This window comes from Haliotis rufescens, unplaced genomic scaffold, assembly GCF_023055435.1.
Source record: "Haliotis rufescens isolate VD_foot unplaced genomic scaffold, xgHalRufe1.0.p SCAF_12, whole genome shotgun sequence".
NCBI classification, from domain to species: Eukaryota; Metazoa; Mollusca; class Gastropoda; order Lepetellida; family Haliotidae; genus Haliotis; species Haliotis rufescens.
This window is the reverse complement of record NW_025963802.1, coordinates 8,272,254-8,344,342: the sequence shown is the minus strand read 5'-3', so window position 1 is coordinate 8,344,342 and position 72,089 is coordinate 8,272,254. Positions and strand designations below refer to the sequence as shown.

General features: G+C 38.3%; 1 protein-coding gene across 3 annotated transcripts; it reads right to left on the bottom strand.

Annotated features, from left to right (window-relative positions):
* Positions 1 to 16,036: 16,036 nt before the first annotated feature.
* On the bottom strand, positions 16,037 to 71,855 carry LOC124143900 (equilibrative nucleoside transporter 1-like). 3 transcript variants are annotated; one of them, XM_046513068.2, is made up of 16 exons: positions 58,497 to 58,591; positions 54,433 to 54,468; positions 47,084 to 47,295; positions 44,267 to 44,417; positions 42,748 to 42,829; positions 41,991 to 42,139; positions 40,428 to 40,522; positions 39,814 to 39,864; positions 38,343 to 38,428; positions 38,033 to 38,081; positions 37,194 to 37,291; positions 30,669 to 30,785; positions 29,024 to 29,126; positions 28,084 to 28,169; positions 26,319 to 26,518; positions 16,037 to 24,251 (listed from the first exon to the last, which is right to left on the bottom strand). In XM_046513068.2, exons 3-16 carry the CDS (start codon positions 47,229 to 47,231, stop codon positions 24,131 to 24,133), a joined length of 1,536 nt encoding a protein of 511 aa, XP_046369024.1. In that variant the 5' UTR covers positions 47,232 to 47,295; positions 54,433 to 54,468; positions 58,497 to 58,591; the 3' UTR covers positions 16,037 to 24,130. The 3 variants fall into 3 exon arrangements, with proteins under 3 accessions (XP_046369024.1, XP_048249298.1, XP_046369025.1); XM_048393341.1 differs by lacking the exons at positions 54,433 to 54,468; positions 58,497 to 58,591 and adding an exon at positions 71,792 to 71,855; XM_046513069.2 differs by lacking the exon at positions 54,433 to 54,468 and having other exon boundaries at positions 58,497 to 58,615.
* Positions 71,856 to 72,089: the final 234 nt, after the last annotated feature.

The following is a 72,089-nucleotide window of genomic DNA, read 5'->3' as shown; positions in this document are numbered from 1 at the left end:
TACCCATGTTGGGAATCAAACCCGGGCTTTCAGTGGGACGAGTGAACGCTTGAACCACTAGGCTACCCAAACACCCCCTTGATTGCGTGAGCTCTGATACATGTGATCATGCCATGCACTCAGCCAGGTTACACATTGTTGCCACCTTTGTCTTTCCTTACAACTAGTTGGGGTACAAGGACAATCAATCAAATAGTCACGATATTATTATTGCATTTATGACAACTAAACTTCAGTATGTATGACAAATGGCCAGGGCACTGTACCTTACTTGATACACTTCCTCTAAGCCTTGTGTTTTTTGAGAAGATACTTAAACCCTTTAATGAAATAGATGATCCATAAAAGAATGCTTTCAAAATCCTATACAAATGACCACAATGATCTGAACAAACTAAAGTCTCATCATTGCAAGAAATATGCAGTAGAATAGGTCTTCAGCAACCCATGCTTGCCGAAAAAGGATTAATCACTTATTTACAGACCACTGTCATATAGCTAGAATATTACTGAGTGCAGCGTTAAACCAACAAACCAACCAACCAAACAACCAGGGCAAGGTGATAACTCTTTAAACAAATATGTTCCATTTTTCCTAAATAGGCAACAGGTTACATAATCATGCATGAATTGCATGCCAGATAAAGATAACTACCACAACGTATTCTGACCTTACCTTGATACTTTCCAGACAGCTTCCAAATTCAACAGGTCACTACAAGTTGTCTCCCTCTAATTTATTGAAATGCTGCAGAACATGTAGTTTGTGATGACTTCTGCAAGGTCATGCAGAGAATCATCCCCACTGCATAACAGTAGTCCTGGAAAAAACATTGCCATCGGTGCTGTATCAAGAAGATTATTCCATTTCCCATAATGAGATAGTTTGCAGGCACAAAAGGTGCCAAGAAAAAAGAAAAGAAGGTTTTTCATTAAAGCCATTGCTGATGGCATGCAATATGGATCTAGTTTTCTTTGAACATCTTTTGGCCCATTTCTCAATATTTCTGATCTGAGTAATCCAAATTCTTGTACTTTGTGATCAATACAGTTATAGACTAGGCTAGACACAGACCAAAATAAATCCAAAATGGAAATCACTGGTACTAGTTTTATACAGAGTGGTTAGAACCATTGGCAAAGCATGCCACTTCTTAATTCTGGAATTAAAGGTCCCCTGCATGGGAGTGAAACAAATTTGATTTTTTTTTTCAGGTTCAACTGGATTCATTTATCACACTTGTATGTAGAAATCAGGTCAAAAATGTAATATAATCATACATTGCTGAGATTGACATCTTCTTGACAAATGTGAACCTCCAGGAGAAGAGACCTTAAGGGTGCAAGAATACAATTGTGCCATCACATCATAAAGATGTTTGAAGTCACCTTACTTCAATAAAGATCGCCATGTGTGATGTTATTTATCTCTGTAATAGGTGAGGTGAGGTGAAATGGGGTTTAACGTCTGGTCCAAGATTATTGCACTTTTATAGCGACGTGCATGCATGTGTATGGCTGCTTGTACTAGTCTGCACTGATGCCGATTTATAGTGCTAGCTCACTGAGATACCATTCCGCAGTTTAACATGAATACCCCACTCAGACACAGTATACTGACTCCGAGCCGACCAGTCCTTGTAAATTTTAGCCCCTTAATGCCGAGCGCCAGACAAGGTCACAACAAGTACCATCTTTTAACGTCTTTTGGTATGACGCGGTCAGGGATCGAACCCCGGACCTTCCGCTCTCCGGGCGGACTCTCTACCATTAGACCACGGAGGCGGTCTATCTCTGTAATAAATATGGATTGAAGCTTGTGAATTGTATTTTTGTCTTCCGAAGATGCTGTAGTCTTAAAATACAATGAAAAGTCCAATAAGGTCCCATATCTCATGGTTGGTCACAAACATGTTCTAAAACGGTTTTCATATGAAGAATTAGGTTCCTTTTTTCCCTTTTTAATTTATTACAAAGTTTTCAGTTTCTTATGCAATGTTTCAAAGGATTTGATTACTTAAATTTGTTTATTAATGGGTAATTGTTTTCATTTTGTCTTCTCTTTACTAACCCACTACATGCATTAAAAAGCTGGTCCAAACTTTTACTGGTAGCATATGTGGTATGCACGTATACAACCTTCGCCATTACTAGTAATGTTCACACGGGTGAATGGACAGTGTCCTTTTGACTAAAGAAATAAATAAATTGGCATATCTTAAATATATTTTCTGTGACCCAGTGCTACATCAGGGATCACCCTGACTGCTCAATGTTATAATTTTGAACCACTTACCATTCCTATAAGGTTGCCTTGACTTTTTACAATCAGAAATTAAAGTGTTATCCCGTCCATTCCCCACTGAACATGCTGAAGGCAATTAGTTATCCTGTGCCCCAGAGAAATACCCTGCATCAGCCCTGTATTTTTGCAGGTTTAACTGACAGGTCGGGAAAAATGTACAAACTATTGTGAAAGAAATAGGTACTGACAAATCAATTTAATATTGAATACATGTGAAGAAAATTTAACTGCATATCTTAATATACTTACAATCTCATTAAAATCAGATCTTAGTTCTCGCTACCGCTAAACAAAGATCTGAGGACATCCCATTACGGGTCACGTCAGACCAACCTTGCACAAACTTTAACGGACCAATGGAATTGTCAATCAGAAGGCAGCTTTCTCGTGCTTTACGGCACAAATTTCAAATTGGCGACTACGCTTTGAAACATATTTTGACAAATTCTCGATTACAAATTTGAAACCTGAACAAAATACTATCGTTCGGAATACCCCATGTTAAAGTTTTCGAGATTGCATGATTAGAAATCACATTCTGACTGTCACTTTCATAATCTGGTAAGCGATGCACTGATTGGTCGGATGAAAGGTTGTTCTGACGTGAGCCCTAATGGGATGTCTTCAGATCTTTGTTTAGTGGCAGTGAGAACTAAGGTCTGATTTTAATGTATTGAATATACATACAACAATCCAGAGACTGACAACTTCAGTAAACATCAAGACCATTGGTACGATGGTATGCATGTCTAAAATAACAACCTAAACCTCTTTAGTCAGCTCATACAACAAAATGGGGACTTATTCTTCCATGGTACACATGAAGGGTCTCTATTGCATCAGTTATATCATTCATTCATTGATGATATCGCCTGTGTAGATGCGGGTTAGAATTAGTCTTCAGCAACCCATGTTTGTACTCCAATGAAGATCTGGGTGAGTACTGGGCAAAAGAAACCGAAATAGTAATAATAACATGTTACCATGGTTACAGCTAGAAGATCCGAGTTTGAATTGCTTTTTAGCAACCCATGCTTGTCATAAGAGGTGAAGCAACTAACATGATCAGGTTGTCAGGCTCAGGGACTTGGTTGATGCATGACATCGTATCCAAATTGCGTAGATCAATGTTCATGTCAATCACTGAATTGCCTGGTCCAGACTTGATTAATTACAGACTGCTGTCATATAACTGGAATATTGCTGAGAGCGTCGTTAAACAACACACAAACATTATATGATACGTCTATAGCCAGAGATCCTGTCATGGATTCTTCCCGTGATGTTTTCATAGCTGTAGCTATCAACACAGAGCCTTCAGTGACACCCCTCATATCGGACCTTCAGTTCTTATGTTGAATTTCAATCTAATACTGAACAACATTTGTCAAAGTTATCACCCAGATACTTTCTTCAAATAAATTTGTGAATGTGAATAATCTATCACTTCTGAAGATTGACTTGAAAGGCTTTCCAGTGATTGACATCATGAGCATCAATCCACGCAATTAGGATACGATGACATGCATCATCAACCAAGTCAGCGAGTCTGACCGACCAATGCTCCTTACGACAAGCATAGTCGCCTTTTACGGCAAGCATGGGTTGCTGATGACCCATTCTAACCCAGATCTTCATGGGTCACGAAAAGAAGGACCAGAGGACCCGGCCTGAGGTGGTTTGAATGGACCGCGGCCGCAGGCCAATGTCTAGTCAGACCACCAAAGGGGTCGGGTCCAAGGGCCCTTTTTGTATTTTGACCTCTTCAAGAGTAATCATTTGTTTTGTTACACCGAAATTCACTTTAAAGTTTATGAAGCCTTTGAACCGTCCTCTGTTTCATTGCAGTAACTTAAGATTCCAACTGTAAAATGTTAGTATACCAGATGGCATCTTGTTTTCTAGCTGACAAGTCACTATTCATCATGTGACAGTTCAATACTGATCATGTGATGAGTTAATATTCAAGATCAGTGTCAGTCACATGATTTGGGATTCTACATCGAAATGTATTGTTTCGTCACATGATACAGATTAACCAATGGAATTGCAAGATAACAATGTTCATTACCCAATTGGTTCCCTTCTGATAGCATCTTTATGTATATGCATTCACTAAAATAAATACTGTATCTAAACTGAAATTGTTCTCAACATTTTATTTCGGCCATTTGCAGTCGATCATAACATTACAGTGTAACTGATCAATCATGGTTAATAATCAATCATCAGAATATCCCTAAAAATTAAAATGCATTCATCAGGGTTTTCTATGAGTTTAAGGATGCAATTTTGGTAAAACTACTCAATTTAATATTCCTTTCAAAACCGCTATTACCATAGTGTTCACTTCAGCAGACTCATTCCAATTAATTCCCTATTTTACCTTGAATTGATTTCCATAGCTGTGCAAGAACAAGCTGAGCCTTGCAGTAATGTCAAACATTGCACTGGTGTGTGCTAGTGAGTGAATGTTGTTGAACGCTGCTTTAAACACAAAACGTCAATGCCAAAGGACAATCAGTCCCATCTTCCCGAGGCAAGAGAGCTAATTGACTTTAAAAGTCCAGATCCACCCTTGCCGAACTAGGCTGGAATAACTGGGTTCGATCGTAGCGCCACCAGTGGCTATTACGAGTTATGTCCCTTCTAAGCCTCTCCAATGGACCACTCAGATTCCACCTCTCGTGTCACTTGCTTTTACTTCACACAAAAATGGTGGCGCCCAGTCAGGACGATGTGATCGATAATCAAGATCTATATTGTGATAAAACGGGTCTTACATCGCGAAATGCATCAAATCATGTGAACCCCTTATTAAAAACAGGAAAACTTTTGGAAAATATCTCATGAAGAGTTGGCGGTGCACATGCTTTGCAAATCCTGCAATCGACCGAAATCTGCACGACTGTTTACGAACCGGATTTTGATTTCGGTGCGCGATTTTGATTGGACTATGCATAAACTCGTTAGTCCAGCCAAAATGTAACTCCTAGTACCAGCCTAGTTCGGCAAGGGTGGAAACTGGACTTTTATAGTCAGTTAACTCTCTTGCCTCGGGAAGATGAATCAGTCCTGACTATCGGCCAAACAAAACCCATCAGGCACAAAAGGCAAAGCAGGGGTGAAAACTTCATGAATTGATAAGAGATATTCCAGTTATATCATGGCCCAACAAATAATCAGTTTTAGACCAGACAAGTCAGTGACATGAACATAAGCTTGTCATTGAGTGGGTGGGTGAGTCTGAGATGAGTTTAAGGCCGCTTTGAACAGTATTCCAGTTATAATAGGGCATGTCAGATTAACATCGTAGAAAATGTTTGCCATTTTGGTGAAACCTATGTGTATGGTCCTTACAAACCTAGAAACGTAAACGAGGCTAACCGGTATTCCAACCCACAATTATAGGTTTCTGGCAGGCCCAAGAGAAGCAACTCTGCACAGCTAATTTTGGTGCCTTAGACAACTGGGCCACCTGTGCCACTCTGGGCAAACGTCCCAAGCCTGGCCAACCCATCCTCTTTCATTGGTCTCACTAGGAGCCGACTCACTCCATGAATTCTGGTCCATTAAATTACCCTTGCTTGTCCCAAAACTAAGAATTGACAATCCTTAATGCCCATTTTACACTTTATTTACATCCAGACACAAAACATTGCTGGGTTTGTTTTTTCTTCTTCAGACACAGCATGTCATTGTTCATCCTAGTTGCCGATAACAACTTGGTGTAAAATTGGAAAAAATTGTCAGAACTGTCATCAGGCTGTTTTTCAGAATGAAAAAGCGAGCTTTACCCATGTTAGTGTTAGCCAACCGTAACATTTTTTCAGCAACCAGAGCCAATAAACCAGCCTGTTTCACATGCAAGGTAGCCAGTACATCCTTTGAAGCTTTGCAACGCTCTTCACAGCAAAACCTTGTTCTCTCAGCTCTAGTCAATGAGGGTGCATGGATTAGCGGGAGCTTGTTTTTGTACCATATGTTGTCAGTTGAACAACTGACATGCATTTCAGATAAATTGATCATGTTTGTTAAATATTAATGTAGTAATGACAATCAAACAGAGTGAGTGAGTGAGTATGGTTTTACGCCGCTTTTAGCAATATTCCAGCAATCACACAGTGGGGGACACCAGAAATGGGCTTCACACATTGTACCCATGTCGGGAATCAAACCCGGGTCTTCGGCGTGAGGAGCTAACGCTTTAACTACTAGGCTGCCCGACTGCCCCCTATCAAACAGAAAACAATCTTATTTCAATGTTACACCTTCTAATAACTTTAACATAAACTGACTTGACTGTGAATCCCAAACAGCATCACCACCATAACAATTTTATTAATCTTTCTTCCTTCATGATTTGAAGACCATCATGACATACGGAGGTGCATGACAGTTCATCATAGCCATGATTAAGGTTAAAGACTTTCTTTTCAATGAATCATGACTTAAATGTAATAAATGTCCCAGGTAGAACATGTGCCACAAATGTTTCAAGAAAACCAGCATCATGACTATGAACAAAATACCATGTTCCCTTTGAACTGAAAAAATCATTAAAAAAACCTGCATCATATTCTGCACTGAGTACTCTTAGAATAAGAAGCATCTTACACAAATGACAGTTTTCCATCCCTTCAATGTCGATTATAGATTAACTGCTATTGAAGAGAAGGTACAAATTAAATCCAAGTTTGCCATCCAAAACATGCGTCTTTCCTAGACGTATGAATGATTACAGAAACGGATATTACTCAGCGAGATGGGTTATCAAGTGTATGGCTTGTCATGTGTGAAGCTCAGTTGTCTACTTGGAACAAATAGCCAGCCTTCCAACTGTCTCCAACCATTGTCAGGCCTATCACTGAAGCAACAAAACAAAAGGTTCAGATTATGATAGGGAAATAAATGGAGCTGTATTCTTCAATTCCAATTCCTGCAACAGCAATTGACTATACATGCTACGAGTGAGTGAGTGAGTGAGTTGGGTTAAATGCCTCTTTGAACAGTATTCCTGTTACATCACAGATTGTCAGTCTAGTGTAGAAAAAAACCAAGTGATGCAGGTCTCCGACATTTACAACTTAGGTGAAACCCAGTGGTATGGTGCTGACAAACCTAGAAACATAACTGGGGCAGACAGGGCTTGAACCCATGGGGCTTAACTCTGCACAGCGAATTACGGTGCCTGAGATGACTGGGCCACCCATGCCCCCATATATGCATCTTCCTGAAGCAAGTGTGTCCACTAGCCTATATCAAAGCCTAGTTTCTACCCTTGCCATATCAAGGCCACTTTTCTTGGCTCGACCCAGGTGCCTCATCGTGTAAATCATGAGTTGTGCCTCTTGCAATGAAAACGTGGTATCCAATAAGATTGCTGTTCTTATTCTTAACAAAAACATTCACGATTTCATCCCTGACACAAAAACATAGGCACTTGGGAGGTGTGTGTGTGTGTGTGTGTGTGTGTGTGTGTGGTGGAGGAGGTTGTGGTGGGGAGGGTGGGGGGTGGTGGGGAGGGTGGGGGGTGGTGGGGTGTAAAATATGAAAAAACATTCAGGTCAACAAAGACAATCACATTCGCAGTAAATCACGTTCATACAAAGGTGTACCAGTCCTGCATGTTCATTTTGTGAAACGTTCTGATTGGACTATCGATATGTGCGATAGTCCAATCATACTTAGCAAAGGAAAGTGGGCTTGATCTGGCAAGGGTGGAAACAAGATAAAAAGGCTAGTGGAAGCTCTTGCCTCGGGAAGATGCCATATATGCTGTGAAGAGATTATGTCCAAAGTAGGTAATAGGGCAGTTTTTACAATAATAATAGCTCCACTTACAATGGAAAAAGATTATATACTGAACAAAAATGGTAAGCAGGTTAGGGATCATTAATATTTGGGGGGGGATATTTTTATCGTGAGACTGAGGACACAATTTCATAAAAATATCCACCAAAAATATTCATGACCTCTAAATTATTTTGTTCATTATACAATATGGAAATACCTGTCCATTTTAATTAATCATTTTGTGTCAAGAATGTAAATTGTAAAAACACACAAGCATGTTTGGTTATGGCTCTGCTGTGTTGGCTTAATAAAGTAAGAGAATCAATTTAAATAATTGTTTTATAAATATTCAAGATGGTGGAAAAATATTAGACGAATGAGGCTCAGTAGCTCAAATGTTTTTGATTGAAATATTAGCAAAATAATAAATCGAAAAGATTGAATGTCAAAATGAGTGAATGATTCATCGAAGATCATGGATGTCTTACTAAAGGTTAAACAATTTATGAACAATAACTGGGTAAACATGGCAGCCACACAGGCTCATGAAGGACAAAGGTCATAGTTATGCAGAATATTAAACATGTGAACATGTATTATTTCCCCAACAATACACACAGAAATGTCAAAGGCATAATAAATTAATTATAAGATTTTTATCCTCACCCACCTCACATCACGACGCCCCTCACATGTCTCATAACCTCTAAACTGTGATGCTTATCTAGATAAGCAAGATATACTGCAGTAGAGTTCATGTACAAACGCAATTCCTGCATTCAGTCAGAAAGAAAAGATCGGTTAAGATGTGTACGCAAGCTAAAACATTTACATTGGGTAATCACGCAGTGATGGTACACTACTGGGTAATCAAGTTTTTTCCTGTTATTTGTGCGCAAGCAATTTAAAATGAATTGGGTTATGGTGATTTAGTTTGCTTATTTTGGGCAAATATGCAGTTTATCTGAAGCTCTGAAGGTTTACATACTCCATCACTAGCAACATCAATGCACGTTTCAGGGATCAACATTTTGTTAAAGCTTACAGTTGGCTGACAAGGGACAGATTGACAACAGTATGAAAAGGAATGTTCTCTTCAGTTCAAAAAGCTGACAAGGTATTTCACCTACCTAAGTTGTTGGCTATTATGTCTGAAATGTGGATGACTCAATGAAACAGGATAGATGAGCCTGTGGTACAAATGGTTGTATCTCTCCTTACTGGGTCATTCATGCACACTCATTAAATGAAAGTGTGAACTTAAGATGTGTTGGTGACCTTTATTCATGTCGTGTTTGTAATACCACAGTGTTTAAAAATAACACAATACGGAAACTGACAAAAGGAGTGAGACAGTAGAGAAACTGAGAATCTTTTGATTCCGAAAGTAGAATTTACCTGACCTACACCATGTGATTGAAATATAATTTCTCTTTAATTTTTCATAATGACCTATAGGTGCATCGTTTAAAAAGCAAGTTCAGAATGGCCAGTGAATTCCTGGGTCAGAATTAACAGCAACTTCTATGGCGTGATGTCATCACGGACGCCGCGTGTCAGCTTCATGTGGTTGGAATGGCTTATTGATGGGGATTTTACTCGCGCTTCTGCAACTTAACTAACTCCTGCCAAATGTTCAAACACACGTAAAGATAATTATTATTACAGCTGTACAGTCCCCTTGAAAAGTTTACGGTCATTACAAATATTAACACGATAAAAGGAAATGCGTTAAGAAAGCTAGATAACCACGTCATAGAGTTGTTGCCAGTTTGGCGTCAATAGACATGTCGCATTTGAAATTTTATCTCTCAGAGCATGAGCTGCAAAGCCAGTCGATCGTCTGGAGATGTTAGCCAACCGAACTGGAAATCATGCGTGATTTTTAGCTGTTGCAACCGATTTGCTTCAGATGCCCAAGTGATGGTCGTTTTTCAGCAGTATCTACTGAAAAAATGAACCACATTCCCCTTGACAGGCCAAAATGGGATCCGTGTCGATGGAAAAAAACACATATTATATTTTTGTGACAATTCCTTGCATGTTTTTAATGATGTAAGATTTGGGAGAGAAATACATCTGTGTGGCAACAAGTAAAGTACCCGAACCTACCTGTGCTCAGGTCCCGCCAACATGCAACTCCATGCACGCGCAGCACGTGATACGTTGGAGAGAACTCGTCGTTGGAAAGACAGACCAAACTTCTTCCGGACTGTGTATTCAGTGGTGGCTTAACTTGACGCGTTCATTTGCATTACTTTCATTGTTGTAATCCATGTTTAGACAAGACAAAAACACAAGCAATAAATACATTGAAACTTCTACAAGTATACCCATGACAAGTGAACTCTGTTTGTTTGTCTGTTTGTTTCGTTGACTAAATGGAGTGAAAGTTTCCAGAAGCAAACATGAAGGTTTGTTTTGCATTTTTTGTTTAAAACCGCACTTAAATATTTTAGCTATATGACGGTCTGTAAATAATCGTGTCCGGAACAGACAATCCTGTGATTGGCATCATGAGCATCGATCTACGCATTTGGGATACGATGACATGCATCAACCAGGTCAGCGAGCCTGACCATCCGATCCCGTTTGTCGCCTCCTACAATCATTGGTTGCTGAAGACTAACGGGTTTTTTAATTCTGCGGACCACATTACTAAGGGAGTACGTCATCTACCAGTAATAAAGGTATATGTATAAATACATGTATTCGTTTTTTCATAAGGAAAGATGTGATTTGGTTTAAGTACATTTTGACTGGAATATTGGGTTTTGACCAATTTGTCTGCACCGTTTTGTCTTGTATCATTATCATTCCTTGGATGAATGGTTTGTTTTCCAAACGTTGCCAGTGACCTGCATAATTTGCATGAATAATGTCCACATTTAAATATGGACAATACTATATTTCTATTATCAGCAGACCCGTGAATATTCCGGGGTAGAATAGGTCTTCAGCAACCCATGCTTGCCGTAAAGGGTGACTATGCTTGTCGTAAGAGACGACTAACGGGATCGGGTGGTCAGGCTCTCTGACTTGGTTGATGCATGTCATCGATCCCAATTGCGTGGATCGATATTCATGATAGTAATCGGCGTTAAACAACAAACCAACTAACCAACTATTATCAGCAATTCGGGATAAACATTTACTCAATATTGAATTGCCTGGGGTTGATACATTTTTTAGCTCTGTGAATCCCATGACTGACAACATTTATTGATGCGTTGCCTCGAACAATATTTCCATCATATTGCTGTAACAAGCTTGGGTCTGTTGGTTGGTTGGTTGGTTGGTTGTTTAACGCCGCACTCAGCAGTATTCCAGCTATATGACGGCGGTCTGTAAATAATCGAGTCTGGACCAGACAATCCAGTGATTAATATCATGAACATCGATCCGAAAGCTTGGGGGTTCCCAAGATACTCTTCTGCGGCTACCTGTAGGTGTCGCCGTTCCGTGACGCCATGGTAAGTCTGACATCAATCTGCAACACGAGTGGCTGATATGTCCTCCAAGTCCAAGAGCGAGGAGTCCAAGAACCGTAGCTCCTAATTACCTACACAGACACAGGCGGATCCAGAGGGGGTCCAGGCGGTCCAGACCACGCCCCCACCGCCAACCTTTTGAAAACCAAATGTATATTGTTGTCTTTGATGGGCATTTAGGAGAACTGTTATGTTGGCAGTATAAATTGACTGAGAGAAGATTTTCATATTTTTGACCTCCCTTTTAAAAATGCTGGATCCACCCTTGACAGACATTCATACTCATTCAATAATTAACACAACACAAGGTTTGATACTCACATAAAGTTGACTAATCGGAAATATCCGACATGTTAGTCACCCGCTATCGATTCCCTTAGCACTGAGGGGCGGTCGGGTAGCCTAGTGGTTAAAACGTTCGCTCGTCACGCTGAAGACCCGGGTTCGATTCCCGACATGGGTACAATGTGTGAAGCCTATTTCTGGTGTCCCCCGCCGTGATATTGCTGGAATGTTGCTAAAAGCGGCGTAAAACCATACTCACGCACTCACGCACTCACGCACTCACTCACACCTTAGCACTGAGACTTTTTGTCTTCACTGTTTCTAATTCTGTATCTTTTACCAAAAAGCAAACATAGCATCGAAGGTATCTTTAATTTGTTAGAAGATGTGTTTACAAGATATTGGAGATGCATTTTCACCTGATAGCAATATTTGTTTTCCATCTGCTTGATCTGCAATTTGCATACGCGAGTCAGTAGATGCATACATAGAACCAGTAACAGGACTTTACAATCGGTATACGGTTTCCGGCGATCCATAAATAACGAAAAGTGGACAAAATGTTTAAAAAAACAACATTTTCTTTTTATTCCGCTGAATTTAAACTAACGTGTTCACAATACAAAAATTGCATACACTATGTCATCGCGCGCGACAAGCCTATTCCACTGCTAAAACCGCAACACATGAAGACAACTTTTTGAAGAACCTGAAATGTCGTTATTTTCATTTTTCCACCACTGATCAGGTTTTGACTCAAAAACGTTCGAAAACGTCCAAGAAATACAATTACTGCGGCCCTGGGTTCTGTGTATGTTCATCACGTTTGTGAACCTAACAACATTTCTTATGTTTAGTGCAATCTTCCGTATATTATTCTGAAAGGCAAATGACTATCATTTAATTCTTTAGCAAGTCATTGACTTCTGACGTTCGTTTTTCTCTCCAGAGTTTGAGGCGGCTAGGCTACAAGGTATAGAGACTATAATTTCCTTCTATATGAATTATAGCTGCATCAAGGTAGACTAAACGGGGCAGCTCAGAACTTCGGTCCCCGGCCGCGTCATACCAAAAGACGTTAAAAGATGGTACTTGTTGTTACCCTGTCTGGCGCTAGGCATTAAGGGGCCCAAACAAGGACGGGTCGGCTCGGAGTCAGTATACTGTGTGTTAGTGTGGTATTCATGTTAAACTGCGGCATGGTAACTCAGTGGGCTAGCACTATAAATCGTGATCAGTCCGGACTAGTTCAAGCAGCCACAAATACACACACACGTGCATGCACGTCGCTATACAAGTGCAATAATCTTGGACGCAATGTTAAACCCCATTTCACCTCACCTCAGAACTTTGGACTAAAAAGTAAGCTGAAGTGTAAAAGACTAAACTTGCAACAGCGAGACTGCTATTGGCGCATCTTACAAGACCATTATGCTTCGTTGGTTGGTTGTTTAACGCCGCACTCAGCAAAAGGCCTGCTATATGACGGCGGTCTGTAAATACTCGAGTCTGGACCAGACAATCCAGTGATTAATATCATGAGCTCGATCCACGCAATTGGGATCGATGACACGTTGTTATGAGTCCCTTTGTCTTTTTATCTATTGGCCATTTTGGCCTTTTCGTCAACCGTCTTTGCTTTTTTTCTTCGTTGGTTTTGACCATACTTCTTGTTTGGCCATTGTATTGGTTTCTTTGTTGTTCAACGCAACACTCAGCAATGTCCCAGATACATGACGGTGGCCGTCAAGGACCGACCATTTGATATTCTGCGGGGTGGGGGCTGGGATTTTGTTTCGAGATTAGATATTTGTTCAGCTACAGCTACAAAACCAGATCTGTTTTTATTTAAAACTACGAACCTGATTTTCTTTCAGAAAAACACTTCAACAATGTCATTTTTGTTTCAGGCAATATACATTGTTTTCAACAGTCGGAAGTATCTGTTTTTCAAGAATTTTAGAAAAGAATATCAAATGATCGGTCCCTAAATACTCGAGTCTGGACCAGACAATCCAGTGATTTATCTTGAGGGCAACGATCTACCCCAGCTGGGGACAAGTTGAAACCCAGAATCCCTTCGGGTTTTGGCAATTTGTAGTGAATTTTGTCGAGTCGATACCATAATGTTCCTTAAACTGTTATATAAGTATGTCCAATGAAGAATCATATAGAAAGGTTACCCTTTGACTGAACTAGGTATCTGGTCACGATGCACCTGTGCGATTGACTTTGTGCACCAAAGAAATGAGTTTCCAATGATACACAAACGGACAAACGGCTTTGTAAGTCAGAGTTACGACCTTTATACGAGGTCTGGTAAAAACGTTCTAAGCCAGACTAACTTTCAACTATGGGCCATAACAAAGTGAGCTAGTCAATGTAGTACATTGTTTGAGTAGTTCATTGCAAGTGTATTTGGTCTGTTGGGGTGTTTGTATATTAGTGACAGCCAGTTGAAGATGATAGGGGCCAGTTGAAGGTGATAGGGGTCCAAATGGACACAACCCGTGAAGATTTCGGGGTAGAATAGCTCTTTAGCAACCCATGCTTGCCGTAAAAGGTGACTATGCTTGTCGTAAAAGGCGACTAACGGGATCGGGTGGTCAGGCTCACTGACTTGGTTGATGCATGTCATCGATCCAAATTGCGTGGATCGATGCTCATGATATCAATCACTGGATTGTCTGGTCCAGACTCGATTATTTACAGACCGCCGTCATATAGCTGGAATATTGCTGAGTGCGGCGTTAAACAACAAACCAACCAACCAAATGGACACAGAAATTGAAAAGAACGAGCACCTAGTAGTCATGAAGTTTCTGACTTTCTTAAAAAGGACACTCAAAAAAATTCATGACCGCATCTCACAAATGTGTGGAGATAAGTGCCCTAGCTATTCCATTGTTAAATGTTGGGCATCTGTTTAAGGTTGGGAGAAGAAGCCTTGATGATGACCCTAGGTCTGGACGTCCCTCGACTTCCATCAATGAAGATTTAATCAAGGAGATCGAAAAATCTTATACTGTCAGGTAGACGTATAACCATTGGTTAACTTGGTTAACTAAGATCCACTGAAACTTTATTCATGAACATTTACAGATGAATAAGGGTGCCAAAGTTTCTAAATTCTGATCTTAAGGAAAAAAGAACCGACATTGCCAGAGAAAATTTACAGATAATAGAGGATCATTTTGTCAAATTCAAAAAGAGATTAGTAATGGGTGAGGAAACATGGGTCTACCACTATGATCCCGAGTCAACTTCTCCATCACCAAAGAAATTCAAGTCTTTGAGATCAGTTAAGAAAGTTATGGCTATTGTATTCTGGGATGCAAAGGGAATGATCCTTTTTGATTACTTAGAAAGTCAAAAGTCAATTACAGGTGCCTACAATGCTGATTTGCTTCATCGCCTGAGAGATTCTATAAAAAAAAAAGCGGCGAGGAAATGTGACTGAAGTTCTACTACTTAATGACAATGCCTCTTCTCACACCTCTAGACTTGCAAAGGTGGCTGTGCGACAATGTGGGTTTGAAGAGGTTCCTCACCCTCTATACTCGCCAGACCTGGCACCAAGTGATTTCCACCTGTTTCCTAAACTGAAAGAACACCTTGTGGAAAGCCCTATGCCGTGAACAGGTTTTTCAGGGTGGCTTCAGAGAACTTCTTCCTGACTGAACCGAAAAGCTTAATTATCGATATGAGAAGTGTATTGAAATGCAGGGAGATTATGTTGAAAAATAAAATTAAAAACACTTTCACAATTGTTGGTTTTATTTGTTAGGCTTAGAACTTTTTGACCAGCCCTCGTATTCGACAAGGCTTAGGACTAAAGTGATTTAGAATATTTTTATGCAAGTCCGATTCAGAAAGATCATGTGGACGAGATCCATGCAAAGGACCACCTCAATGGATTTCATGAGAGCGAGTAAGCGAATGTGTTAAGGCAGTTTTCAACGGTATTTCTGTTATATCACTTAAGCATGTTCTCATTGTGGTCATATTGATATTTTCAGTTGACAATTCTTGTAAAGCTTTCTCCTTGTTGCAGCCTGTTGGCTGTTGAACTTGAGAAGCAGGCAGTTATGATGCTGATAAGTTTGTTAAAAAAAAAAAAATATAATCCACTGTCTCTACAATAACACAGACACTCAGAATATGGTGATGATTTATTCAAACAGTATGATAACCATATAACAGTTGCTTTGAAGTGACAATATTGAATCAGCAGGTCTACAGGACAATGGAATGGGCCTTGGCTACACACAAATTAATGGATAATTAAATCTATGGGTAAACACTTGAAAGGAGCTACAACTTTACATTCACTACTGCACCAAATCAAATATCTTGTCAAGGATCAACTCAAACCTTTATCTCACAAAATAAATATTTCTGGAGGTCATTCAAAAGATGTTCAATCTACATAACTTAAGGATTACATGCACCTTGACAAACAACAGTAGCCCACCAGACTGCATGTATTAGAATAACTACATGACTTTGTGAGGATGCTCTTTATATAATTATGTATTCAGAATTAATTCATAAATGCTAAGTTTGATGTTTTTGCTTTCAAGGTATACTTAAAATTTGATTTCAACTACATTAGGGCCATCATTAATTGAAATTAGGCTGAACTTCTACAGTCAAGATCCAAACAAAGCAGCATTTGGTTAAGCCAAGATGTCTTGGATCAAAATGATAAAAAGATTCGTGAGTTTGAAGTAAGCCCTTTCTTTCTTTCACATCCTACATAATTGTAGACTGACAAAATGTATTTGAGAAAGGGGAAAACATTAATCTGGCCTTGATGTTCACATTAACAAAAATGAAACTATTTTTAGTTGCATGGTTTTATCAATATATAGTACACATTTAAGCAATCCATTGTTCTTTGGTTTGTGATGCACAAAGCATTTTTGATATTCATGTTAATCAAAGGGATGAAGTGGTACCTCTAGGTTAGACAATGTTCTATGATGTTCTTTCACATGTAAAAAAACCCTTTTTATATCATTATTTAAGATTAGCCACAGTACACCTTGTACATGTTTCCCATAAATAAAACATCCAAAGGAGTGAACTGAACCAGTCCATCTACATTCAAGGCAAACACACTTACCACTGGGATAGACTACTAAATGTTTGATGAGTTGTTGGATAAGGCTGTTGCAATAAAGTGAATAAACATCCTTTGCGTCAGTGCCAAGCTATTTTGCTCGATTACCGGTACTTAGTAACCTATCACTATTTTAACTCAATTTATCACCACATAACAGTTATCAAATTCCAAAAATAGCAATAAATATAAAAATATGCTGATCAGTAAATTACTTCATTACAAAGCAGAATCATAAATAACCCTGAGTATCATTGAATTGAAAATGCTGTACTGAATACATACTTAGTCTTGGAAAAGCAAACATTACTAAAAACCTAACAGCTCTAATGGTCGTTACAATGTCCTACGAGAAATTATAATTGAACATGCCAATCTAACTGATAATATCTAATGGCGAAACATTATACCTTTCAATTTGTATTATTTAAAAATATGGCAAATGACAAATTATGTACATAAAGTTTAAGGATCATATTGCTTATTATTAGTTTAATATAAACTAAGATAATATCCAACATTTACATACAATCAAACTAACCTACACAAAAATAGTTAAAAGGCGTTTGCCTATACAAAAGAGAATGTCTTCAATCTACATCAATGACAAATTTAGATTAAGGAAAAACAAAATATTCAAATACCAGCTGGTAAATTGCTACATGGAATCTTTAAAAATATTTCTTGCATATGGTTATTAGATTTCCAACTTTAACATGAATCTTCCATTATCTTTTCTCAAAATTACTCAAAAGCAGATGTTAGAAAACATATGTAATAAAAAATTATGAGAATTCATTTCCCCCCCCCCCCCCCCCCCCCACCCAAGTTGCTCATCAACAGCATCCTTGGGTTGGGCAGCTTGTTGCCTCTCAACATGTGTGGGACTGGTTATCTTAGTATCTTACTCCTAGTCTATCACATCAATGATAAGGCAATATTCACAAACAAAACATACCTCATAGAACATGAAGAGGCAAAGTGATTTACACTTTGCACAAGAGATGGGCGGAATGTTGTTAGGATGTTCAATAGTAAACCTTTCATAACGTATGGTCAGGTCTTCACTGAAATATTCTAAACTTGATTCTCAAGAATACAATTATAGTTTGTGATCAATAAAAATTCTTATTTACAGAAACAACTGTCCTCAAGGCTTATAAATTTGAAAGTTTGAAATAAGGATACTATTAATAAATATCAAAGTATTGCAAGAAATCTTTTCAGTATAATTTTGAAAGTGAATATGTCAAGGTAGTGACTGTCATGAAAAGGAGTAAAACATATATTTGTACATGAACAAAAACAGCCCAAATACACATTAAACATGTACTGAATAATCCCACAGGTAACAGATGATAGGATCAAACATGGACAGGACCATATGCTTTCAAACCAATCACTCTGGACAAATAATAGACACATGAACAGAGCATGATACTGAAGTCCAAAACATTGAAGCTGAACATAACAGTTTGTTGTTGTCTAAATCCACAGAACAAAAAAACCTTCTTGTACAAATAATTAAGACTTGTTCAGAACAACATTATCTGAACAGTATTGGACACAAAGACCCCTCACATGTGCATTATAATCATGAACAAAAACAATATGTTAGTACATAATTAGAATGTAACTTGTTGGTATGGAAAAGAGTGGGCATCCTTTTCTAGATCAATCGAAGGCACAACCATTAACTTGGAAATGCCAACAGGGAACATAATGCAGGATGGATTCAGATACGAACATGTGAAAGTGCGTTAGACAACATTAAACATGGGCCGGACGGTTAGTTCGACATTACAAAGAAAGAAATAACAATATGTTATCCAGTTACTTACAAACTTCATACTCATACAGATTGGTCATCACTTGGCTGCCTCAATATATACTAGTGAAAAGGAGTTAAAAAACACCTGATGTTTTCATACGGGCATAGTTATTCTGTCTGGTTGGTATTGGGTGTTCTATTCTTGTTTTGAGCAGTACATATACAAAGCTTAGTGGTAATTTGTGTTAGAACCAAGTCATGACACATGACACAAGATAATGATTAGTTGGAACAAAATAACTCACAAAATAGAGAAATAAAGACACAATAGATGGCACCCTTCCAGGTACAAAGGAATGGTAATAGTATAAAGCATTGCAGAGTGCATAGTTTGGTAGCATAGGAAAATAGACTCTTTGGCAGATGAAACTGTTTTTAGAAGGAATATTTATTTGCTGGTAATAAAAGTATAAAATGTACAACTAACAAACTATCTAAACTGAGTGAGCTGGTTCCCTGTCTTTAATATTAAATTTGAAAATAAAACAGTTTTCTGAAACTATAAAAGTTATAATGGATATGCCTACTTAACCATGTTTCACCATGGTTACAAACAGCTTATACGAAAAGATAAAATAAATGACTTCATCTGAACATGCTGACAAACCTTGGTTAAGGACAAACTACATCTTATTTTCCAAAATAGACTGTCACAAGTAAAAAGGATATGCATGAATGTTTGGAAGAGAAATTCATACAAAAATACAGTGTTTTGGGAAAAAAAAGAGAACAACATCATGTTAAAGTTTGAAAACTAACAAACATAAAAGATATCTGAATCAGATACTTTAATAAGCTGAAGCACAGCTTATCCTAGGACATGCCAATGCGCAATTCCTCTTGTTCTTAAATGACCCACATCATAAACACTGATGGACTAATGTCACATAGTTCGTCCAAGTTGAATCTCAAATAACCACTCCTTGAAAATATCCATAGTCATACATGATACATGACATGTAATATATGTATGTTAAAAAGAAATGACAATGTAGGTCAGTGTACTAGGTTTTAACATTATTTTCACGTCCATTTCCCTGAAAGATAATTTTTTTAAGTCAAGTGGACCATGGGTACTAATAACCTATTATCATATACACTGAAAACAACAATGGAAGGGACCATTCACATATGTTTAACATTCCAGACATCAAACACATTCCAGGAACTTCTCTGAAAGAAAACGAAAATGACCACAAATAACAGCACTAAAAACAAAGTTTTGTCTGGCATCGAAACCAGTAACAAATGAGATAAATATTGGTCTGCAGCTGTCAAAATTACAGACATTAACACTTGTTAGGCTTTTTAAAACAGTAGTATCTATCAAAAAACGTCAACATTCGATGATTTAGAATTGTGTAAAATAAAAGTTTAAAAAACAGTAGTTTGACACAGTTGTTTTCACAGTCCATGGAAGTTCGTAACTCTGGACACTAATAGCTGTTTGATTCCCTGGTGATCTTTCACCAAGCTAATGTTTTGTTTGTTTGTTTTGTTTGGTTGTTGCTTAATGCCGCACTCAGCAATATTCCAGCTATATGACGGCGGTCTGTAAATAATTGAGTCTGGACCAGACAATCCAGTGATTGCCTCAATAGGGTAAGTACATGCTTGCACAAGATTCAATACACACATGGATAAATGTAACCTAATGTTTGAGGTAGGTGTTGTTTTAGAGTGAGTGAGTTGGGTTTAATGCCACTTTTAACATTATTCCAGTAATATCACAGCATGTCAGCTTAATGTGGGTGGAAAGCCCGAAGTGGTGCAGGTCTTGGACGTTTACCACTTCAGAAAAATCCACGAGCATGGGTATGGTGCTGACAAACCTAGAAACATGATCGGGGCGAACCTGGATTCGAACCCACAATCATAGGTTTCGGGCATGCCCAAGGTACGCAAATCTGCACAGCAAATCACGGCGCCTTGGGCGACTGGGCCACCCCTGCCCCGTGTTGTGTTAGAAGGTGAATACTCTTGACTGACTCTGGTCCTGGTCTTTGTTTCATCAGGTTCCTTGTATGTGGTATTTTACAGTACAAGTTCAAATACTGAATATTAGTTAAAATGTATTAATCCTATACAAATCTAACCATCATCATTTTCGTGGTAACATGAGAAAATAATAAGACACTGACAATACATGGTGCTCCTATATTACTAGAAGTATAACATATTTCACATTAACATAACACATTTGGTTATCAACTGATTGAAACCCACAAACTCCAACACGCCCCTTAAAAGCATCTTTAATAACAGATAAGTTGTGTCCATGACATGGCTAGAAGCAACACAGCACAGCCTCTCTTCCTAGACAGTCAAGATGCATGACAACCATCCTAAATTTCATAAGAATCAAAACAAGTTCCAATGTCAATTCTGACACATAAACCTTTCTTTCACATACATCATATGATAGGCCAAGATATAGTCTTACGTGTCTCTGCCACAGGGGTCAGTATTTCCTCATTGGAGTACATGATAGTCAGTGAGGGAGTTAGAGTTAAATGCTGCATTAATCATATTTTAGTTATATCATGGCATGTCAACTTGATGTGGCTGGAAAACCCATGATGCCAGTCTTAGACGTTTACCCTGTTGCTGAAACCCACAAGCTTATATACATAATCACTGCAAACCAGGACTCAACCAACCAACAGGTTTCTAGCATGCCTAAGGGACACAACTCTCCAAAGCAAAAGGCGACACCTTAGACGACTGGGCCACCTGTGCCCTGAGAGACAGATCCTAAACAAAATGTCTACAATCATACTATAACACTAATGTGAGACCACTCCATTCACTTGGGAATGTAATGTCCTATATCAACATGATCCAGAAATGATATACACAAGGAACAAGAAAATAACAGACAAAATATGAGGTGAAACCCATAAACACTCGAATGGTGACATGTTTTGGGCACAGACTAATTTCATTCAAATCTTAGTTTGTGTCATGGCAATAAAATAACTTATATTGAAACTAAATATTGATGAAACATAAAGGTCACTTTTATATTAATATAGCCACATTTGATGTCATAAAGAGTGGTTCTATCACTAAATAATAATGTGATGTGTTACAGTTGTAAAAACATTCTCACATGTTTTCAATCCAGTGAAATCTATTCTGGTATCACCATGTGAAATCTGTCAACAATGTGCTACATGTATATAATATATTTGAGATATATGAATATGTGTATTTGTAAGAGAGCATATTTTTGTGAAAATACAGAGTTTGCTATTTACTTCAGAAGTGCATTAAAGCTGTTCCGATCTTGGACTAGTAATAAGATTTTGCAAATATTCAATTGTGTGTATTCTATCCACACAAAAACAAAAAGAATTTGTTAAAAATAACTTAACCATTTCTCCATTAAAAAGGTCAACAATCACTTATCACACACAACAGCATAAACAACTTCATTTATTAACAATCCATGTGAAAAATTCCAAGACCTATGTCAGTCTTCATAACACTCTAACATAAGACATTCAAAATATATGTTCACTAATGCCAAATGAAATCTAATCAGAATTGTATTAAAAAAACAGTTTTAAAAAGTTTTCAAACATGAGTGTATAGACTTATATAACATTCACACATCTCATTTAACCAATGCAGGTGGCCACTGATTGTTATGACAACAACATTCAGGTGCTGTAAAGAGAAATGTAATATGTTGATTGTTCCAAGAATATGCAGTTCATTTGATTCTTAAGAGCAAATGATGAATGAAGTTTCTTTATATTATTATGGCAGGCACAGTAAACTTCAAACATCAAGTGTCTGAACAACACCGCAATACCTTGCAGTACTAACTCTGTAATCTTTTTATCATATTACTGATACATCTTCTTATATCCAATCACCATAAATTTGAGAATCTGACACATCCTGTTGGAATTGAAGAAATATGTCTACTTAGTGTCCATATGGTCCTGCTGTGAATGACAAATGCTGCCACTGCCTCCAACAACCCAAACACAAAAAGTTAATGATTTCACAGTCTACTGTACTGCAAGGCATCGTTATATTCATACTTGTCACCAGATAGAAACAAGTGACATGTCAGGAAGATTACCTTAACCATGTTAACAAGAACAGAGAATGAATAATTTATTAAAAAAAATAACATGCAAAAAGTATTCAACATATTTCTGGGATTCAATTATATTTTAACAATTATACAAATACATATAAACACACCCATGTGACATGCATGTTTTTTTACAAGAGTTTATATAGAACTGGTACTGGTACTGGCACTGACAAAGGTGGACCGTATAAATTCTATTTATTGGATACATGAACGACAGAACTAACTATCGAGGCATGTCACCATAACCTGGATCAGTTATTCACATACATGTACACTTCACTTTCTTCTTTCCTTCTGGGACATAACCTCTGTTGTTACAGCACTTGTGAATGGCAACAAAAGATTATAGCTTCTTCTGGTTAGCCTGCTGTCTTCTCTTCATGAATGTGCTAAATGCCTTAACAATATTGAGAAATTTCAAGCAATGGGTATTGAGTTTTCAAATCATTCTATTCCAGTACACTTCTGTTTCTTCTTATTAACTTCAAATGTCAGAAAATATGTCATTAATTGCTATCAACTCTCGAAACATAAGACAAAGTTGAAAATAAAGGTCATACTTCATTGGTAAATTGTGTAGCATCCAATATGACATAAATGATAACATTGAGGAATGTTATACATTGGGATGATGAGAGTTGAATTCACATACCAAACAGGACTAACCACTCAGTCCAATGCAAAACAATCACCTGTGCTCCTTGTTTCACTCCCTTCCCAAGGAGATGAACACTGTTTTATAGGACATGCCTTCCTCTAAGCCACTTAGCATGCTGTATAGATTGCTTGTATAGTCCACTCACAAATGTTAAAATAAACTCCAGGGCCCACTTGCACAAAGCGATCTTAGCGCTAAGACTATCGTAAGCCTATGTTAAAGTATGGGAGTTACGGTCATCTTAGCGCTAAGATTGCTTTGCGCAAATGGGCCCAGACAAACCTGAAAGAAACTGTTTCTTACACAGTGAAGCCATGTTAGTCCACCCCACTTGGAACCCTCATTCACAATGATGACTGTTGGACATACAACTGAAGGGACACTACCACATACCCATGAACAGTTAATCCAGATGATTTCACTGGGAATAGTAGTGTCCATATTAACACGGTTTCAATGTATTCAAACACTTGGATACATCCCAGAGTCACAGCATAACCCAGCAGATTACCACCGGAACTGAATTTAGAAAATCTCAACGAGCTTGACAAGTCCCAGGGAGGAATTGATACCACAGGAAATACCAAGAACTAAGAAGAAAGCCATCATCATGCCAGCAGTGCCTGCATTTTCTGGTGCTACTTGTCTGAAAAAAAAAGAAGAAGGAAATTCTATTTATATAACCAGTCTGTATGAATGATCATTAACAAGGTACCACTTAAATCACATACCAACAAGAAGACAAAGTTATCGATATCCCCCACCCTTAAACTATGTGCCTAAAATCACAAGAACTATGTCATATACCTCATTATATCAAAAAGCTTAAACCAAAGCATGTGAGTACAACTGACATTATGAATGATAACTTAACCCAACGATTCCCACCATTCTTTAAATGCTTTCAACACCTTCCATTAGTAATGGTACTTTTAATACACAGAGCTTTTCATTTGATAGCAGTGTTACATGTAATATTTTCAAAACTCAAAATCATATTTCCCCAACAAAATAGCACACACAAACTATACAACTTGTGAATTGATGTACGATTGTGTGATTGTTCATATAAAAAGCTGCAATATGTGCAACATCCCACTCTATCAGGGTACGACGTCACACACTCAACCAAGTCACTAAACATGACCACCTGATCCATATAGTCCCCTTTAAATACAAGTTTGCTGGGGACCTATTTTAACTTTGACTCGCAACATTGTTGTATGATGTGCTGACAAACCTTCATCAGTAAATATTTAGTAGTTTATCAGGTATACTTTTCAAATTTTGAACCTTAGTCCAACTTATTATTTCAAAGGAAAGCAAATGCTAAAAACCCAAACAAAACAGAGCTTGAATAGTTAAAGGCATCAAATGAGCACTTGCCTGATCTGTATACAAAGTTTCACAAAGAAACAAAAAGCAGGTAAAGAGTTCCGGAAAGATCTCTATTCTCATTTCAACTACAAGTCCAACTTATTGCCTTGAAAAGCAAAAACAATTTAAAAATTCTTAAAATTCTCACATTTGTGTGTCACTATGTACTGAGGGGGTTTATGGTGCTCACGATGTCAACCATTTACCATTAACTAGTCTCTCTCTTCCAGGGGTCTGGAAAATTTAAAATCCCAATCGGACATTTGCATTTAGGCCACGCCCCCTTCAAATAGCGTATTTTAGTACAACTTTTCATACACATTACAAGTTGTTACGTTCAGTGTTCCCTCGTTATTGTTTATCTGGACTAATGTTTGCAATATAATTTATTAATTATATTCAAAATTTTATTCAATAATTATAATAATGTTTACAATAACTTCGGCAAAATCATATGTGAAGTGGTCGGTAGATCACACAATTCACCGTTATTTACAGCAACCACGGTCAGATTACCGCTATTGACGCCTTGAAACAAACTTTAGTTGCAAGAGAATGGATACACATGTCATAAATGCCGTACCATGACTCGCTAGAAGTCATATTTGAGGCAGTTTGACTATTAAATTCAACATAATGTTTTCTCAATCGAAATTCATATAGTGCGGGAAGTCCCTACGGTGACTGGTCAAAATCGTTCCATACGTAAAAAAATATCCTGCATACCATCTGTACCAAAGTGCTATGCTTATGGTTCTTATAATTTAAGTATATGTAGTGGAAGCTGCAACTAATATAGCACGATATTGGAATATATTATTCCTGATAAAAAATAATTTCAGATACAATTTCTTCTGACCATTGCATAAAAATTCTTTAAAGTGGTATCATTGGGTACGTTTTAACTGAATCACTGGTAGTTTGGGAGGAAACCTATGCACAGCTGATTGCTATTTCCGGCTTAGTTTACAAGAAAATACACACAGTAATCTTAATCTCTGCGTATAAAACAATGCCTTGGAGAGCAGGAAATACATTTTATATGGTAAATCATCATGTCTAGTGATGTTTTATATCAAATTTCATACTTTTATTGACTAAGTTTGTTATACCTGTTTCTTCACCTGAATTCGCTGAAGGGATACGGTAACACTCATCAATAATTTGGACCCTTTTGATTTTTATAATGTCCGGAGAGAAAAATTTAAATGTTCGGATATTTTAAACCGGACCGTTTCCGGACCCCTGCTCTCTTCTTCACCCCATACCCCCACCCCTCAATGCACCCCTGGAAGCATGTGTTTATCCACAGCATGTCAATTGATGCAGTACTTACTTTGGTGCATACATCATACACAAACTGCTGAAGTAGCCACTGGTGAATGCCATCAATGCTGCACCAATGATGTAAACATAGTCATTGTTGATGAGGACTGGAATTGTGCGTACTTCTGGGCGGAAGTTACACAGCACATAAAATGGGATGAAGAACAGTCCACGGATAACGATTGGAATCCACACAAACCGGGGCCCAGGCTGAAACAGAAATAATATGCATAAAATACCAAACCAAGTATTTGCCAGAACATTTGGAACATGGAATATTATTCTGGTGATGCCAATTATTAATTAAAGTATGACATGAGCAAAGGGTCTTTATTCTAGAGTGAGCTGTATCTAATCTAACCATATACCGTATATAGCTGTGTATAAGGCGAGTTTTTCGTACCTAAAATGAGGGGGTTAAGAAGGGGGGTCGTCTTATACACGGAGTCAAAGATCTCACATTTTTTTCCACTGGCGATGTCAACCGGCGTCCGATAGCCAGCCCAGCATTTGACAATAAAACTTCACATTTCGTCCTAAATAACAGTTCCAATAGCTATTTCTATACATAAACATGATTTGTATCTCTTTTCCTTGAATAAAATTTAATAATTTCTGCAAATAAAGTTGAAATGACCCTCGCCTCGATGCAGATTGTCAAACCAGCTGACACGGTAAAACAATCACCATCCGTGAGTAAAATGTAACAAAAGTCTGTGACTGGGCAGCACGTGACCATCAGTCTTAGAATAGGGATACACTCACATTCTAAACCAGACAGGTCCATGCAGCTGTGAGCTCTGCCACAAACTGAAATTTGGATGCCATTGGAAATGCCTGATAAGCATTTAGTTGCCTTTTACAACAAGCATGAGGAAATATATGGTCAGGTGCGGTGAAATAGGGTTTAACATCATGTTCAAGATTATTGCACTTATATAGCGATGTGCATGCATGTATGTGTGTGTGGCTGCTTGAACTAGTAAGGTCTAATGCTGGTTTTATAGAGCCAGACCACTGGGTGAGGTGAGGTGAGGTGAAATTGGGTTTAATGTCGCGTCCAAGATTATTGCACTTATATAGCGATGTGCATGCATGTGTGTGTGTTTGTGTGTGTGTGGCTGCTTGTACTAGTCCGGACTGATCACGATTTATAGTGCTAGCTCACTGAGATACCATGCCACAGTTTAACATGAATACCCCACTCAGACACAGTATACTGACTCCGAGCTGACCAGTCCTTGTTTTAGCCCTTTAATGCCGAGTGCCAGACAGGGTAACAACCATCTTTTAACGTCTTTTGGTCTGACGTGGCCGGGGATCGAACCCCGGACCTTCCGCTCTCTGGGCGGACGCTCTACCACTAGACCACAGAGGCAGTTACCAGCCCACTGAGATACCCACAGTTTAACATGGATACCATACTCAGACACAGTATACTGACTCCAAGCCGACCAGTTCTTGTTTTTGTCTGCTTAATGTGAAGCGCCTGGTGGTGTAACAAGCCCCATCTTGTAACAACAAGCTGGTGATCGAGCCACAGACCTTCCACACTCCGGCAAACACTCTGCCCACTAGGCCACAGAGGTGGTCCAAATATATGAGGCAACAGAAAACACACAGTTGGTACAGCATCAGTTGCCTCATGCAACATAATATCCATGACAATTAAGTTGTCTGTGGAAAGACATGATAGGTCTCAGAACCACTTTTACTACCTCTGCTTACAATGTAAACGCAAACCCAACAAGGCTTACATGACCAACGATGCTTACCACTTTCACCAATTCAGTTGTTATGTTGCCAAGCAAAGCAAAGAAGTTGAAGTTAAGGAAACAGAAGATCGGCTTGAAATAGGCATCTGAAATGTAGCAATACGTGTTAAAACAATGGCTGATTTCACAAGACATTCAGATGAAAATATGTCTACTACACAACTGCCATCATGAACATGTTTCATCCAACCATTTACCCCTCAAAACCCAAATCATTTAAATCTGCACCATAAATCATGAACTTGTTTTATACAAGATTGTTCAAAGAAATTGGACTGCCACCCAAGAGTGAGGGAGTATTGTTTTACGCCATTTTAGCTATATTCCAGCAATATCACGTAGGGGAACACCAAAAATGGGCTCCACACATTGTACCCATGTGGGGAATCGAATCCGGGTCTTCGTCATGACGTGCTAACACTTTAACCACAAGGCTACCCCTCCGCCCCCTGCAACCCAGGGCACAGAAATACACTCCCTGAGAACTCATTTCCAGAAGGCTTCACACCCTTGCTATATGAGACTGATCCCTACTATGGTTACTTCCTGTCAAAGGTTGGTAGACTAGAGTAATATGTGGCTTCATATCCTTAGCACCGCCGGCAGGTTTTCTTGGGAGGAGAAGATCGTATTTAGACATAATGAAAATATGTGTTTCAACGAGAGAGCAACCAATCCCCGGATTAAAAACAACAACTTTTCACGATGTTTTTGCCGGTTCATATTTTCCCTATCATGCCATCATAATCATCCTGCGTCATACATTTCGGAGCAACAAACTTTAAAAGTTACGGCTTTCCCTGGCCTGACACAATTCTGCCATATTTCCATACCTAACTTATGAAGATATTAGTCTTTCAACATGACTAAATGTTCACAAATGTCTGGCACTCCTAGGAGGAAATGGTTTCAATGGTTTGTTTTGGTCCAGAGCACTTACCTGAAATTGGGAAGTGGATTCTCTCAATGTCGCTCTGGATGGCAGGGAAGAGCATCAATGACACGAAGAACACAAACCACACACAGAATATCAACACCCAGATCTGTAATGACACAATCACATTAGCTTGTAAATATCACAGGAGCAAATTTCTATTTAACTGATAAGAATGTGTAAATGTTGATACAACATATACAGTATCTAAAATGTTATTCATAGAGAATATTGTATCAGCGTTCTTGTCATACAATGTTGATGACACGAGTCTATTTATTACTGAAGAAGATGTCTACATACAGAGACGCATTTTAGTGTCTACCTATAAGGACAGCAATTGCAACAGCAGCTGAACCACAATTTGTTGAATGACATCAACAATCTTCAGCTATGGCGTCGTTTCTTGTGTGACATTGTTTCTAGTGTGACGTCATTCTAACCTCATGTCACAATAAGATTCGAATGATGTCAACAATGTCTTCCTTATGACGGAAACAATACACTGTTGTCTCATGACGTGATATGACCCTAGGGCACATATCACTTTCTGAACCCCAATAAGCTAACCCTCATAGGTAATAAAAAGGTGTATTATGTCACCTTTCAAAGTGTTGTCATTGAATAGCCTACTCATACAGCTTATTGTGCCATCAAGTAATTGTGTTTGTTGTTTTAGTCCAGCATTATGACGGTGCACTAAATCAAATCTGGACCAAACAGTGACTGATATCATGAGCATCAATCAACACAACTGAGGCTTGATGACATGCAATCAACTAAGTCACTGAGACTGACCACCCAACCATGTAGTGGTCTCATACAACCAGCATAGGTTGACAGGGTCTATATTCTTACACTTTCAGTGATGGTGATTGATGGTTGAACATTTGAGATGTCCATGATAACCAGGTGAAACTGAGATTCAACCCCACAACCAATGTCCATCGGATCCTGGTAGTGGTATGACAAAGTGTGCATGCTGCACGTTGAGTAAAAACAACTGATTCCCTTTCTGCTTGATTCTAATAACATGTTTGGGTGAGAGAATGTATGGTAGTGCTGCTCTGAGTGTGCTCTCATTGTATTATCAATACAATACACTGACAGTCTGCAGACAGCAATAACAAAACCAGATGGAACAATGTCATTCATGTGTGATTATAGCAAATCATCAATATATGAAAATGGAAATGCCTCATCAACACACAAAAATAATGTTTACATAGCTTATTGCCTATACACCTATCGCAATCAAATCAGCAATGGCAATAGCGTATTCGACGTAATAAGCGCCCAGGGCACTCTCAAAATTAGAAATAGGGGGCTCTTATTAGAATATTATTTTGGTGAAAAAAAAGAGTTAAAAGATAAATTTCATGGTTTATGCTGACAGCCTGAAATGTTTATATACGACAGATATATTATTCCAGAATTTAATTGCCCATTACTAAGGGTGCATATAACACATGAGTGCGTATTATATTCGAATAAATAAGTCTTGTGTACATTGATCAATCAGAAGGGGTGCTAATTGGGATTGTTCACTTGTCAATAAATTAGCAAATATCGCCGTGGGCGCTTATTAGAGCGGGGTGTGTATTACGTCGAATATGGTATCTGTATATAAAGACTCAACAATGGTACATACCTCTTTGAACACAGACCAGTACCTGCGGATTGTCTGACCACAAGACTCACTCTGGTTTTGAGAAGGAGATGCTTCTTTCTTCAACTTTACCAGCATTTTGAAGTGGCGGTAAAATCTCTACAAAACACAAAACAATTTCACTGAACTCAACTTGCAGGATACACATCCACCTAAGTACCCGCTTCACATACAAATTGTCATGGTTAAACAGTGTCCAAAAAGAAGCAAAATGAAAGTGAAGGGGTCCTTACCCTAATGTTAAAAGTTTAACATTTGTAGATTTAAATACTAAAGAAACAAACCGCAGGGACCCTGGGTGCCCAAGGACTCTGCTTGATTTTGATTACTGATATTAATAGGAACCTCAGAAGACAGTAAACATGTTCAATCAGAAACTATTATTCAATCAGGATTTGTCTAGACCTGCTCAGAAGCTGATATTCGGCCCCAGGCCCCATAACTTCCCAAAAGAAATTTTTTCCCAATTCATGCAATAAAACTCAAGTTTGCAGCTTTTAATACTTTAGGGCATACTTAATCACAAATGCTTGGGGTTCTGCTCCAAGTGCTTTGTTCTCCCTGAAGTATATTTTTGTACGATAAACAACTCCCACTTGTCGTTTATTTCATATATATTACATGTCAACATCATATATGCCTTTTTCAGGATGTTAACAAAATGTACAAGCTTTAAAAACATTACCGTGTTGGTTGGTATTTCCCGAATATTCTCACAATTTTCACATAGATTATTTGTACCTATTCTCCATTTACTGATTGTCAGATCTCTCCCACTTTTGGGTGTGATGGTTCCACCACTGGGCTTATCTACATTGCCCAGCTATATCTATGGGGAACAACTCTTTAGACACTTCCATCTTAAAAAATAACGTTGTCTAATTTACGATGTGATCAAGTTGCGAGTGCATGTTTGAATCTCCAGAAATGACGTCATGAGAGAACAATGTCTCATTGTGAAATAAACCACACTTCATTGTTCATTTCAATTTATTGCTTAGTTATCTTCATGTATTCAGTTACTCTGTACCGAGTGAAACTTAAAAAATATAAATAGCAATGAGTGCATGAACATATTAATTATTTACTATAATTTGGATTATAAAACAAATTACAGGCAGGAAACAGTGTTACACTCAGGCAAATGCACAGGTTGATGTCCCTGTATTATGGGGGATGCCACTTGTTATTTGCTTGATACAAGGTCATGATCAAGACGAGAAATCAAACTTCCATTCATTGGTTCTCAAATGTTCTCAAAGAGGATGTCCAGCCGCCATCAACACCAAATGTGACTTTGCCGTGAAGCAAAATCATATCCATAATCATTGGGCTGATGAATCACGAATCACTGTTGGTAAATTTCTTGCAAATCATGAACTAACAAATTATCTCAAGGGGTGGCACTGAAACCTATAGAGACTTGGACGAAGCCATCTAAATCCATTGAGATACTGCAGGTTGAGCAAGTGAGTGAGTAAGTGAGGTTTTACGCCGCTTTTGGCAATATTCCAGCAATATCACGGCGGGGGACACCAGAAATGGGCTTCACACATTGTACCCATGTCGGGAATCGAACCCGGGTTTTCGGCGTGACGAGCGAACGCTTAAACCACTAGGCTACCCGACCGCCCCGCAGGTTGAGCAAGGAAAATTATGGGACCACAATCATTCAGCTTTGATTAGCTAGATTGTTGTCACCCATGTCCTTGAGAAAGAAAAGAGAAAACTTCTTGCCAAACAGAAACCAGTGACTTGTTTGTTTGTTTGTTCAATGCCACACAGCAATATTTCAGCTGTATGATAGTGTCTGGACCAGACAATCCAGTGATTGACATGAGCATCAATCTACACAATTGGGATATGATGACATGCATCAACCAAGTCAGTAAGCCTGACCACCCGATCTGTTAGTTGCCTCTTACAAAAAGCATACTCGCCTTTTACAGCAAGCATGAGTTGCTGAAGACTTATTCTACTCCTGATTATCACAATGTGTTTCACATCAAGTTGGACTGTGAATTATGCAAATGGAAATTTGAAATGGGACAATTAAGACAATATTTTGTACAGTGCTCACTCTCTTTATCAATTGTATTGTAACGAATGATGGATGTACGAATGTACGGATGTATGTTGCTTAAACAAACGCCATGGGAATTATCCCTTGGACAGTGGCTTGACAAGTATGAAGTCACTGTTTATGGCACCCAAACAGGATATCAAGATCAAAGGTCGTTTCACCCATTCAGCAATATATGCAACGTTATTTTTGTGGGATTAACCGAAAGACCAACACTTTTAGACTGACCCCTTACTGAAGTAAATGCAATGTTAAAATACAATGTTAACATAACATGTTTTTCCCAGTGTGCCTGCCAAGGGCACTCCTAAAGATTGGAATACCCGGTAGTAGATAAATTCCTGGCCTGTTGTCATGGTTATGTCACTTAACACAACATGTTCTGGCTTTCAGAAATACTACAAAGAGAAAACAAGAGTAATTCTTCATCATCATAGATAACACAAGTTATGATCCCATCATCTCCATATTAGCTGTGTATTTGTGTAAAATATGCAAAAGAAACCACCATTACCTAATTAATTTAAAGTTGCTTGCATACAATTACTCATGAAAAATGTTTAAAAACCTGAACAGTTTTGTTAAAACGTTTGTAATTAGCCAGTGTAGCCTATTCAGCCAGTATTTCTTCACTGTTTTTACTAACGATACTGATTGAATGCAGGCATCACAAAATAAAGAAGCTCTCAGGCAGCAAATAAGCAACAAATGCATTATCAGTATTTATCACTCTGATCATTTTGTAACTTTGACGTGTATATGGCTGAGCTAATGAAGTGCTACACACATCTTCCCAAGGCAAAGGCATTATTTGACAGTAAAAGTCAAGTTTTAACCCTTGCCGATCTAGGCTGGAATTTCTGGGCTCGATCAGAACGCAACTAGAGGCTATTACGAGTTATGTCACTTTAATGTCCTTCCTATTGAAAAATCAGATTCAGTCTCTCATATCACTTGCTGTTGCTTCAAACAAAATGACGGAGTCCATTCAAGACGATCTGATCGCTAATCAAGAACTATATGTGATAAATGGGTCTTCCTCCGCGAAGTACATCAAATCACTTGAGCACCTTGATTAAAAACATAAAATGATTTCTAAAATATCTGTCGACGCCCAGTGTACAGTACACATGCTTTGCAAAGCCTGCAGTCGACCAAAATCTGCATGTTGATAACCAAGTTGTTTACGAACTGGGTGTCTAGTTCGTTACGCGACTTTAATTAGACTATGCATAGAAAAAGCCAAAATGTAACTCCGGAATTCCAGCCTAGTTTGACAAGGGTGGAAACAGGACTTTTATAGTAAGTTAACTCCCTTGCCTCAGGAAGACATGTTACACACTTGTGGAACAGAACAGCAAATTTACTTTTACATGGTTCTTATTTATTGGTTTTTCAATACCTACTGCGGTAATATTGAACCCAAGGGACTAAAAATATATTAAATACCCAAAGAAAGTATCAATACCCAATGTGAATGAGAAAAGTACTAAATGAATCAACAAATTCTGGAGCACAGGTGCATGGTCATCAAGCATGTTGGGTATCTTCCAAAAGGATATTTCACATAATACACTTTAATAAGAAACAATATTGGGCACTCTGAGAGGTGAACAAGGGTAAAAGCAGAACCATTATACTCATTAATAGACCAAAATGATAGATTGTTATGACCACCTTTGTAATTTATTTCATCATCATAATTTGTTCATTAAGTTGCATTATATTATTTAATTGCACTTATTTTAAATAATAATTGGAAAAAGAAAACAAAATATACCCAGAAGTTACACAAAGTATCAGGGATAACAACACCAACAGCTGAACATGTTAATTATACTGTGTCAGCTTATTCTGCCCATTTGTTGGCTTGCCTTCTGACTGAAGATAAACAGTCTGCAGAGAATACCTAAAGCAAATTAGAGGGTCCTTACTTTCAGTAGCGCAATGTAATAACCTGTATAGCATGTTGGATGATGCTTAAATTTACACTGACACCTGCAACAGTTGCAGTTCAGTTGCCATCTAATATTACAAGCAATAATTCATTTTCATAATTTTAATTACTGGGCTTTCATGTGTATTCCTGTGAACACATTTGCACATCATACTAATGACAATTTTGGCGTAGAATTTCAGCATTAGGAAAAACATTTAATGCATTCAGCAAAGCAGTTTCCATACAAGCTGAATGATAATGAATAATGAGCTATGTGACTACAACTCACATGGGTTTTCAGTCAATATGCAATTACATTACATAAGGACAGAAATAATTACATAGTCCTTCCACTTGAAATAGAATCACAAAATATTGCGATGATTAATTAATGAAGACAGCTGCATATGTGCTGATACGTATATAGGGAAAACAAGCCATTCCGTCAACAAAGAATACTTCTTAAAGTAATGACAAAAATTGCAAAGTGAGCTTTTCAAGAAATGTCAATTCTTTTTAGCACTAAACATCGTCATTGAGTTTTGATCACGTGGTAACAATCCGGGTAAGAATTGACAGTCAGGTGACTGTGAGCGGTTATACTTCGCAGTGACCTTGGATAATAACACATTAAATACAACATCTGCACATGTTTTTCTTACAGTTTGTGCTGGTTATGTAGGTACTCTGCACACACTGCTAAATATAGTCGCTCACAGTCGTGTTTTCACCTTATAAGTATTAGCACACATGCAGCTATCTTCGTTAATTAATCATCACGATATTTTGCGATTCAATTTCAAAGTGTCGAGGACATAAAGATACATACTTACGATTGAAATAAGCAGACAATTGCAACTGTTTCAATATCCCTTGCTACTTTTGATCAGCCATCATAAGAGAGGCACAAGACAGGACCAGCAAATAGTGAGTGAGTATAGTTTTACGTCGCTTTTAGCAATATTCCAGCAATATCACGCCGGGTGACACCAGAATTGGGCTTCACACATTGCGCCCATGTCGGGAATCGAAACTCGGGTCTTCGGCCCGACGAGTGAACACTTTAACCACTAGGCTGCCCGACCGCCCCTGGACCAGCAAATAGCAACTGACAGACAAATACATATGTCTGGAATTGTTACCAAGTATTCACATGGCAATTCACGATCTGCTCTTACCATGAGTAACATTGTAAAATAGGACTAGATATCAGCATAGAGCAACAGACAATTGACAGTTGGTATATTGTTAGTTGCATCTAACATGTCTAAAGCAGAGCATACATGCTTTCTTTATATTGATGAAGTTCAAATAGATCTTACCTACAACATGTACAATAATTGTGCCTAAAATAATCAGATAATTGAGGAAAATAAATTGATTTTGTTCAACTGTGTCTACACAAACAATCATTGAATTCATGGTGTCAAGACTCCTGTCAAGATTATGACACCTGTTGACAGGGTCACTTAGTCAAGACACACTCCAATGTGGTGTAGCTCATGGAATAGTTAAGCTACATATAAAATTCACATAGAATTACAGGAAAAATACAGTGTCAAGAGGTGTTACAACATTATAATTGACTAACCTCTAAGGAATTTCACATGACCCAACTTGGATCCAAAATATTACATGTCCGAAATTAATAAGCGTATTACATGTCAAATCATTGAGACAAAATCTGCCTTAGACGACTTGGCCACCAGTCCCCCCAGGATACAATGAACACAGTAAGCAAGGTCACCCTTGATAACCATCAAATCTTCTATATACAACATAGCTGCATGTACACTGATAATCGAGCCTTATCGTCCAGTAATTCCTAATGTAGTCTCTAGCAGGATAGGACAGTTTAAAATTACATCTGAAAATATCAGCCTAAAGTTTGCAGAGACAATACAGCTGCCATAGGCTTCGTGAACAGGTGCTTGTGACAGAAACCATGTTTCTAATTCTACTGACAATCCTGCCATACCATGTTCACATATCTGCTACATGCCATCTTGCACATAAATATATGCAGATACTGATAACAAGGTTGATAGCTGTGCCATTAACTGAAGTGACTAATTGTTGCTATGGCTGCTTGTTTAAAGTCAGATCACAATTTATTTAACACTCTTACATGACACCAATATAATGATTCATTAAAGAAGAAAAAAAATCATTCAATATAAATGAAAAATAAAAAGAATGCCTTTGGTTTTAGACCAGAATTTGTAATAAAATACTGGAGTCATGGGGAGAGACGAATAATATTACTGTCAGAAATATTCCAGCTGTATACCAATGCAACCTGTAAGTAGTTTACTCTGGACCAAGCAAAACGCTAAATGAATACATGAGCAAGCAATCCACCTCATCCAACAGCTTGACCACCCACTCCAGTATAATCATTGCCAAGCGACAAGCTATGGGGTGCTGTGGACCTGTCCTAACCTGGCTTCTCATAGACTTATGGTATACAGGTATCCCAACTTACAGTTAATGGCAAGATGTAGTATGCATCAAATGCAATGAGGAGACACACTATGGCCGTCACGAAGTAGTAGATGGCTGCAGTCCTGGTGTTTGGCGAAACTATCAACAAAAAGAACATTGTCAAGTAAGCATTATTTGTGCCCTACATTAACAATTCATCAGACACTCGATGATAACACATATATTCTTTAGAGGTTAAGATTATAAAGATGTCAATCAAGTATTTATACGGTGTTTTTTTGCTGTGACTTGTCAGTCGACAAGAAAGACAACTCAAATTCCAGTCTTTTGCCATAAGAATGTTGAATACCTATTAAATTAAGGGAGCAGAATGTACATGCTTTGATCCCATGGATGTGACATCCGGAAAGGTGCCAAAAGATAGTATGTGTTGTTACCCTACATGCTGCTCAGTAATAACAGGATAAAGCAAGGACTGGTCAAATCAGAGTCAGTTTTATGTGTCTGAGTTGGATATCCATGTTAACTCTGGCATGGGATCTCAGTGTGTTGGCCTAGTACAAGCAGCAACACATACACATGCAGGCATAACTATAGAAGTGAAATAATCTTGAAGACAATGTCAAATCCAGCATTAGAAATTGGCACTAGTCCTGTAGTCCTTACCAAACTGCCCAATAGTAAAGGTATTCTAAGGACAAGTAGAAATTGGCCCATTTTAGGGATTTTGCTATATGTTATCATTATAAGGACTAGTGGACAAAAACTGTTAGTTTCTAACCCTGAAATCCAATTTCACTTCACATCACCCATTAAACTATTGTATTCAGACTTGATATTACGTATCAGTCAGTTAGATGATCTCTTATATGTACTTACTGACAATGGATATAATATTGAACACAGCAACTAAAGTTCCAGATAAATTCTGAAAAGAAGACAAAACAAATTCTAATTAGGTATGCAAGGCAACCAAAGGTGTAGGCACTATTTTAGCCCTAAAAATCATATCTTTTTTATCATGCAGTGTTAACAATTATTTTAAAAGGTACGCCTAGACAGATTGAGGCATGATTAATTGATAGTAGCCTGTCCACCCTCACATTTGTACCACCAACTCTCACAAAATACTTTTCAGACAACATAGTATTTAACTAAAGGGCCTAAAAGTTAATTCTTCAGTACTTACATTTCCAAGGACGATGGCGTTTGTGAATCTCATGGGCAGATTAGCTGCTACACCATACATACTGTTCTGGTATATGCCACATGCCACTGAAAGATAAAACAAAAACACCACACATAAATATAGTATCAAAAACAATAATACAGTTGGCTATGTTTGTAAAGGGGAGTAACTCTTACAACCTTGTTGCTGCAATATGGGCAGAGATTGTTTCAGTTCAATTTCAGGTGAAAAATTGAAATCCTACTATGAATATACTGTAAACAGTTTTATTTCTGCGCCGTTAAAATATTGCGAATACCACACCAAAGACAACACTGCGACGAGATATTTTTGCGAGTTGCCGTGTTGAGATGACCCCTCGATTACCAAACAATAGACAGCTTCTCTCCGAAGCTAGTTAATCTGAGTTGGCCGGAAAGTTGACCAGTGTACTGAAACCGATTCACGCAAGATGGCTTGTTTCCTGTGTGGACAAAATTGCAAAGGACACTGACGCAATCAAGCGAGGTTGGAAGAAGGCAGGATTACTGTGAGGTAACAGTGACACTAATTGGTCTGTTTACACTGTCATTTGTGATGTATTGTGTGACCATTCTGCATTCATTTGTGTTTTTAACTTATAGAGTAACTTGTGGTTCTGGTTGATTATTTCAACATTTGATGACGTGTTGCAATGAATAAAGTATGTATGTATTATTTATACTTATTTTTGCGTTTTTAATTTTTGCGATTGAGTCTCGTTCGCAAAACTCGCCACATTGTAAGTTAAAGAAGCATACAGAATTAAACAGTCATCAAAATTATTTCATCAGTGAAACCATGCAATTGGTCTCCCAATCCTGTAAGTATACAAAAAGTGGGATTATATTGAAACAAAAACCAACCAAGAATATGTTTGCCAAATGAATCACCATAATTAATACAGACAATCTTAATAAGTAATTTTAAGGACAGGTGGCCAAGTCGTATCATACTGACAGATATGCAATGGTTCCTGTCCATGACATTTTAGTCTCTTTCATCTGACATGTCTAATGAAGTGAGTGAGTGAGTGAGTGAGTTGGGTTTAATGCTGCTTTTAACAATATTCCAGTTATAACGCGGCGTGTCAGCTTAATGTGGGAGGAAAGCCCGAAGAGATGCAGGTCTCAGACGTTTAACCACTTCGGTGAAACCCACGAGTCCGGGTATGGTGCTGACAAACCTAGAAACATAATCGGGGCGACCAGGATTCGAACCCACAATCATAGGTTGTTTCTGGCGTGCCCTAGGGACGCAACTCTGCACAGCGAATCGTGGCGCCTTAGACGACTGGGCTACCCGTGCCCCCTGTCTAATGAAGAGAGGGTAACGATATTGAGCATGTTGAGACTACTTGTCTCATTACAAATTAGTGTGCATGATATGTTGCTGTCACTACAGTTAACATGGTACAAATGTTTGTGTTAAAGAACACTAAAGATCAACTTACTGTTTAAAACTGCTACAGATGCCATAGTCACCCAGAAGAAAAGCTCAGGCCCTGTCACAAACACACATTTATTAATATGAATATATTTATAACATAATATATTTTATATTGAATGTCCAACGATAAAACATATACATCACAGATGGAATATGCAAATATGGCCTCAAAATGGTCCCAAAAGATTTATATTGGAATAATGTACAGTTTTCCTGTTTTATTGGTGCAGTGATTATGGAAAGGATATTAAATAACGTAAACAGTTCCAAAACAGGACTTCTGACAGACAACATGCAATGATAAATAGTACAGAAGAGCTTGTTACCCAGGGCTAGTGAGTGAGCGAGTAAGTAAGTAAGTATGGTTTCAGGCCCCTTTTAGCAATATTCCAGCAATATCACGGCGGAGGACATCAGAAATGGGATTCACACATTCTACCCATGTAGGGAATGGAACACGGGTCTTCGGTGTGATGAGCAAACACCTTAACCACTGGGCTACCCCACTTGCCCCTCTCCCATAACTAAAAATAATAAACTTGCTGAACAAGCAAAATGGAGAACTCTACTTATTCCCTGTAAGGATAAGTAGATAAAGGAAAATATATTGTTACTTACAAGCAAAGGTATCTATCATAGCCAGCACCACAGTAACAATGAAGACACACACCATGATTAGAAGGCTGAGAACTATACGCAGACTTGGACTGCCGCTGGGGAAAATAAATATATCTCAATAAGATTCAATTCTATGTGTTTACACTTTACAGTAAACGACAATGCTCTAGTTACATACCAGGGATTTATCTAGACCTGATAAGAGGTCAATATGTAGCCAAGTCTGAAAGCAAATATCAGCCATAATTCCCAAATTGGGATTAAACAGTTCCCAATTCATGCTGTTTTAGTTATAACTATTTCACTGACAGCACTGACTAACAGCACCAATATAGAAGAGGCTTTAATGCTTAGTTTAACATTATTGTATTAAATGCTATGTTTAAATTCAATGTTAAAATACCTCTGAATTTAGGAACATAAAAACATTAAGAAAAACCCAATTTGAACAAAATAACAATATTTCCAATTTGTCTGCCAGGGGCACTTAGTTTGGAATCCTAGATAAATCCCTAAACATGCCAAATATCTCCCATCATGGTTGGAAGTGAGGCAAAGATTGTAAACAAATTATAACATAAAAGGAACATTTCAAGACCTATAAAATCCATTATTATACAATACAGGCAATAATAGAATTGAAATAAATTATATTCTGGTATCATCTACCGTGTATTAGGTAATGATTAGGCTTCTAATTGTTATAGTGAGATAGACATGGTAACTGTGAAAGCTTTTTCCTTGAGATCCAACAATAACAATTCTGGGCCACAGTATCATCAAACACATGTCTAATACACACCAGATGTTGTCTAGGTATACAATGTTTCTTAACTAGGGAACTGCTGGTCATGACAATGTTTATTTTAAAGTGTCTTGTTCTAGTCGGCAGCAGAGTCCCTTTACCATATTATTTTCTCTTTTGCCAATCCCTTACTGTATTTCTATAGCCCTAAATGTAGCAAGTCTAGATTTTCCACAGGTTCTGAATCTCCCATCTCATTGGGGCTCCTTTTCAATTTACATGTAGTTGCTTGTATCTATCAAACTTATATATTTTCAGGGACTAAGCAATAGTCTAGCAAACATGGGGCTGCATCTAATCCTGAATGTTAAAATTGTCTTGCTGTACCGGTTTACAGCACAAACAAATCTGGCACAATACTCCTTCGTAGTGGATCCTGAGATAGAGACCTCTTCCTGAGGCCAAAATTACTGACTGAACTAATTCCCTAACAACTTCTGTCAAGGAAAGGAGATGGCACTTTTGGGGCTCTAGCATCATGCCAAATTATACAAGGCAGTCAATAATATCATCATGATGTTTAGTAAAGGTACCAGTCTGTGCCTAAAACTTTTGAGTCTGCAAGCACGAACCTGTCACTTAACATCACTAAATCTTAGTGTTAATGTATGGACTTATATTTGTATTGCTTACAAGAGAAATTTTACAAGACTCAGGGCTTCAGAATAGTGGCTGAGATCAAAGACTGAGGTACGCATCAGGTCTGCATTGTTCTACTTGTTGCATACTGGTAGTAGTACAAGAAGCACAAGTGTTACCTTCCACACTGACAGAAGAGGTTGAACGCACTCATCAATACATTGGGCACCTGTGAGAAGATTCCTACATAGCTCATGAAGTTCTTGCTGTACTCAGCTACTCTGTCATTTGAGGTCTCGGTCGAATTCAACTTGAAATTCTCAAAATACTGAAAAAGACAAAATAATGTATAATTTTTATACTTTCCAAATGAACTGTAAGTGTAGCCATTTAAGTGATAATAAATTTGCTTCTGCGAATAACATGATTAAGTTGCAGGTTATAATCATGTTTGTTTGTTAGTAACGCTGCAACAGTACTTCAGTACTTCATACATAACTAATCACACTAATAGCTGATGTTTTTCATTATGACCCTTACGATGATTACAGGGCCACTAATCTCTGATAAGGAAATATCACGTGCTGTCTGTGGGGTTTGGGCTTATATGTGGTCAGTTATATGTGGAGAAATTCCACCTGAGAGAGTACATACAGCAAAAAAAATCAAGGTTTTCTGAAAACTATTGTGAATTAAGCTTAAACGCAAAACACATGAACATGATGAACAAAAAGAATATATTCATATCATAAATAAGAATACATTTTGGGGGCCAGCATGGTCACCAGTTGACAGTACTCTAGGTTTCGTTTCCTACTATTGAAAATGTGATGGCACATGCTCTACGGTAATTCCAAAGAAACTTGGACGCAGCTCTTTCCAAACACCCAAATATATCTCAGCATACAAAAAAATGTAACAACTTGTAGCACTTACATCTTTGGCATTTATGAACATATTCCAAGGCATCAGGATTCCTATTCCATGAATAACCATTATAATGTATACCAGGAAAAACCTGTAACAAAACAAAGTTCATATATAATACAGTGTTCACTCATTATTGCGCCCTTCAATATAGCGCTAACTCGGTTATAGCGCATGGTAAAGCATGGCTCCTAAAATTTACAAACATTTTCAAGAAACTCAAGTTTTCCAATGACACGATGTTTTCCTCCATCTCAGAAAACATTATCAGCTGATCACCGCAATCAGGTAACACCGGAAATACCAGTCAACAAATCCAAACTGAAACACGCAATTGAATCCTATTATTATAATATCTGGTAATAAAAAAAAATGTTCATTGTTTATCTGGACTAATGTTTGCAATATATATGTTTTAATTATATTCAAAATTTCATTCAATAATTATAATAATCATGATAATGTTTACAATAATTTCAGCAAAATCGTATCCGAAGTGATCAGTGGATCGCACAACTCACCGTTATTAACAACAACCACTGTCAGATTACCGCTATCTGGCTATTGACGCCTTGAAACGAACTAGTTGCAAGAGAATGGTTACACATACCATAAATGCCGTACCATGACTCGCTAAAAGTCATATTTGAGGCAGTTTGACAATTAAATGTTACCATAAAGTTTTCGAAATCGAAATACATGTTGCGCAGGAAGTCCCTAGGGTGACTGGTCAAAATCGTTCCATACGTCAAAAAATATCCTGCATACAATCTGCCTTTGAGAGCAGGAAATACATTTTAAATGGTAAATCATCATGTCTAGTGATGTTTTATATCAAATTTCATACTTTTATTGGCCAAGTTTGTTATAGATCTACCTGCGATGTGTTGGTTTTTTTGAAAGCGCATATTATACTCGATAAATCTTTTTTTACTCTATGAATCATAAATAACTTCTATTCTAATCTTTTTGGAAACTCTGAAATGTGCAACGTAGATCGTGTTAGGTAGGCAGAGCATGTATACGGTTTTGTTGGTCATCTACCACCTACGACTCGACCTTGAACCACTGATCATCTATAACGCTCATCAATTATTTGGACCCCGAAGGTAGCGTTGTAGCAAGGGATCACTGTAATTATGTAGTTATGAAAACGTCACTTGATCATGTTGATGATATATTTGGCTTCAACAATAGTGAGTGAGTGAGTGAGTGAGTGAGTGAGTGAGTGAGTGAGTGAGTTGGGTTTAACAAGACTAAAGAATAAATGAATATCTTCTGATAAATACTTCTGAATTAATTTTTACTTTCTATCAAGTAATCTGGTCGTGTAAATTGTTTTTCAGAAGCTGGAAACTTTGTTCAAGCCGTTTCCATTTAAGATCAAAGCAGAAAGAAGAAATGCATAGTGGGAGATAGGATAAGTTTAAAAATAAACAGCTTGTTTGGCTGGTGTTTCAATGGCAGATATCAATAACATTGTTTTCCACAAACAAATCAATTGAATAACCTGTCAGTTTCAGCCTACCTGTCTGATGGCTGCTGTTTTTCTAGTTCTTCCACTTTAGTCTGAAGACGGAAGTTGAGTTCATCTGGGTTGCGATCCGTTGCCTCCCAACCAGGGTCCAGTTTTACTGGAGGGGGTAGGAAACGAAGTCGCTCCTCTGAGGTGCCACCATCTGAAAACATTTCACATTTCTATTGAGTCTTCTTTCAAGTTGACAACATCATGATGATCAGCAGCTGATCATGGCAAGCAACTTTGCATGTTATTCATGCAACTCTCGTCACTATGTCAGAAATAATGACGATGTGACGTTGTGGCGTGAAACTCACTCACTCATTTAGTTGTCTACATGGTCTATAAAATTTTGAAGCAGGATTAATACTTAAATGCTGTGGTAACCACGTCAGGGTATCATGACACACAATCAACCAAGTCACTGATCCTGACAACCCGACCCATTTTTTCGCTTCTTATGACAAGCATAGGTTGCTGAGAACCTATTCTCACCAAGATTCTCTACAGGGTCTTGCTATCATGGCTATTACAATGACTACATGCCCCTACTAAGTGAACTGTTACAACAGGCATGGGATACTGGGAAACTGGGGACCTACTCTAACCTACAGGGCTATAATGAAGACAAGCAATATGTCCGACAGGGTTCCTGTCTAGTAAGCTCTTAATTAATTATTCATGTGTGGTAGTACATGTAGCATGCAGTCTTAATTTGCTTCTTTTCATTAATACCAAAGACGTATGACAAGGGGACATTGTCAATTGCATCTACACCCAGTGACTGAACAGACATGACTGCAAAACACAGGTGGTAAACATGGTAAATGGACAAGTATTAGATTTTGACAGTTTTAGGTGCTCCAGCTAAAACAAGCTTTCTTTAGATTTCCACATCTCTACGCATCATAACTCATTCAGAGTAACTGGAGCGTAAGATTATTTTAAAAGAGGATTACTCCTTGTAATCCAAGTGCCAGTACGTCCCTGTCAAGGCTGAATGTGCCACAAGGCACAACAGGCATTCTTTGGCTTCCAAGGGTAGGCTTCATATATATATTTTGTTTACACATGGTCATTTCCTCCCTGTCTGTAATTACAGGGGTAGAAATGTTGGGGTTTCTTTAAGTATGCCACAAGGTACAACAGGTATTCTTTGGCTTAAAAGGGTAGGCTTCAGATATATATTTTGTTTAAACGTTGGGGTTTCTGTAAGTATGCCACAAGGCACAACAGGCGTTCTTTGGCTTCAGAAGGTAGGCTTCATATATATATTTTGTTTACACATGGTCATTTTCTCCCTGTCTGTAATTACAGGGTCGTTTATTTCTTATATGAGATATCAAAATTATGTACAACCTCTTTAAGGATGTTGATAAAATGTACAAGCTTTAAAAATATTCACCTAAATTTTAATGAAGATGACGCCCTACATAGAATCCAACCTTGGAAATGTCAGACAAATCCATTTTATGAACAGAGGGCTTAAGTTTAATATTTCCTGCATATTCTCACAATCCTCACTTCAATTATCTCTACCTTCTCCGAGTACTGATTGTCATATCTCTCCCACTTCGACATACGGAAATGGGACTTGTCAATTGTCGGGATATTTGACATCCAGAAATATCCAGAAATGCCTCCAGTATTAAATGTTCACTGAACCATGTTAACATTAACTTACAATCTACCTGTCAAGAATGTACAGTTTATATAGCCGATGCATCAAGTACCTGCCTCCAATGCAAGCATTTATTGCTCAACAAGGAAATATGCAATGTTCACCTAACAATGTTACACCTCCAGGTCAAAGGTCTTTTGTAAAGGCAGAAATTAACAGCTAAAAACGCCCTAAACATGCTTACAAATTCAGTAAATAATTGATGATTGACATTCAAATTTGTTTTTAGATACTTGTAAAAGTAAGGAAATATGTGCATTTGCGATGAACATATTTTGTATGAACATGATAAATGATGTTTTCAATTAATGATAAATGCAATATTCAAAGCCATGTCAAAGCAATACAATAATGCCATGAAGGTATTTTCAAAACATTCAAGTCAAAACCTTGTCAACAGGTTCAATATGATCAAGACAAGAAAATTTAAGTTCAGGACCTCGTCAACAAGTTAAATATTTAAATAACTGTTAACATGGTTAATGTCATGACTGCAACTATAGTCTTCAACATCATTAGTCTGTGATTTTAGCCAAAAGCCAGAGGCTAGTAAAATATCTTCCGGTCAAGACAGATCTGCATATTCTAGTCCAAGGCGTCAAAAGCGGTAATCTGACCGTGGTTGCTGTCAGTAAGGGTGAGTTGTGCGATCAATATGGAATGAAATTTAGAATAAAACTGAGAAAAATACATTACAAACATAAGTCCAGATATACAATGAACACGATTTTATAACTGGATAGCATAATAATGGGATTGCATATTTCAGTTCAGATTTTTTTACTGGTATTTCCGTTTTTTGAGATAAAATTGAGTTTATTAAAAATGTAAGTCAATTTTGGGCGCCAATTGTTACCGCGTGCTATAACCTGAGGTATTGAAGGGCGGAATAGCGACAGAACAATATATATGCTATGAAAGTGACACTTGAGTTTATTGTTTTTGTTCATACATCCAGCACCTCAGATATGAGGTGGGCGTGACCAAAATGCAAATGTCCAATTGGCAAAAAAATATTTCTGGATCTCTGACTCAGACTAAAATCTACTGAAAATAATGCCAAAATACAAACTGGGAAAGTAGACTCAAAAGCTTTTGCCACAGACTGCATTATTGGTAATGCAAAATCAGTTATTCAATCTCACCTGGTGTGCCATTTCGGTTTGGTGAATTTTTCCACGGATTCGCATACAGACTGTTGGTGACAACATGAGTGCCCTCTTCGTCCCCACCCCGTTTTCCGAAAGTTGAGAGGGGGAGTGATTCCCCTTGTGCTCTGTTGCGTGACGTCATGGCTAATGATAATTATATCCTGAACAAAGATCAGCTTCCACTACAGTTCCATCACAGCATACATCTGAAAATACAATACAGTCAGGTTTTCAGGTCATTTCAAAATTCCAAACCAAGTTCACCCTGAAATGACAGTTGTGACAAAGCACTTAAAACATGCACAAACTGAAGGGAAAGTGACATGTCACTGAATAATCATCTTAACAAGTAAGAGCTGTTTTTATCAATCAATAATACCCTTACCTTGTGTACGCTATTCTCACTGGTTAGACATGATACAATTGTCATATGATTGATATGCAACAATTAAAATTGTAAGGCTCTTGACATGATCAATGATGATTGACGCAGGAATCTAGCATGCTTAACACATTTTTTTCCATAAATTTTGTATCAAAAATAGCATGTCTGCTAGCAAGGACAGTGATTTACTTTAATTTTTTTTTTCAAAAGTGGGATTTTTGAACATTGTAATTTAAGATTGAATTCAATTCAATGACATAAAACTAAGCATTAAAACCTGTTTCTCTCGCTTTGTCCTTTTATCAGTGAAATATGGTATACCTCTACAACAAAGCCATAAAATTAGTTGTAAGTTATATATATTCAAAATAATCTTAATCTCTATAACAGTGAAATTTAAAATTCTAATCCTGGAATGATTAATGACATTTGCTGCAGACTTGGTGCCGAATATCAGCTTCTGAGCAGGCCTCAATGTGATACAATTTGTATCCACATACGGTAATCTTATTTCATAATTTGATATTCTTTCTTTTGCAGGTGAAACAACCCTGAATCATTTGTTTTTAAATTTCAGGGATCGAAGATGGGATATTGTAGGGCAGAAACATACAGGCTATAGGGCACTGTGAATGTTACGCTAACTATAGCCAACCTGGACATACTAGAGAATCTGTGTAGTCTGATCATTGAACTGTTTCTGTTATTATTGATGTGTTTTACACCAAAGAAAATTGTAATGTAATGAATTTTGATACTGGGGTTGTAAATCGATGTGGCCTCACATCGGGAAACAACAATGTATCGCTTACACCACTAGTCCAATCATAACCCTTACTTTTTTTCTGAAAGTAAAATATTTTGGTGAACCCCAGATTCAAATATGACAGAACTAAACCCCAAGTACTCTGATGACAAAAGAATGATAAGGAAATCATGGTGATATGAGTTACACTGCCTCGGAGTCTTCACTCAGCTCAGGGCTAAAAGTAACAATGATTAAACCTGCATCAAAGAGTGTCACAAAACATGCAAAAGGTGTAATCATGGTCATTAGGGCTGTGTATTGACCTGGATTTTTTATTGCAATATATTGCCATACCTTAACCTGTATTGAGATAAGTATTGCAATATATTGCCAATTTACATTTTGTATCCCTGGGCAACAATCAAGGGAGATAAATGGTCTCATGGAAGCGCAAGCTCCTTCCAAACGTGTGACACCTTTGTTATACTCTCGGTATAGAGAGCCCCCCGGATGGGCTATTGTTGTGATGTGTACATGCTAAAAAGATCAGAGGCAAGTTGTATCAGAAAGATACTATTTCCCATCTCCATATTGATAAGGAACACATAAACATACTTATTCATATTAGCCCCAATATATTGCTACAATTACAAACATATCACAATACGTATTGCTGAAGAATATACCAGTGTACCGGTAATACGGCACAGCCTTAATGGTCATGCCGGCACATTTTCATCCAAAAAAAAAGGAGTAGAAATCTAATGCAATAACAATCTTGACCTTCTCGCGGGAGAAACAGCTGTTAATAATTGTAATCAGCAACGGTTCACATCATCAGGTAAGAAATGCATGCATAAATAGTAACAGCTTCGTGGAATGATTGTTTATATAGAGGATTAACCACTGTGTTCGGTTGCTCCCATAACAATATGCCATAAAAAGTAGAGCTCGTAGTTGAAGATTTCCCGTGTTTAGTAACCACTCGGGATTCCCCCCAGCCTCGTTTTCGAATATGCTCAGTAAGACAACTGTACCATAAACAGGTAAAAAGGATCTAGCGAAGACAACTCACACGAATTTTCCGTGACAGGCAAGCCACTTGTTAGCATTCATGTTATGTTTTTTGTTAACTATTAAAAGCTGATGAGGGTAACGTTTTGAGAATTAGTAATGTGATTTGGTATTTGTTAATGGTTTTGGATTTCTCGGCCCATAACTTTATTTGCATTCGTCTCGCCGTGACTTTCATTATCAATGCGCAACACTAAATAGGCCCACATTTTTAGTGTATGTAAATACGTTATTCGTTTATTTGTTCGCTAGAAACAAATGTTATAAACCCAATTAAGAGGAAATTAAATATTTTCTTATATATTGTGAACTATTGTTAACGAAAAACAAGTGCCCAAAGGAACTGTCAGCAGGATTGATCAGGCAAGATTCTATGATTACCAACTCAGGCAACTGATCAGCTGATTACGTCTTCTCAAATGCTTCAATCGATTGTAATATTTTTGGACGAATTTACCTCTTTAATACTAGTTTTACAGTGAATAATTTAATGTGTAAAATGATGAATATTTCATGTAATCTTTTTTAAAATTATTTTTGTTCCTGAACATTGTGAGCCCATGTGTTTTTATGATATAAAAAAAACCTTTTTCAGTGGACAGTTTTTCTTTTGAACATAATATTGAACATCATGACACCAAATGTTACAAAATGAGTCATCTAATTTCCCCATATTTGTGAATGACAAGAAACAATGTGAATTTGACAAGCACAATAATTTTTTGTGTGTGAAACATAATTACATAGGGTAGTATGTAAACAATAAATTATCATTTCAGTAGTTCTACAAATATTTGCATTTTAATACCCTTGTAATTTTACATTGTAATTTTACTGCAACAGTTACCTCCAAACTTTATTCTTTTGTTATTTTATCAGATTAGAAGTTAAGACTTACTGATAAGCTAATTTAAAATTAACATGTTCTTAAAAATTGTTTTTATCTTCATGAAAACAAGACATAATAATAAATATGTATTTTAGTGACCTGTTCATATGTGATTTTTTTTGGCAAAAAGTATTAAAATTTAAATTAGATATGCTAATGTAAAGAAATGGGGTTTATGGTAAAATGTAATAAGAGGACCTCTTGTTGGTCATTTCTTCATCACCCATAAATTTCAGTTTTTCTTTACTTACCATGTTCTGAAAATTTACACATTAGAATAATTTAAGGTCTCTGATTAAAATAGCGACACAACTTTCCACTCCCAGGCAGCCAATTAGATTATGTGAAAAAAATAAACCACTGTAAACCTTGTAATAGGAGAATAATAAATAAAAATACATTTCTTATTTTGTCATATGACCAGTTTATCATCCCAAGAAATGCTAAATAATTATCATTAAAATTAAGCTAGCTATGCATATTGGGACTCTTTATCTGCTATGATAATATAACAATTGCATTTCTAAAGAAGTGGGTTTTTTCAGTAATCATGGAAAATAATAAATCTTTGGTTTAAAGAATATACTTGAGACAAACCTAATTCTACATGTCTTAATACTCTGTATTGTCTGTAAATTCTGAAAATAATTGACTGTGATATTGAGTTTCTACCTAAAACTAATAAAAAATACCAAATAATTATAGGCCAAAATACATTAATTATATTGATCTGGGTAAACTCCACCTGTTGAAAGGGGAAACAACTGCTGTGGTTGAAAAACATCTTGGTCGTGAGATGTACGGTCCGTCCGGCAAAGATTGATCGTTTCCTGCATTAAAATTGAGTATTGCTCTAGATCCAAATTATCTGAGTGTTTATTTTCTTAAAATATGAAATTTAAGTCTCAATTATTTTAATAGATCTATGAAATATGTTTTTGATCGATCAGCTCTAGATCAACACTTTGTTGTAACGTGGCCGAAATTTATGTGGTTGACAGTTGTTTTTTTTAAAAATACCCAACAATATGGTTTGTTTCACTATTTCATCGGTATTTTTACATGAATTAATTAACTGTTTCATGAGCTTTGTTATTAGCCTTGAAAACGCCCAGTAAAGAATGTACCGAAGTTGCTCCCCTGCTCCCGTGATATCGATGCGGTATCTCGCTTCGGTTACCGTTTTCTCATTCTGCAACTGAATCTGGTACATTGGGAAGCCGAAATTCTCTGATATATCTCCACATATCACACCCCTTTTTCCCCCACAAACTGTCTCTCCGTCATCAACTTTCGGCAATGGAAACATTGCCACTACGGTAATATTTTGCCAGCTGGGGATTTCCTGTACTAGACGACCTCGGGTATCCCCGATCCGAAAATAGTGCAGTCAATTATTTTTAGCCAGCCAATCAAAACACGATGACACAACTCTCCACTCTCAGCCAGCCAATCAGATTGGGTGAAAAAAAATAAACCACTGCGAATAAACCACTGCTGGCGATTGAAGATCAAGCCCTGTTATGGGAGAAACCAAGTACATACAACACTTGTACCATACAGTTGTGCAGTAATATCCATTACACAGTGTTTGTGGTGTGACTGCTGTCACAATTAACAATTATTAACAGTGAAACAAGCATATAATTATCCAGTATAACTATTAGCTGTAATCAAGTGCCTGTAATCTGCAACAGAAACTACTACAATGATGCCTGAATCTAGTAATTATCACTTGGCAATTAGAAGTTGGTGTGATGAACAAGGATAATTTCTTCAGTGTAGAATCTTCACCTAACATTGCCACTATTGTAATAAATAAGTTGATAACGAAATCAGTTGACAAAGGTCGTTATACGATACCTGTCGGGATATGCATATTTACGTCAAATTGTGTGAAAACATCATAACCATAAATATTTCAGAGCAGGTTCAAAAGGAAAAGCTAGCTGTAGATACTTGTTTATTGCGGCTCTTTATAGTAGTGAACTTAATTCCAACACAGTTTGCAATTTTTGACTGACAAAAACGCTGGGGCAGTAATGTAATGTCTATTATCGATACGGAAAAAAATGTATCGTGTATCGTATCGATGCATGAAAACTCATGATGCACCGGTGCACCGACATATTGTTACCATGGTTACACCTCTATAATCAATACACCGATGCGCATGAAGTGATATTTGCACTGGTGAACATACCATTTTTAAGAACTTGGTTATTTACTCTCTTGCTGTCAGTCATGTCAGCTGAAATAAATTTCATGTCATGTTAATAAATTAACTGATGTTCTCACAATGGCAAGGTTGAGTGTTAATAACACAGCCCTACTTCACAGCATTTTCACACTGCAACGGCATACTTTTGGTGATCATTTAAAAGAAAGGTGATAAGGTATAGCAAAAGTGAGTTCTGCATTGCAATTAAGTTGTCGAGCCAAATATTTGTGAGCATGTTCTATTGGGACACTATAACTGCAAACACTATCTAAACCCAAGCATAATCACATGATAATGTCATTCCTTTTCCAGAAACCTCAGTTAAGAATGTCCGAGGTGCGACAGCTGGAGCATACATATCAATAAGTATATGTTGACAACATCAGCATTATCCGTCTGAGACTTTAGTCACAAGGTCACATTACCACACTAGCATGCTTGGCTTGAGGACAAATTGAAGCCCAAGACTAGTCAAATTTAGACAGGAGTCTAGTAAGAACAACAAACAAAAGTTCATGTATTAACACTTAAACCTACAGAGATAATACAAATGACAAGTTCTGGACAGTGAAACTAGCATAGTTAGTGTTGTGTAAGAGATCCAGCAATCTCTCTCACATACTGTATTCACTGTATCAAGTACCCTGCTCCAGTAGGTGTCACCTGGCCAATTCCTAGAATAAGCATCCATTCCAAAGGTTGAAAATTTACAGGACAGGACACTTTTCTTGTGTATATAATTGATATTTTCCCTGAAAGTTGCAGCATAGAATTAGAAGCGGTTCTTGTCTTGTAACTATTATCTAAACAGTTTTAGTTTTATTAACATTTGAACTAAGTTTTTTCACTACTGCTTGATCTCGAAAAACAGATTTAACTTCTTGTGTATGGTTTTGATAAGCACCCCCTTTGTCAATTATTAAATGCCTGGGGCACCCATTATGGCAAATATGGTATTATGATTAAATAATCATGGCAATGATAATGCTAACATGAAATAAAGAGTGAATCATTTAAATCTGGTTGAAAATGGTTACCTTGATTCTAAAACTTAAGCTCAAAGCATAACACGCTTCCAAAAAAAGCTACAGTTGTTTGTGAGAAATTGTGACATCTGGATTGACCAGCTTTAATCTATAAACATTTCTTCCTACTATGCCATCTGCTCACAAAGTGCTGAATATTGATTTTGCATTTGGCAGTGCATTGTTAAGCAATAAACATGAGAAACATGTGATTTCCTTCAACTCAATGTGGGAATTCAAACAAGCAATTTCACAAATTGCTGTAAATCACTTTTGTGTTTAAGTGTGGTTGAAGTCTGGGAATGATAAAAGTATGGAGATTGACCGAGCGTGTACTCTTACTTTATGCCACGTGTACTGCTACATTTGGACAATAACTTACAGGTACAAGTAATTAGGAATGATACAGCTATAGAAACTGCCACTACACTACAACATGAAAACCAAACCAAAATTCTTGATTGTTAAATTAGTATTACAATTACCAAAGTTAAAAGTCTTTTTGCAACATCTTTTAAAAATCATAAGGCTTATTGACATAGTTGAGCAAGAGTTAATCCAAAAACCTGAGTGGTGAGTGAGTCATTGTCTTTATTATGTTTATTAACCAACATAACTAGCTGATAACATCAATTTAGTCTGCAAGTACTGGCTTCTAAAACACGTTGAAGTGCAACCCTGAAACCAGTGTTTGTTCATGTCATTTGTTGATATATGAGTATGTAATTTCACAATGACTACAAGTGCGCTGTTGTGACAAAAAAATTGTATTCAACAACACACAAGCTGAAGATTTCACAACAGTTAATCAGGTGAGCTATCAAAATGATTATGCAACAGAACTAACATGAAACCAGTTTGGGACTCATAAATCACAGCAGCATTTGTTCCAAACTAACTTTCACAATTAGGCATGTTAGTTGTAACAAAGAAGAATGTGGTAATGTAAACTGGGAAGGCGTTTCCAGGACATGCACAAACAGAAGCATCATCATACCCACCTTGTCCAAAGTGAATATCCCATAACAAAGCCCCACCTGAAACATGTATCATGAACCATTTTGACTTTACAAAATCAGGTGACAGCTCACTTCAGCAATAGTTATCTATACTCATCATTGATCGCCTGTCAAATGCAGTACAACTTAGTCCTCTTTAGACTCGTGAAGATCTGGGGTAGAATAGGTCTTCAGCAACCCATGCTTGCCATTAAAGGCGACTTTGCTTGTCGTAAAAGGCGACTAATGGGATCGGGTGGTCAGGCTAGCTGACTTGGTTGATGCATGTCATCAATCCCAATGCGTGGATCGATGCTCATGATATCAATCACTGGATTGTCTGGTCCAGACTTGATTATTTACAGACCGCCGTTATATAGCTGGAATATTGCTGAGTGCGGCATTGAACAACTATTAAACAAATAAATAGTCGTCTTTTTTCCTCCAGCTAACATACAATTTGCACTTCCAGTTTAATGCCATGACTTCCAGTTTGGAAAACATGTCCAATGTAAAATAACCCAAGGATGTGGTCACATTAATAAGAAAGTTACATGCAATTCCGGTGTAATGATATAATTCAAGATTGGGTAAAACACACTTCAAATGCAAGACAAATTTAACATAGAAAGTACCATGCCTCTATCTACATGTTAATAAGAAATTTGGTTTAATGACCTTGACCCTTAACGTGAGCCAAACACATGATTTTTTATTTCTAGTTGAAAATATGTGGAAGTTCTTATAAACATTTCACACAAACGCAGGGGTTGCTTCAGTTCACAAAGAAGTCAATCCACCTTAAAAAAAACCATTCCAGTGACCTTTAACTTAAATGAAGGTGGTTCAAAACCTTACCACTTCAATGCCTCATCCGAAGGATGATATAGGCCAAATTTCATCATAATACAATGAAAATATCTCGAGTTGTTGTGAACATAATATACCGGTATTTAGCATTTGACCTTTTGAGTGAATTTTACCTTCAAAATCTGCATGATTAGTTGTACGTACATGTATTTCCAAAACATTCAAAAGAGCAATCCAGCATATTAACTAAACGTGATGACACTCGGTGGAATTCAATGTCACAACAAACATTGCATACGTTACTCACTAAAAGTAGGTCACTATGACCTGTCATCACTTGTCATACATGTATTGAAATAACAAAACTTGTCATCATGAGCATGGTTATAATTGTTAAATGTTTGAGATATAGGGGTCCACAGACATGATAGATCCAAATATCATAGGAGAAAACCTGAACAACCCCCTCAATAACGTACACTGCTATGCATGAACCAACAGTCTTAGGCTTGACGTCATCGAACTGTGATCTGAGATTTTAATTATTTAGACTAGCTTTCGTATCTGCGTTTCAACTTGGAGGAATTAGTGAGTATGGTTTTACGCCGCTTTCAGCAATATCACGGCGGGGGACACCAGAAATGGGCTTCACACATTGTACCCATGTTGGGAACGGAACCCGGGTCTTCGGCGTGACAAGCGAACGCTTTAACCACTAGGCTACCCGACCGCCCTTGGAGGAATTAATGGAACCAGGGTGCAACCTGGGTTTTTCTGATTCAACTAGACATGTTAGATGCAATTGGTGCAAGTTAATCAAGTTCCTTAAATCGAGACCTGAGTACATTTTACTTGACCTTGTCTGTTATTTAACAGAGCGAGATATGCAAAATAGAATATATATAAGCCATGCAGTAGCGTAACTTGTGTCAGTTTACCAAGGCTCCTGATCTTGCTTATGGTACTGTCAACCAAAGCATTAAGCTGTAGGCCGCATTGTCGTGATGTACTGCTCATTTGCTTCACAAAAAGTACCACTGAAATGTTTCAACCTAAGCAATCACTTGACGTACATTTATGTACATTTCAAATAAACTCATGTTTTACACTGACACAATGTTTTTCCCCCACTGCAGACATTACCAGCTGATTGACATTACTGTGAGCAGGTAACACCAGTCAAAAATGCTGCAACCAAAATAACATGATACTGGATTATCTTATTCCTGATAAAATAATAGTTCCAGATATTCTTCTTCCGATCATTGCATCAAAATTCTGTGAACTTATATTATTGGGTATTTTTTAACTCAATCACCAGTAGATTTTACGAGAAAATGTGTATACAGCTGATTACTATTTCCGGCTTAGTTTACGAGAAAATACACAAGGTAATCTTAATCTCTGCATATAAAACAATGCCTAGCAATGCCTAACAGAAAATACAATTTAAATGGTAAATCATCTGTCTAGTGATGTTTTGTCTCAAATTTCACCTTTTTATTGACCAAGTTTGTTATCACCTGTTTGTTGACATGAATTTGTTGGAGGACTACGATGAAGTTTTATACTGCGTATAATACTCGATAATTTATATCTTACACTATGAAACATTAACAACCAATATATTCTAATCATTTTTCAAACTCTGTGAGGCGAGGCAAGGTGAAAGCGGCGTAGATCTCATCAGGCAGGCCGAGCATGTACTGTTGTGTTGGTCATCAACAACTCTAACTCAGTTATACGCCTAATCGTCAATAGTGCTCATCAATTATTTGGACACTAAAGGTAGCGGGTAGCGAGCGATCACTGTATTTTCTTTTTGCAAACATGAATATGCAGTCATGTACATTTACATACACTGTACATAAAAACATTCATAAGAACTTATTATATGCCTAGATTTTTTTAATGACAAAACTCTTACATATTTAATTTTAACTGTAATGTAGTCACTGGTCATTGTCGCATTTGAGCAGACACTAGTAACTGGATAAGTGTGATAGATAAATGTATGACATAATAAAAATTAACACTGTCAAGTTGTCAACATGGTCAAACCATGTCAAATAATTAATTTTGTTATTGTTTCACTGAACATAATAAATAATACATCAACTGCTGTCTTGTACATGTTGTTATTGTATTCGTGAATAAATATTTGTATTTGTTACCCAATATTAGTGACACATATCGTATTCGCCTCATAGTGTATATGTTGGAGTGCTAATAATAACTAATTGAGACAAAACTCTACTGAGACAAAGTTGGACAGGTCTGAAAAAAGCATCCAAGGACAAGTAGAATCACTGAGGCAAGAACTAAACTACAAGTGCCCGCATAAAAGCATAAAAGATGTTACTACATGTAGTTTGTTTAATGAAACTTATTACATGCATGGTATGTGGCTCTATGTCCCTTGCTTATAGAATGAATATCATTCTATGATGGTGAGAATTTCTAACTAGGTCCTAACTTCTGGTGTTAATAACAGTCAATCATATCATTTAGACTGAAATATATAACAAACATTGATCTGCTTCGAGTCAGATAAGCAGTCCATTATTGACCTAGCTAGTAGGCTATATTCTAGATCAGTGACCCACTGGCTTGGGGAATACTGACCCAGATTTGCTCTGTCTTTATGGTCCATATAATTTCAGTAAATATAAAACTGTGTATCTATTTCTGGGGGTTTGAATGCATGATATCAAAGCCCCACTGTGCATTGTTTCTTCAATATGAGGTATGTAAGCCTATAAATAGACCTTCAAATGACCCTTGGCCTGAACATGCTGAAGTCGCACATCCATCATGGATGCTTGTCAAGTAAAAGCATTCTGAACATGATTTACATCTAATAGAAATAGTTTTGACTCGAAATAAATAAAGTGTAAACTTGTTACATCACCTGATGAGTTTAAACTTTCTGAAGCTCTCGAATAAAAAGATTCTACACGCTGCACTTTCCTGCACAAACGTTGCATCAGATGTGTAACTAGATCCGATCTATTGACAGATGTAATAAAATAACTCAGCGCAGCCAACGGTTGTCTGAGACTCCAGTGTGCTAGTGTACATGCTACGTACACGCACATCTACCGAACAATGCATCTGCAGACCAAAAATGAAAACACATCTGTAACATTACACAACATTGACACACCATTCAGCGATATCGGTTCTACCGCTTCTCACGAAGAGCACGCTGATTATGTAGTTAGAGTGCATGTACATAAGTAGAGGACATATCCTACCAGCAGGTATAACAGCAAAAATCAAGCCCGTTGAAATAATGTTGTAGTCTGTTGGTCGCCATAACTAACAACGCCGCCTGTGGGCAGGCAGGCTTGAGTTATGTCCCTCTTCGGCGCGCGTACAGCAGTAAAGGGACGCATGGTTGATCAAGCCGAACCCGCTATAATCAAGGGCAAACGCAGTAATCAGTATTGCGTTGGTCCCCATGATTGTCGAATCAGGTGTTGTTATAGACAGTTGATTTCCATTTGAACTCAAGCATTGCTCTCAGAAGTTGTATGCAGAATTTTGGAAAGATTGAGAACGAACGTTCGCGCAATGTTGGAGTCGGGGAGACCTGTGCGAGTCTCAAAGATCCCCACATTTGAAACAAACTACATTCATTCAGGCTTACAGAAGCGCAATATCCGAGTTATCTTTTGAGATTTGGTTTATGAAGCTAACTATGATCTCTAATTGACTAACATTTACCCCCAAATAGGATATATCAGGGCAGTCTGTCTCATCCGGGTACTGCGGGGATGTTGAGCCGATGGGGGACCACCAAACAGATGTTGGACTCCTGCTATTAATCTGGGCCTGTATGCACAAATCTGTCGTTACGTTTCTGTCATTGAAGGTGTGTGCGAAATATTGGAGTTGAAATAGTCGTATCACTTCAATTGCTGTCAGGTTAGTATCAATCTGAGAAAGGAAAATATTTTTAAGAAAAATGGTTTAGCTAACTGAACGGAGTCCAGTGAATAATATAATTTCCCGAAGCTGAAAGAAATCCTGGACATTTGACAAACTATTACAGGCTGTTTGCTAGTTTCTGTTTCAGGATCCGTAAACCGACTACAGACTGTTGTCTGACCCAGCAAGGCTGTAGGCCCATATATAAAACCAGTGGTATATATATCTGTCAGACAAAACTAGTGGTCGATTGTGTATTAAAGTAACAAACGGCGCGTGGTCGGGGTATACAGTAATAACTTGTTTTATCTAATTAATTTTATCTTTACAGGATAAAATGGTTTATTTCAGTTCGGCAATCCTGGGATAGGTGACCCATCATTTAATTTGTGCACTATAGTATTTATGTTGCAGGCTAAGGGAGGTTACTCGGGTCTACAAGCTATAATTTTGCATTACAGGCCGGCTCCCATGAGATTATTCAGGTTATACATTAGTAGCATGGCAAAGGGAGATAACTGAAGTAAACCTTTAATGTGAAGGAATTCCCCTCTGCCTTTCGCTTTCGGGGGCCATTACAGGCAAACTGTTTTTCCCGTGTTCGTGCATATATTTTCGTGTTTCGCAGCATGTCAGGGAGAGGGAAGCCAATGAGAAAGCGGCCGACACGTGGGACAAGAGCGGCCACGAAGAAGAAACGCAAGGAACAGGCCCCTTCGCAGTCGTCACCGCCCGGCATGCCCGAAGCAGCGATGGGACAGCCAGATAACTTGGCGACAGCACGTGGACCCAGTCAAGTTCAAGCAGGCAGGTCAGCGCCTTTCCAGACTTCGTCAGGTGAAAACGCGAGTGGGTCAAGACCGACTGGGGGTGAGTTTGTTGACATATCCTTTAATCCAGAAGTTACAAACAATATTACGGAATTGGTTTCCTTACCCACTCAGCCGTTAAGTACACAAACACAGTCAGTCACTTCACACGCGCAGTCCCCATGTTTCCCTCCCATACTGTTTGCCGGGAGTGAGTTTACCCCTCCCACGACACAATGTGGTGATGATGATTTGGGAGCTAACGTTCCTTCGAGTATCAAGCAAAAGATATGTAATGGTGAATATATCAATCTTGCATTGCTGCTGAAATCTGACCGGGAATTACAAGATTATGCTTGTACATCAGCCATTTTCCTTAACTCGGAAGGTCATTTGGAACTGAAACCAAAGGCTTCAGGTAAAGTGATTGAAACCATAACTGATTGGGCAACTGCATTCACAGTGTATATTAGCATTTTTATCAAAAGTCACCCGGAACAGATACAAGGAATGCTCAAATACATGAACACAATTCGTCTGGGGGCATCTCGTCATACTGGGATTGGTTGGAGAACATATGATGAGCAGTTCAGACTGCGTCAAGCACGAAATCCACAGAATTCATGGGGGTCAATCAATGTAGAGCTTTGGATGTTATACATGCAAGTTCCGTCACAGAATTTTAGCTCGTTCCCCAGAAATGATAGCCAGTCATTTCATGTCCAGAACACAAACACAAACTCAACATGCCATGATTACAACTACAGGTATTGCAGTCGAGACAAGTGCAAGTTCAAACACACCTGCTCCAAATGTGGAGGGAATTCCCACCCTGCGTCTTACTGTTTGTCCAAAACACAATCTGGCAAATTTGTAAACACTAGCCAGGACCCCAATCAGAACCCAAGTGCTTCAGCTTCAGCTTCATAACAATCATCATGATCATATATCATGTACTTTTCAATTTTATGCATTCATGTTTATGTTATTTTCCTAATTACTTCATTTCATTCTAATCATGTCATTACCTGCTTTACCAATGTGTTTGGATATTGTATGTTGTATGAAAAATTGTTCATGCATTAATTAAGTCTTTTTTACAGATGTTTGGATTGTAGGCTCATCATTGTCTATTGGGCTCAGCGGCAGAGTTTCAGATTGAAATTAGGGAGGCATCTTGGCTTACATAAATTGGGGTTCACCTTAAGTTGGTTTGGCAAGAGAGGAATGCACTGGAGAGAGCTCAGACAGCTATTGTTTACCCAGCTTGAAAGGAAACCTCCTCCACGTGTCATGATTCTCCACTTAGGTACAAATTAGCTGGTAAGCTACCCTATTAGGAATTTAGTTTGCAGTGTCACAGAGGATGTCACATATTTTGCTAAGATACTTCCCTTCACAGTCTTTGTATGGTCTGAGTTACTTCCACGACAGTATGGGCATAGGGCAGCAAATTATAAATCGGTGGAGGCAGCCAGGAAGCGCTTGAATAGAGCAGGCATGAGTGCAGTGCTAAGGGTTGGAGGTGAGCCAAAAAGCATGGTATTCGGGCACAGGATTTGGGGATGTACAGGCATGATGGTGTCCATCTTTCAGATGTAGGGCTTTTCCATATTTGTCAATACCTACCAGGAGGCTTTGGAGTACTTCCTTCTGGATGACCGGTCAAAGGTGTTTACTGGCAATTAATGTTAAGTTTGTTTTTTTGTTGTTGTTTTTTTTGTTTTTTTTTGTTTTCTGTGCCAAGTATTGGAGGGTCTGTGTATAGACACAGTCCTGTGGCGTAATACTTGCGGGTTGGGCATAGTAATTTCCGGAGGCCTTCGATGAGCGCTACCCGCGAGGGCCTAGCTTGCTTAATGACACGCTGGTTGACCTCCTTTGGTGTACCCTGGGGGGATCAAAGTCATTTTGCCTTTTGATGACTCGTTATGTGTTTATCCTCTCGAGTCGCGCTTTCTGTTTGTCCTATTGCCTTCGGGCCGGCATTCAGTGATTTTGGTTCGCCCAACCTGCAGGGTTATGCAAAATATCATCCCCCTGTAATTTCATGAATAAAGCCGTGGCCATACTCCACACTTAACTTACATAATCTTTTGGTTATTTATTCATCTAGTATGCTCTAGATTGACATTATCTTGAAATAATTAATTTTATCTTTACAGGATAAAATGGTTTATTTCAGTTCGGCAATCCTGGGATAGGTGACCCATCATTTAATTTGTGCACTATAGTATTTATGTTGCAGGCTAAGGGAGGTTACTCGGGTCTACAAGCTATAATTTTGCATTACAGGCCGGCTCCCATGAGATTATTCAGGTTATACATTAGTAGCATGGCAAAGGGAGATAACTGAAGTAAACCTTTAATGTGAAGGAATTCCCCTCTGCCTTTCGCTTTCGGGGGCCATTACAGGCAAACTGTTTTTCCCCCTCCCGATACCCACCCTTATTATAGCTTAAAAGTTTATATTTATATTGCAGACATGTCATGAGCTACATGATTAAAGTATATACCTTATGAAGGTTAGTAAGTTACAATTTCTGCCTAGAAATTTTGCTGTTTCAGGTTGTTGTGGATGATCACAGGGGTACCAAGCCAAATTTCAGTTCTGCTTCAGTCACGGCAGCAGGACTCCATTCAGTCACCGAGGTGAGGTTCATCCAACGCCATGTGTGACATCGCGGCGTAATACTTGCGGGTTGGGCATAGTAATTTCCGGAGGCCTTCGATGAGCGCTACCCGCGAGGGCCTAGCTTGCTTAATGACACGCTGGTTGACCTCCTTTGGTGTACCCTGGGGGGATCAAAGTCATTTTGCCTTTTGATGACTCGTTATGTGTTTATCCTCTCGAGTCGCGCTTTCTGTTTGTCCTATTGCCTTCGGGCCGGCATTCAGTGATTTTGGTTCGCCCAACCTGCAGGGTTATGCAAAATATCATCCCCCTGTAATTTCATGAATAAAGCCGTGGCCATACTCCACACTTAACTTACATAATCTTTTGGTTATTTATTCATCTAGTATGCTCTAGATTGACATTATCTTGAAATAATAGCATGTTTTATCTGGCAGACAGTATGCAAGAGAAAGAGTGTCTTGGCGAAAATATTATTTTAACGAACACATGCATTCGATGTCTTTCTCCGACATAAATACTTCAACTGTTACGGGAATCATGCGCAAGAACGTAACCTATGACCCCTTTGTTTCAATGAGGTCAACCGCGTATACATGCCGTAAGGTTGCCACGCGGAGACTTTTGACACTTTTGTATGTGGGGTTGTTTGGTTGTTCAGAGTGTATTATTACGGGAAAAACACACACTTAATTAGAACACTGGGATGACGTCACAAGAATGATTGTGGTTAGATGAAGAACTATACCAGTGAATCCTAAACCACCGTTCGTCTTTGTAAAAATGTGAAAATCGAATTTAGCTTGACGTCACACTGAGCAACATATTATGTCACAGTGGACTCCAAACAATAGAGACTTGACCACTGGCAAAATAGTGGTCGATATCAAGGGCAATAATCCATGGGATTTACAGTAGTTTTATATACACTAGGGCCTTGAAGTCGAGACTTGCACACGCATATATAATGCATTGAATGGTGTGTGCATATTATTATATGATAATGTCATCCGTGAAAACAATTATTCATGTTCTGCTGTGGCATTTCAGTTCACTTAATAATACATATCAGTGCGTCAGTAGCATTCATGATTGTACAGCCGTAAATATGCACAACATAGCTCATTGTGCATTGTCCGTGAACACTCAGCGATTTAGGTCGTTTAACGTGGCTTTGACCAGTATTTCAGTGATATCAAGGCGTGTCAGCTTAAAGTGTCACGTCGAAGGCCCGTGTTCCATTTCCCACATGGGTACAATGTGTGAAGCCCATTTCTTGTGTACCCCACCTTGATATTGCTGGGATATTGCTAAAAGCGGCGTAAAACCAAACCAAACTCACTCAATATGATGTTATATTATATTTATGAAAATAGAATGGATTAATACACTGGATAACCACTGGATGTCCATGACGTGTACATAAATTAATGCATGAACAATGATAACAGGTAAATGCTAATCAGCTGAAGATCCACGGACTATCAAGTGTGAATCACATATCACGTTGTTTCAATACAACATGTTCAGATTTCAAATATCATTGACGCACAGCTTCGCGTTTTGATTCGCCCCTAGTTGACCTGCGACTGCAAATACATCCTGGTATGAAGTATGTAGATTGACTGTCCGGGTTAGGCACGACAGGTGTTGTATACATGTACACCATGGGTGCAGGCTAAACACGCGTTCAACTTTATGCACACATTGGCCGACATGGTACTACACCTTCTCAACTTTAACCTGAATGTCAGGGTGATATATCGCGCATTCACGAGGTTTCATTTGCGTCGAATAGCGTGTATGGGTAACATTAATCAAGAAACACGTATATGTTATTATGCTAATAAGATAAATACCAACAGAACACAGGCAAAAAAGCATCCATTACTATGCTAAAATGAGAACAATTTCTCATAGTGTCGTGCTAAATAAACTGCCGGGCCAAAGAAAGTATCAATTTGAAAATTGAATTTGACCCTAAAATACGCTACTACTAAACAGTGGCTGAAACACTGCAAATGTAAGGTCCCAAACACAACTATGATACCCGTATCGAATAAACATTTCTTTGTTTGTTAGCCACCATCAAATATGGGTGTGTACTTTCTTTTTCCCGGCAGTTTATATGCAAACAGATTCCTCTGAAACGGAAGTGTATAACTCAAATTTAACAAGTCAGTTTCACATATATATTGTATCACGTTTTATGTTCTACAATTCATGTTTGACTCTGTGTTATAAGGAAACCTGTCTGAAGCGGGCAGTCTGAAATTATCAGTCCCAAGCTCTATGAAAGCAAAATTTGGATGAACACTATTGTTGTGCAACATATTCCCAGATAAATGTGTTATAAACTTATATATCATATTAAATTTGTACTTCGTATATGAAAAGGGTCAGCTTGGAGTTAAATATTTAGTCACACCAACCATATTGTGTTAATTCGGACACTTGTTAATCCAGAGGGGGCACGGGTGGCCCAGTCGTCTAAGGCGCCGTGATTCGCTGTGCAGAGTTGCGTCCCTTTGGCACGCCAGAAACCTATGATTGTGGGTTCGAATCCCGGTTCACCCCGATTATGTTTCTAGGTTTTTCAGCACCATGCCTGTGCTCGTGGGTTTCACCGAAGTGGTAAACGTCTGAGACCTGCATCACTTCGGGCTTTCCTCCCACATTAAGCTGACAAGCCGTGATATAACTGGAATACTGTTAAAAGCGGTGTAAAACCAAACTTACTCACTCACTGTTAATCCAGACGCGTTCGAGAAAACTGGAATTCCTGAAACAACCCCTGCACACATACTTTGTACACCCAGAATGCAACACACTTCCCTTATGCTCACCAAACGCTATGTGTTATGACACACAAGGACTGTGTATATTTTTACAGCAGCTGTCTAAATTATAACTATGCCATGTAGCTAAAGTCCAGACGTATTCTATCAGAACCAAACTACCTACCTACCTTCACAGACCAGTCCGTGCAGCGTGATTGTCGACCCTACAGGGGATCATTACCAAGCATAGTTACGGTGTCAAGTCGACCTAATTAGCGCTTGTTGTGATGGGGTTGGGGAGGTTGCACTCTGCAAGGATTCCACCTTTTGCTATTAACTTTATCCATATATAGGAAGCGCTATATTTAGCCGCACATTGGACCTTATTATTCTGACCACGAAGGGAGTGGTATTCACTGTCCAGATCTACTTCGTTATAGCCTGGTCGGTCGCTGTGTTTGTGAAGCTGGTTTGTTTGCTGTGAAAGGACAACTCAAATATCAGCTGGGAGGGGCATGTTTTCAATCGGAGCTCATTATAGGGAACAGATGAGGCGGAGCGGGGATGTAATCTGGAGCTTAACTAACAGGTCGAGAAAAAAACTCTAATAAGTCGAAGGATTAAGATTTTGTACTGCAATACTCTTAACGTTTTGATGCGAGTACATGGATCTTAATTGCTACTGAAACGAGGGGTCTTAATTAATAATTAGTTAACAGGCGAATGAAAGCTGTCTACGCCAGGTTGGCTACCTACACAGGTAATGTCACGACATAGGTCACAGAAACTAATGAACGTCTGCAAATGTTTTGAGTCAGAACATCGAAGCTTTACATACCAGCCACATATCAATGATGATAGATAGTGCTATACATTCTTGGCGTTTCTATCTATCTATCTATCTATCTATCTATCTATCTATATATATATATATATATATATATATATATATATATATGGACACACAGATTCACTTACACTGAAACAAGAGCCTAAACGATTTTGCAGTCTTGTACAGTAGTACATGCATATAACGAACTACAACGGACCGGAGAAATCAGTTCGTTATATACGTTGTTCGGTATATACGATTTCGCTCGGAAACGTCCGCCATCTTGGCTAAAACAAAACACAACACACAGTGGAACATATATCCAGACACGGGTCCTCGCCAAACCATCTTGCTGCACAGTCAATTGCGATCTGTAATATCATTTACATATACAATGGATGAAAAAGGCCAAATGATTATCCAGCAAGTTTAAGAAGTTACCTTATGTACCATATCATTTATACAATAATCATCTCGGTTATCTGAGGTTTAGCAAACTTAATGGCCGAGTTCAATACGTTGATGTATAATAGAATTCCCAGGTTGAAACCGAGACAGATAGTTAATCAACAGCGTATTATCAAGGAAATAATTTTAGCCATATACGCTGAAACTACTGTTTCAAATATCAGAGCAATACTACTAATCAGTGATATTGGACGATAGTTGGACGCAAGCATGCTGTTTAGTCTTGAACTTTTCTGACACTTGAGTTGAAATAAACTGCCGGACAAAAGAAAGTATACATTTGGAAATTCACACTCCACTCTGCTCATTACTGTGTTGTGTGAAATTGCGACCGTCACGTGTCCCTGTGACGTCATGTGCACGTCACCTGTTGTGAGATACTCATTGATATGATGCATGTAATATCGCCTTTGATACCTGTATCAAATACATCACCATCGAATACCACGGCAAGACCTGTCTCTACAAAAATTGTCGCAGCGGAATCAAAATCCTTACCCAGTCTTTATTGGGAAATCTCCGTTGCAGCGCCTGAGACAAAGGACGCGTAGATCAAAATTTTCTTCATCAGAATATGATATTTGTTGTTTAACGCCGCACAATATTCCAGCTATATGACGGCGGTATGTAAATAACCGAGTCTGGACCAAACAATCAAGTGATTAACATCATGAGCATCGATCCACGCAATTGGGACACGATGACATGCATTAAACCAAGTCAGCGAGCCTGACTCGATTCCGTTGGTCGCCTCTTAAGACAAGCATAGACGCCTTTTACGGCAAGCATGGGTTGCTGTAGACCTATTCTACCCCGGCTCTTCAAGGGTATCATCAGAATATGAGAAGAAAACATCGAACAAAAAGTAAATAATATTAAATCTCTGCTTTTGCACCCTTACAATTTAACATGGCAAAGTGTGAATTATCGAAAGTCACTAACTATATATAAACATAACTATATATATTTTACAGGTTATCAAGATAGTGTTTGAATGCTGTGAATACTATGGGTATCGGGAACTTAAAGTCACAGCATTCATAGCATTCATATCATTCAAACACCACCTTGTTTACCTATAAAAATAAAAGGATGTAGGTCAATCTATATCAGTTAACGATTACCCTAATGACACACAGACAATGTTTCCATTTGACACAAGTTACTAATATTAACGTCCATACCATGTTTGTGTATTGGCCCGGAAGTTTGAAGCCTTGACTCACCAGTGAAGGGTACCGGACCATGAAATCACTACAGACTTAAGGCGATACAGAAGAACTTATTCTAATATAATAAAATGATTTGTGCCCATCCGAATTCTGTAGTTGCTCACTGGTCCTTACCAATATATTGAGATATATGCATGATATATCCACGGAGAACATCGGTTATTGATGCAGAAATAATGGTACACAATAGAAATCATTGAATGACATGGCTTATACGTTGTTGACATTCGGAATCGCGATTGTATGAACGACGTGGAGAATCCTTTCATGCGCAGGGACACAGTACATGATATCAATGATAGTGAAAGGGTTCGAGATATAACGCACAATACCTCACACCGTGCTCAAGGCAGCGGAAAGAGTGTGTTCTATAGCGGAATTAAAGACTTTGGTGACACCGGACACTCGCCATGTATGACTGGATGCGTGATGTTATCTCCCTGTTCGGAAACACCTACAGAAACCAGCATCAGCGCCTCTGTGCGGCCTCATTCCACGCTCAAGTTACCGCAAAACATACATATCGATATCTTTACATTATTTCTGATAAGGTTATCATGACATATATAACCGGAATAGCTTAAGGCAGTTAAATTAATTACAGGACGTTGAATCACAGCATCACAACACTTCAGCTATATGGCAGCGTATCAGTTTAACATGGGAGGGCAGTCTCAAGTGATAGTTGGTTTGTTGTTAACGGCGCACTCAGCAATATTCCAACTATATGATGGCGGTCTGTAAATAATCGAGTCTGGACCAGAAAATCCAGTGATTGATATCATGAGCATCGATCAAAGCACTTGGGTTACGATAACGCATCAACCAAGTCAGCGAGCCTGGCCACCCGATTCCGTTAGTCGCTGCTTACGACAAGCATTGGTTACTGAAGACCTATTCTGACCCGGATCTTAACGGGTTCAGGTGAAGGTAATCGTGTCACTATTTTGCACGCCAGGAGCCGTGATCTGGGGCTTAGAACGTCAGTACTGCAAACGTAACGGCGTAGATATCAGTCTTGTTGCACCAGTTACAATACCTTTGGATGATAGGACAGATTCAGATACGTCTTCAGCTGAGTGAGTTAAGAATCATCTGTTGAACAACAATTACTCTTGATTACAAAAATCCCAGCCATCCAATATTCATCCCGTTTCACAGCTTTTAATTATTTCTTCGTTTTACCAAGCAAATATGATGCAGTCCATATCCATATCAGTCCTCGCTGCCCCCAGCACTTCTAGGAATATCCCAATTAAGTACAATAACAGCAATAGTCAGAGACATCGACAACTATGGTGTCATTTGCGCCTGATAAATGCACGGGACGGTGTGAGGTCATCACCTCGGGACAGATGTTATAGTAATTACCTCAGGCTACAGGCCAGTTCATCATTTTAAAGTCTTACGGTAAAGGCTATCATCATTTTACCTGTAAAAGTACCTTTTAAGGCTTATCACAATGTCAGTTAGGATAGGCCAGATTAGGTAGATTTGAGTTATGTTGATATATGCTGTTTTCATAGCCCTGTGATTCGTATTAAATGAAGTTAGAAAAGCATTTTTCGAGCATTTCCATTACATTATAGTATGGAATAACGTAAAGTAAGTATATGATTCATGGTCACATCTGGTGGCATCAAAGTTGTAATTAGACACAGTATTATTCAATAACGTTACACTAGTTTTCATTTATGAATGTTTTATAGCGTGCTCCGTGTCGTAAAATAGTTAATTAACTTCAACTGACTTTCAGAGAAAGACCATACTTTACTTGTATGTTTAATTTACAATAAAAGAGTCACATGTCTGTGTGCATCGGAGTTCACAACCGTACATGATCAGTGTTGTTATAACGGGGATGATGTACACATATAACGCCATTAATGCCTTTGTTTCAGTCCCCTCGCAATGAGTAGTGGTGACAGACAGTACATCGTTATACATCGTGATGACGCATGGACAGCCGGCCGACCAAGTTCTCGCTACACGCCCGGGACATTTGTTAGTGGCATGAGAGAATACATAATTTTTTTCTCTCAATATTATTTGTTTGTTGTTTAACGCCACACTCAGCAATATTCCAGCTGTATGACGGCTGCTTGTCAATAATCGAGTCTGGATCAGACAATCCAGTGATTTGCATCATGAGCATCTATCTACGCAATGACATGCATCAACCAAGTCAGCGAGCCTGACCACCCGATCCCGTTAGTCGCCTCTTACGACAAGCATTGGCCACTGAAGACCTATTCTAACCCGGCCCACTTTAACAGAACCAGATGCCATATCAATGTCCTGGTCACGACTGCGGAATGTCTGCATTCAATTTGATCAAGACCAATCTAGGTTATAAAATTGTCAGGTTTAGCTTGCTGTGTTCTACATAAAACTTAAAAACGAAATTGGTACAGAGAAATATATAAATGATTTTACAGACTATGTGTTAGTCTAACGATACCGATATATGATCTCAGACAGAATATAATTCATTGCAGTCAGACTGCTGTACATCGCATGAACATAGTGATCGCCAACGGACAACCACTCGGAACACCGGTTGAATGTATAGATACACGTGCACATGTTCACCTGAAACAGTTCATCGTGCGAGAGAAGTTCAGCAAATTGTGTATTGCAATGTGTATTACTTTTATGCGATCATTAAAATCTACCTGAATATTGATTCACATTGCCCTTCTAACTGGGGTTAATTGTTCCGGATACAGCACGGCGTCACATGGTAAAATTCATATTTGCATATAAGGTGAGGTGAAATTGGGTTTAACGTCGCGTCCAAGATTATTGCACTTATATAGCGACGTGCATGCACGTGTATGTGTGTGTGTGGCTGCTTGTACTAGTCCGGACTGATGCCGATTTATAGTGCTAGCACACTGAGATACCATGCCGCAGTTTAACATGAATACCCCACTCAGACACAGTATACTGACTCCGAGCCGACCAGTCCTTGTTTTAGCCCCTTAATGCCGAGCGCCAGACAGGGTAACAACAAGTACAATCTTTTAACGTCTTTTTGTATGACGCGGCCCGGGATCGAACCCTGGACCTTCCGCTCTCCGGGCGGACGCTCTACCACAAGACCACGGAGGCGGTCTTTGCATATAAGGGTCCGGTTCGATTGGTGTCAAAACATATTTACATTACGTATATATATCTTTAATCAGGGGCACGGGAGGCCAAGTCGCCGAACGCGCCGCAATTCGCCGTGCAGAGTTGCGTCCCTTTGGCAAGCCAGAAACCTATGGTTGTGGGTTCGAATCCCGATTCGCCCTGATAATGTTTCTAGGTTTTTCAGCACCATACCTGTGCTCATGGGTTTCGCTGAAGTGGTAAACGCCTAAGACCTATCTGACTTTGGACTTTCCTCCCACATAAATCTGACACGCCGTGATATAACTGGAATGCTGTTAAAAGCGGCGTTAAACACAACCCACTCACTCACACTATCAATCAGGTACTCTAGATTGTAAAACAGTGTCAACTTTCCATATCAATACTTGTGCGCATCGTAGGTCAAGAATTGCCCCTGAATATATTTTTTAGTTTTGTCAGCACCACCCGTATGTCACCAAAGAGGTAAACCTCCTAGACCTGCATCACTTCCGGTTTCCCTCCCATACGAAGGTGACACGCCGTGACGTTAAACCAAAGTCTCTCCCCCATTCAATAACAAAGTTTATTCCAGATTTGCGAACCTAGTATCAACGGATCCTGACACGGATAAGGGACGAAACTCTGCACAGCGAACTGTGACTCCGTATAGTGGACAATTTCTTTAATTCATCCACTCATTCTGCCATGGCATATGGGAGTTTAGGTGTATGGAAACATTAACTCACCTCAAACACGGAGTTATCCTAACTATGCCATTCGAACAATCCAGCTATAGACACACACATGTATCCACTGAACTATATATCACACCGACAGAGTGCACACTTGAAACTGAGGGGATGTCGTTATCCCGAGGACCTTCACCCACAAAAGACGGCGTGAGGTCAAAGTGAATCGACTGAAGAGCCCGGAAGAGCCTTAAAGGGGCTCCATGCTCCGTGGTCGCATGACTTGTAGAATACATCTAAATTAATACTATATATGAAACTGAGACAGTTTCTCTTAGGGTTATCATAACTATGA

Coding starts and splice junctions, on each gene's coding strand:
- LOC124143900 (XM_048393341.1), bottom strand. CDS start 47,231: ATGACGTCACGCAACAGAGCACAAGGGGAATCACTCCCCCTCTCAACT. Junction 44,418..47,083: donor AAACCGAAATGGCACACCAG/GTGAGATTGAAT, acceptor AAATGTTTTCAG/ATGGTGGCACCTCAGAGGAG. Junction 39,865..40,427: donor TATGATAGATACCTTTGCTT/GTAAGTAACAAT, acceptor TGTTTGTGACAG/GGCCTGAGCTTTTCTTCTGG.